Here is a 72,089-nt window from a genome sequence, read left to right on the forward strand (position 1 = left end):
GAACCGCCTTGAGTTTCATAACGTAATGTTTGAAGAAGAATGTGGGATAGAATAGATGCATCATAGCACAAAGAGAGAGAGCTCAAGTAAGGCAAAATCCATTGCATTAAAATGAAGGAATATCCTCCATTATATAGAGTGAGAGGATGGTGTAGGCACCTCCCCTATATCAGTGGCAATCAGCCCCTACATCAATGGGACTTGCCTAAATCAAAGGAACCTCCCATGTGGGGGCCTTTGTACTTACATCATCACTTAGATCACACACTAGACACCTCATAGCACTAGGTGCGTTTCTACAACACACACACACACACGACTCCCCTAGATGTACACATGCACCTTAGAGCAAGCCCTTGACTAGACTTATCCCAACATACCCCCTCAAGGGTTTGCCTCTTGCAATGTCAAGGATACATCTAGTCTCATAGTTTCTCATGCCATCTCATGGTGGTCACACATGGCCATCTCATGGTGGTCAAGGATAAACCTATGGCTAGGATCTCATGCTAGCAAAGGTGCCCAAGGACCAAGGTTTACAAAAATGAGAGAGACCAAACACATATCACATGGCCTACATCATATGGTAACTAGAGGTGATTTACAAAAGACAAAACCACACAACATTCCTTTTGGAGTACTACTCTAAGCAGAGAACCTCAAAATTTGACCAAGTGATGATAAACAAAAATTCAAAGACAAATTGCTCAAAAGGCAAAGTCCTTGTCTTCTACCACAAAGGTTGATGCTTCATTTGTTGATGGAGTTCTCTCTTCAACCAGATTTGTCATAGTCCTCTTTCTCTCATTGCAAAACTTCTCAGAGTGATTATTCTTGCCACAATAAGAGCAAGGGTTGATTTTATAACAATCCTTCTCAAGATGATTGTTTTTCCCACAGTGTTTGCTTGCCTTACCTGCTCTTTGAAAACTTCACTGCAAGTGCTTCTATGTGCATTTTGCCCATTCTTGAAGTGTTCTTTCTTTCGTCTTCTTGTAAGGCACTAATGATGCCCTCTAATGTGGATTGAGGAAGATTCTTCAAAGTAGTAACCACATAGTCAAAGTCTTGAGGCATACTCCTTAAAAGCACTGCCATAGCATCATCCTCAATGACATGAGAATTAATTGAGGCTAGTTGTGTCATAAGACTCCTCATAGTATTGGCATGAGCAGCAACATTATCTCCCTCCATTTTAAGCTCAAAGAACTTAATTTTCCGATTTAATTTGAAAGTATGAGAGCTAGCACCAAATAATATGTCTGACTTATACCATGCTTCAAAAGGGGATTCCAAATCTAAAATGTGGTGTACATAATCATCTCCCAAACCTAATGAAACTATTACATAGGCTTTCTCTATCCTTTTTGCATCTGCAGGTGTAGAAGTAGAGTTAGTGGCATTTCCTTTACCTTTGGTTGTGGTTGATTCACCTTCCTGAGAGGATTGAGTTCCTGCCTTGACTAAGTCCCATAAATTTTCTTTCATAAGCATAAACTTTATCTTCATCTGCCAAGTATGAAAGCCTTGGCCATTGAACTTGTCAATTTTATAAGTAACCATGAGCGTGTCTTACCTTTTTCAAAGAGTGTCTACCCTCTTACAAAATAACTAATCTTATTGAACAAAGAAATCTCCCTCACCATACAAATGTAGATTACTAGAGATAAATTCAAAAAAGCCTAATTGTTTAGCATATTCATACCCAGTTGGCTTCTCCCAAAGTTTCTTGACCGGGATCTTCTTCACTTTAAACTTTGTCCTCCTTATACTCTTTTTCAAGTGCTTAGCATTGGAAGAACAATTAGAACTTCGCATCTTGACAAGAGATTAGTCCCAACTTCAATCTGAGATTACATTCTCTGATCTATACCTTACCATCACTTCATTCCTCAAACATCATCCTAGCATTTACCCTAGCATCAAATTTTCAAAACTGTCAAAATGCTTTGCAAAATACTAGCTCAACTTGGAGGGCTGAATTCACACAATTGGAGAAGAGTTTGAGAGGGCTTTCTATGCAAAACTAAAGCTTGAATACCAAGGTGGATTCAGCGCAGAGCATAGGCGAAATAGTGCGCCATTCTGTCTCGAAGAGCTGCTTCTTCAACTATTCTTTCCTTGATTTCTCCTTGCTCTAGCACGCATTGGCCTTCAAAATTCACCAGCAACAAGCTTTAGACATAGACTAACTCGTGCTAGGACTCTGGCAATAGATGAGCATAGAGGCGGAATTGTGCGTTTGGTCGTCAGCCTCTGTTTGGATCAACGGGGTTGAAAGAGACCATCTCTGGAGAAATGCTCTGAGCCAAAGGTGCACCGCATAGGATAGAGTCTTCAGCTAGGAGGACGTGGCAAAAGACACAAGGGATGGGGAGAACAGAGCTAAGCCATTTCTGAGGAGGAAGGAAGAAGAAAGCTTAAAACGGAAGTGATGGAGAAGATGATGAGTTGGCACTACCAAAGTGAGTTCTCCAAGCCTACCAGCTCTGATACCAAATGAAGAAGAATGTGGGATAAAATAGATGCATCATGGCACAAAGAGAGCACTCAAGTAAAGCAAAATCTATTGTATTAGAATGAAGGAATGTCCTCCATTATATAGAGTGAGAGGATGGTGTAGGCACCTCCCCTATATCAATGGCAATCAGCCCCTACATCAGTGGGACACCTTAGAGCAAGCCCTTGACCAGACTTATCCCAACAATGTTTCTTTTAAAAAGGTGTGGGATGTACAACGCATCACCTACAAGAATCTATTAGCAGGCAAAGCCAAGGTACTAGCAGGTAGAGCAAAGGTGGGGGTCAATAGGGCCTATACAGGTCCATACAAACAGCATTACAATAGCAAGGTGACTAAGGCTGAACATGAATGGAGCCAATTCCAATAGGAGGAGACGAAGGGACGGGCAAGGAGGAAGAACTAAGGCTGAAGGAGCAGGCAGTGGGAAGGAGCAGCGCTGCGCTGAAATGCAGTTTCCACAAGTTGAAACCTGAAAACAGGCAGAGAGGACATAAATTATATATTGCCATACTAACAAATTCCTCATGTTTATTGTAAACTTTATGCCTCTAAATGCATCCAACACAAACTGAGTATGGACCAACTTCAGATGTGAGAATGTAGACATCAAAGCTTTTACACATTATACCGATCCATTATTTCGAGGTGATTCATTTGACGTTTTATAACTTTTTTTCCATAAGCTGATAAGACATGATCTCAACCCTTGAAAATCTCTTCAATTAGACCAATCTAGAGCACCATGACATCTAACTCAAAATGCCACCAGACAGCACTTATCATAATCATGATAGAGAATTTGATTATGACGATGCCACAATGACATGTACTACTCTTCAGACAACTTCTCCATCTCAAACTCAGGTGGGCTCCAATTTTATGAACCACATGATTGGAAATCTTTCGATACATCCCAATGCCTGGCCACTCGTGGTAAAAAGCTTTCGTAAATTTCTTATGCTGTCTGTTAGAGCCTACATCAGAAGTTAAACACTGGACCATGTTAATGAGTAACATTTTTGCTGCTCCAGCTGGACTTCCCTTTGTGGATCCAGACTACAACATTTGTGAACAGCAGCTAAACTTGAGATAGCGGAGGATGACTCTGGCCATATGTCCCGTAATATAAACCAACCAAAGTAACTGTTCCCACAAGATGAGAGCTTCGATTTATAATTGTATGAAGATGCCATTAACGGTTGAATATTAGTAGGAACTTGACATTAAAACTCATGTCCATCTGCAAGGACAAAAGATACTCTGAAATGGCATTTAAGATTTCCTGGAGACCCTTGAGCACCTATCTAGTAGTTTTCCGAGTGCAGCCTCAGCCTGGTCCAATGTTTCAACTGAATGGCCAACTTCAAATGACAAACGCTGCACATTGAACTGCACCCACAACGCATTCAGTCAGACGAATCTTATTCCATTCATCAAAAGTCCATATTTTTTTATTTTTTATTTAGTCAAGATATAGGAAACAAGACTTTATACTTTTAAACAAACAAAAATTCATACAAACCTGAGCTCCCTGCCTAACTCGAATGTCTGTCCCCTTACTATCTATAGAAATCAAAGCTGCATCATCCACTTCACTTTCCACAGAAAGGAGATCTCTGAGCGGCCTTGAAAACCTAGCATTTAATTCCTGATGATACAGCAAGACTTTTTTTAGCTCACATACATACAAGAAAATGCTCACTGTAATTGATTGTTAGCAATGGCAAAAGCATCAAAATCATGCAGAACATACCCCTCCCCGCCACACCCAATTTAGACCAATAAATTATACCACAGCTGCTATTGATGCATGCTAATGTCATGTGAATCATGCAGACCACAAGGCATTTAAAATCCTAGAATGAGTACTCCTACAATTACCAATATCGACAAGAAGCGCTTTGGTAACAAGAGGAGACATCCTTCATACCTTCAGGGTTTGTTCAGCCCCATTGGCAGCAATGACATCAGGCTGTGCACTTTCGAACTCCTTTACATCCACCCATGCAACAGTCCCGAACCCTCCAATGAAATAGATATCACTTTGTGCCCAACAAAGCCCAAAGTATGTTCATGTCAAAAGTAGGCAAATACTCTCAAAACCAGACATTCAGTTTCCAAAAACAACAAAAGTCTGTTACTCTCAAACTTTCCATCAATAGCAACCTGATCGATTCCATGCGGTAGTAATAAAAATTGCCCCACTGTTGAGTTGCTCCTTGTTGATGTTTTGCCGTGTACTTTTTGTGAGCCCAATCCTGCAAAATGTGCATTACAGTAATATACGATGAAAAGTTATATGCAGACCGGTGGACACGAGATGAATACAACATAATGGAACGTGCCACAAGATTAGCAATCCAGTCACTTTAGCCATGACGATACATACATTATAAGGAACACTGGTGCTTGCTTTATTTTTGAAATAAAATTTGTAACAGTGTATGAAACTAAGCAATAAAGTCTCAACATTATCGAGGCAAACATCCACCTCACATCTCCTTGAAATCTTGAAAACTTAGGGATGATGCAAGGTCTAGCCTGTGGATAATCATGTGAGAAGTGCAGCAGAAATAAACGGGAGAGAGAGAGAGAGAGAGAGCACGCCTCACGCACACACCACACTGAGAAGGAGAGAAAGGAGAGAAAGGAACAAGAAAACTGCAAGTGATCTCTCGAGAAACCCTGCTACACCTGGGGGAAAACCTCGGAACAAACAGGCTGCTCGAGAGATCAACCGTACAGCTCAACCACCACGAGAGCTGGAGCACAAGGAGTGGATGAACTGCTCCACTGCCCTGCTCCTGAGGTGCTACTGTGGACTGGATATGCTGCTCCACCAGGCACCACACTGCACTGAACTGACCTACTGAATGAGGGGAGGGGGGAGGCATATATATAGCCCAGCCTCCCCTAGTAGGCCAGGCCCTAGGGCACCCGACCAGCCCATGAAAAGGGGGCCGAACCCATGCAGAGTGTAGGCCGACCAGACCAGGTGGGCCAACCCACCAATGGGCTGCATATGCCATATAAAAAGAGCTCAAGCCCCTAGCCCATGGAGGGCGGAAGCCAGCAAGTTGGCCAACCTGCAGGTCGGCCCACCCTCCACTCCACAGCCCATAAATGGGGCTCTAAGAGGCGCCTGAAGGTGCTACTGTGGACTGGATATGCTGCTCCACCAGGCACCACACTGCACTGAACTGACCTACTGAATGAGGGGAGGGGGGAGGCATATATATAGCCCAGCCTCCCCTAGTAGGCCAGGCCCTAGGGCACCCGACCAGCCCATGAAAAGGGGGCCAAACCCATGCACAGTGTAGGCCGACCAGACCAGGTGGGCCAACCCACCAATGGGCTGCATACGCCCTATAAAGAGAGCTCAAGCCCCTAGCCCATGGAGGGCGGAAGCCAGCAAGTTGGCCAACCTGCAGGTCGGCCCACCCTCCACTCCACAGCCCATAAATGGGGCTCTAAGAGGCGCCTAAAGGGCAGCCCCTCAGACAAATCAACTCGGGACAATATAAAATGACAGGCTAATGTCATGTATGAATCACATCAAAAGAGCCGAAATAAACCCACAGTATTTGTCGCATCAAATGACAAGGAATAAGAAAACCAGACTTGAACAAAAAACAAGTGATAGAATGTACTATGGCGAGTCGAGGACATTCGACCTCACAAAAACTTTGACCTGACAAATTAAAGCAATGCTCCTTACAAAGACTATATCTCTTGACACAGACGCTCTATGACTCTATAAAGATGTCAACCGGCTCTCATAGCTCAAGACTCCACAGGCTCGCGTCCTGGACAAAAGGACCGAATTTGATGTAGCGCAATAGCCTTGTAGCAGCCACGAAACCAAGGCCTGTCAACACCGCCTCGCTATGGAGCTCCACGTGTATACCATGCGCTGGCCAGCCAATTGTTGTCAAGTGCACAAGACAATCACCTCCGAATATCTGCATGGTCCAATCAAGAGCAGGTATACACCACTTGCCATCCAATTGCATGCGTCCACGCTGAAACCTTTGATCCAAGACTCTCCCCATGAGGGACATATTCTAACAGGTCCCTGCTTCTCTGCTGCTCCAAACTGCTACTCAAATGCTGCTGCAATGGATGACATATGAGCCCCAATGGGATCCCTTTTATAGGGCTGAATGCCCCCCATATGGACTGACCCAGGCAGCCCAATATGGCTGACCCAGGCAGGCCCCTACAGCCAACTGGCTAGTCTGTCCAACTGACCCTGGTTGGCTGGCTTTGACCAGCCCAACCAGGTCCACAAGTGGCCCCTTGTCCACGTCGAATATAGCCAGTGGACCAGACCCATAACAGCCCCAGATCGGGGTCTGTTCCTGGCCATAGACATGCTGCATGCATCTCACCTCAGCTGCAAACTTGTTCCAGCTCTGGAGACCCTACCCAACAGCTCTGCACAAGCTCCTGCAGCAGGCAGCCGTACAGCACCCGCCTGTCACCTGTACAGTCCGGGCTGATTTTGCAACCTGGTCCAAATCATCAAACCTCCCTCAAACTGCGCCGTAATGCTCCAGGTGACTGCGTGGCAATTCCGTTCACATTCAGTCCATGTTGGAGGCTCCACCTTGCCAAGTATGCCCTTAGGTGTGCTGCCCACATGGCAACCTATGTGCTGCCCATGTGGCAGCCCCCTCTTCTTGGTTTTCCAGCTGAGTTTGCTGCCCACATGGCAGCCTAGGGGCCACATTAACCCTAAGTACACCTCCCCCACGCTCTCCTCATATGGGAGCTGGAGGTGACTTTTCCAACAGTTATACGGGGCACCTGACTAGCCGAACGGCAGGTCTGTGGGCCAACCTGTCACCGACCCGCCTGGCTGGCTAGCCGACAGGCTGCTGCCCAACCAGGGATTTCCCAGAACTGGGAGCTGCTACTACCCAGCCCCCTGCAGCTTCTGCTGCCCCAGAAAAGAACCAGAGACCTGGCAGAACAACTCACAAAAGATTCCCAATAACCGCCTCTGGTGACTACTCACAAACAATGCATCATAACATCTACAAAATCATGTTTTTGGGAAGCCCTAGTGTCACACAAAGGGGCCTCACAGGCAGGCGCTGCCCCTTATTTCAACACCCCCTCTTAGTGCCTTGCTGCAGACCTATACCCACATGCTCATGAACATGTTCAAGCTGCTCCCACGAAGGTTCCTTCATCAGGAGATCAGCTACCTTCTCCTTGTTAGAAACATGGTGTGAGGGAGAGAGAGAAAGAAAGTTTATTAAAGTCTTCGAAAGACCGATGGGTCTATGAGACTGAAACCCCTGGTACAAATAAGATGTGGGGGTGGAGCTACTAAATGAGCATCCACGCCAATGTAGAATGCAGAATGTAAAAATGCAAAATGATAGTTCAAAGTACAACATAGTCATGCCAGTGGTCAACTGCCAACATCGTCATCGTCATCGTCATCGTCATCGTCGTCATCGTCATCATTGCCAGCAGGAAATCAGGGTGGATGAGGCAACAATGGAGGCATGAAATCGGCGATAGAGCGATGTCGGCTGCTCACGGGTGTGGCTCTATGATGTCTCCTAGTCATAGCTTTGCGTCTAACAAGGGCCACAGTAACCCCTGTCGGTCAAGCTCCAACTCTGAACAAAGAGGGGATGTCTCCAAGTGTGATCTGCGCGTCAAACCTCTGTCTAAGCTGTCGGGTCACTGGCTCTGGATCGCAATCATGTCGTCTCGCTAGTGTCCATGTGATCTAGTAGAAAGAACTCCGTGATAGAGCACTGAGAAGGATCTGCTAAGGAAAAAGTCTGCTCCTGTCTCCTCTCGCGGTGCCTAACTACCTCATGGATGAAGCCTGCCAAACATCTCTGGTCTGGGTAGGAGAGGAACCGGGACAACCCCCCAAAACTATCTCTGAAGAGGCAGTAGAAACGCCCTCGGATCTCATAAACAGGGCACCTGAAGATGAAGTGCTCCTCCGTCTCAACCTCCCGCATGTCACATAATGTGCATATGCACCTCTCCCTGGGTATCCCCTCTACTCTGCCGCTCTCAATACGAAGTCTATGTGAAGAGACCCGGAACTGCCCAATAGAGATCCTCAATGAGTAGGGTAGGTGGATCTGCATATATCTTGGTGGGTCGATGAAACCCTCCTCTGTGATGTGCAAGTAGTCATCTCTATAGAAGTTGAGCTTCACTAGGAGCTCGCTCGGACCCAACCAGGTCCGGAATGTATGTAACTGCAAGAGATCCTCACGGATTACTTGGTTGACCTCGTGTAATAGAAGGGGAGAAAACAGAGCATCCATACTGTACTGGAAGGGAGGGAGTCTATCCATGTGGAGCCCTGGTCGCTCAAACCATCCCATAATGAAGGGACTAGGCTAGGGAGTGAAAAAGTGATAGTCAAGTATGACATGACAAGTGAAGTACAAGCCTTATATAGGCTGCATACTCACACACTTGCACCAAGTGCATATGGGATAAGTCCCATAGTAACACATGGCACTCTGAAACCCAAACCAAATGAAATCGCAATTCACTTTGGCACCATGGACAGCTCGCAATCAACGCGGGACTCCTCTAGAGCATATCGTGGTATCTGAGGTAGAGTGCCTAACGCTAGAAATTCCGTACATCCTTAGGAAACAAGCTGAAACTGTGGAAATCAAATCACCAACAAGATAGAGTGATGGGAGAGAGGGGTGAGAAGCAAAACACAACACTAGGCCCAGAAATAAGGGTTGGACCCCCCCAAAGGTCTTTATTGCAATAGAATAAGCCTTTGTACAACTGGCTCTCACAAGAGCATGGATTGAGTACAATCTGTGTGTTCTAGAGCTCTGAGGCTCTTCTTTTTTAGACTTGGCCTCCAACCCGAAAGCAAGAGCTTTCTAATACGCTAGGGCTAGCTTTTAGCTTTTTCCTAAGCATACTTTTCTTAGAAAGTTGAGCTTTCCCTAAATCAGCTTTAGGGGCTTTTCTTGGAAATTGCGATGGAATTCTTACTGATTTGTCCTTGTGGGGTCCTCCATAAAGTAGTCGCCCATATTTTGGTGCTTTTTGCCTTTCACCTTTTCCCTTAATTCTAGGGCCTTTTTGCACTCCTCTTGGTCCTACACATTGCCACAAACAAAAAACAGCACTTCCGTCAAAGGTTAGACTAATGCATGCATTATAGTTCTAGGACCATTTCTAGTCCCTTGCGGGCGTCCCCACAATTCTCTTTTTACCAATGCAAGGCAAAAGTAAAAACAATAAACCTTATTCTTGGTTAACCAACTTCACCATTCTTTGAACGAAGTCAATTCTAATAAAGATTACTCTTTAGTTTCTTAGGAGAAGTCCCAAATGGAGACATCCCCTCGGCTTCTAGACAGTTGTCCTCAACTGAAAAGCTTCTTGATACAATTGTAGAACTTGAGGATACTCTGAGAAGAATTCCTCATCTACCCACTTGGCATCAAGTGCCGAATAATTTTTAAACTTGACAGGGTATCTACGGATAACCTTGCCTCTCGGTCCTTCTTCTCTGTATGATATACAATTTGTTCTTGTTGGAAGATCCCCTCCATCTCTCCCACCTCAGGTGACTCTTCTTGAAGAGTAACTATGGGTTCTGGTCCTTGATATTTCTTTAGAAGAAGCCAAGGATTGTGTATAGCAGGCTGGCACTCTTCATTACAAGTTGTACGGTGCCTACAAGCTGTTGGGATGGGTCCATACATGTGACCACGAGCTGACAGAGGCTGCCAGGAGGTCCGTACATGCTGTTGATTGATGCTTTGGAGCACATCCTGTCCATACGTCCTCTTGGGCTGGTCAAGGTCATCATTTTTGGAGCTTGAACTAAGCATTTGGGCTCGGGCTGGTCTCAAAGAGCTGATGTGAGCTTCCTTGGAGAGCGGGCTAAGCACACAGGGTGCCTTGCTGCTTTTGTGAGCTGTTTCTGGAAGGCCTATGCTATGCAAGAAATCCCACAGAGTGAGCACATGGATGTACAAGTGGGCACTTGTGGCTTTTGCAGGGGATTGTGTTACCAAGTCTTGACTGCTAGAAACAATCCTAGGCTGAATGTAAGTCTTTTGGGACTGAAATGGATGCTCTTTTGCTATGCTTGATGGAGGACAATTTCAGTAGTGATTATGCTATGGTTTTCCCTAGGAGATAGGTCACATGAAGGCAGTGATTGCTAGGCAGATGGCACATTGTTTGACACATCCCAGCACTCCTGAAACCCCTGATCTGCAAAATAACCACACACAACATCAGAACTGAGCAGGCTGCTCACCACCCAACCATGACATCTACGGGATGTGATCCCGAATCAGAAGATGTCCCCCCGAGCCACGAGCTGAGCTACTGGCACGAACTCCCAATCAGATCCCAACCAGCCTGGTGTCCCATACCACCAGGTGGCGCTGTGAAGCCCTGGATCTGCCACTGGGCCTTGGGCTACGCTAAGATGCAGGCGCGCGTCCGCGACACAATCCAGGATCAGACTTAGCACCTGGGAACGAGACTTGCTCCCAACCGCCCACTGAGAACTGAACCCCCTGGGCCTCTTTTATAGACTCGGGCCCCGGCGCCAAAAATAGCGAAGACCTATAAATAGTTCGTACCCTTGCCACTCAACCCGAGAATCAAGCCTGCCTAGCTCTAAGCCTCCCCAGGCTAACCTGAGCTAGTTCTGTGTAACTAGTACACGTCAGATACCGATCCGTGCACATGACATACTCCCCCTCCTCTAAGAACTCACTCCTGAGTTCGCTAAGAAATCGGGAAATGTTCTTTGGAGGTTTTGTAATGTCTCCCATGTTGCATCCTCCTCAACACGATCCTTCCACTTAATCTTGTATTCCGTGATAGTACGAGTGCGAATCTGTCTTTCGCGGAATTCAAGAATAGATTCAGGTTCGTGAGGAATAAAAGTTAAATCTGTAACTTCTATAATCTCATGAGGAGAAACAATTTGATCATCTGCACCCAATACTTCTTTCAGTCTACTGACATGAAAGACTGGATGTACTTTAACATCAGGAGGCAATTCTAGTCGATATGCAACTGGTCCAATTCTTTTAATGACCTTGAATGGGCCACAGTATCTGGGGGATAATTTCGGAACCAAACCAGTACTTAGGCTCTTGGATTCCTTAGGAATTCTCAAATATACCATCGTTCCTTCAGAGAACTCTCTAGGTGAACGATGTCTATTAGCATAAAATCTGTCCCGATCTTGGGCACTTCTAATAGACTCCTTGGCAAACTGCAACATTTCCTGCATGTCTTGCAAGAAGTTCTTAGCAGCATCATTTTGAATCCCTTTTAATCCAACCATAACTGGTGACTTAGGTTGAAACCCGTACATAAGCATAAAAGGACTATAACCTGTACTAGAATGCTTTGCACTGTTGTAAGCAAATTCAATCATGGGTAGATAATCTTCCCACGAAGACTGTCTCTTAGATACATATGCCCGAAGCATGTCTTCAACCAACTGGTTGACCTTCTCTGTACTGCCATCGGATTGTGCATGATCCGAGGAACTCATACTTAAAGTGGTTTCCAACTTCTCAAATACAAGTGTCCAGAAGTTACTTGTAAACTTTGAGTCCCTGTCACTGACTATGTCAGATGGCAAACCATACAGCTTGAACAAGTGGTCCACAAACTCGTGAGTCAACTGAACAGCTGAAATAGTTGTTCTTGTAGGTAAGAATCTAGCCATTTTTGTCAAACGGTCGACTATGACCCATATAGAGTCATGACCCTTGCGCGTACGAGGCAAACCAGTAATAAAATCCATGGAAATACTCTCCCATTTATTACCTGGAATCTGTAATGGCTGTAATAAGCCCGCGCTCCTAAGGCGTTCAGCCTTAGTAACCTGACAAACTCGGCAACCTACCACATAGTTCTCTATAAATGCACGCATCTTAGGCCAATAAAAGGTATGCTTCACAAGAGACAGAGTCCTATGTATACCTGGATGTCCCGCACTAGGAGCATCATGACACTCCCAGAGAATCTTGGATTTTAGGTCCAGAACATCAGGCACACAAATCTTTTCATTCCGGAACAGCAAGCCGTTCCTAATCATCCACTGACCTCCCGCCGCCTGTATCCTAGGTGGCACAATCCCTGAGTCCTGGTCAACCATGAAGCTCCCATCCTGGACTCTCTGCCAATAAGAACTGAAATGACTATCAGTTGCGTATAGCCCTCTCAAGGATTGAAATAGGTCTGAGGATATTTCCGTAAATGACAAAGCATTTACAAACTTAACTCGACTTAAGGCATCCGCCACACTATTCAACGAACCCTTACGATAACGTATTTCGAAATCAAAATCCTGCATTAACTCTGCCCATCTTGCTTTTCTTCCTCTCAATTCTGATCCATCACACACATACTTGATTGACTGGTGATCAGTCAATACAAGGAACTTTGAACCATACAAGTAGTGTCTCCAAACCTTGAGAGCATACACTACCGCATAAAGTTCCTTCTCAAGTGTGGGCCAACGATACTGAGTGTCGTCTAGCTTCTTACTCTCAAAAGCTACAGGTCTGCCCTCTTGGAATAGAGCTGCCCCAATCGCATAATCACTCGCATCGGCCTCTAAAACATAAGGCCGGGTAGGATCGGGTAATGCAAGAACGGGTGCTTCCTTGATAGATAACTTCAAGGTTTCAAAAGCCTTGTTCATTGCATCATTCCAAGGAATCGGCTGAGTAGACCTGCGTCCACGACCTTTCAATATGTTGGTCAAGGGTACCGTGATTTGGGAGTAATCACGGACTGACTTCCGAAGAAATACCGTAAATCCTAGGAAAGAGCGAAGTTGTTTCACAGTCTGAGGGATAGGCCATTCTAAAACCTTCTGGATACATTCCAGATCAATGCTAATACCTTCAGAAGAAATCTTGTGTCCTAAGTAAATGATCTCCTTCATAAAGAAGTCACATTTACTCATCTTGGCATAAAGCTTATGCTGTCTTAGAACAAGTAAGACAACCCGAAGGTGTCCTATATGATCCTCAAGCGTTTTACTATATACCAAGATATCATCTAAGAACACGACAACAAATTTGCCCAGATAATCCCTGAACAAATCGTTCATCATCTGCTGAAAAGTAGCAGGAGCATTGGTCAAACCAAAAGGTAATACGAGGAACTCGTAATGACCATACCTAGTCCGGAATGCGGTCCTATCTATGTGTTTAGCATAGATACGGATTTGGTGATAACCCGTACGCAAATCAATCTTAGTGAAATACTTCGCTCCAGCCAAACGGTCTATCAAATCATCAGAACGAGGTAAAGGATAGCGATTCTTAATTGTAACTTTATTTAGTCGTTTATAATCTATACACATCCTCCAGGAAGAATCCTTCTTCTTTCTTAAGAGGACAGGTGCACCCCAAGGAGATTTACTTGGGCGGATGTAGCCCATATTCAGGTAATCCTAAAGCTGGATAGCTAACTCATCCTCCTCTACCTGGCTCATCCTATACGGTGGTACACTGATAGGTTGAGCCCCTGGGACTAAGTCTATGCGATGATCTACTGCCCTTTCTGGAGGTAACCCTTCCGGCAGTTGAGCTAGAAATACGTCCTTAAAATTATCTAACAACGTTCTCAATTCTCGGTGTTCAAACACACTTAATTCATTTTTGTTAATTACAGAAACAATAAATGAAGAAAGTGGAATCAAAACACACTGATAGACATCATAATGAGAAGTGTTCAATATATTCCGAAGCTGCATCGCAGATACAATAGGCCCCTGAGAAGGGATAATCTTATCACACTGAATACAAAATTGGGTGCCTTTGTCTTCAAAAGAAAGGGTATGCTCCGTCCATCCGATCTGGATATTGTGGGTTTTAAACCACTCTATCCCGATCAGCAAGTCTACATGCTCTAAATGCATAACATAACATGTGAGAGCTCCCGTGTAGGCTTGAATCCGGATGGGTAGCGCTTCAACCTTGCGATCCCAAAACTGCTTCCCGGCTGGAAGCTGCACCTCGTAGGTGTGGTCGCTAGGTACTGTGGACAGCCCCATTTTCTGCACAAATTTGTAATTAACAAAATTGTGAGAGCTGCCCGGATCAAAGAGAATGTGAACCCGTTGGTCCCTAACTTCTCCATAAACTCGGAAAAGATCATGGGAACCAAACAACGAAGTATTAAAGGTACAATTGCAAGAAAGGGGGCAGGTAATGACATTTACTGAAATACCTGTCATCGTAACCTGGTTGGCTCCCTTGGCTGCGGTACGCGGACCTGCCTGGAGCTTCGGTCCTAGCACCAATCTCTGGTTCTTCCGCTTAGGACACTCATTCTTCGTGTGGCCCCGCTCCTCGCAATAAAAACAGCGGCCCTCTTTCTTGAGCCTGAGAGTGCGAAGGAAACGGGCCTTACCATTCTTCGCAGGAGTTAAGCTTTTCCTGGAGGCGTTGTCCGTAGACTTCGTCTCCCCAATACCAGTCGCATGCTGAAAGAACTTGCGTTTGTTCTTTCCGCTGGTCTCGGTAACTGTGGTTGCCTTGGTTCCGGCCATGGTATCATCATATATGCGCGCATATGTCATGGCCTCCTGCAATGTTGTGCACTTGTTATTCTTAATCTGTAACTTATAGGAGTCTGGCAAACCATCCACGAAAAAACCTAACAAGGTTACAGGATCCATTTTGGTGGCCCTGGTTTGCAGATCCCTAAATCTCTGAAGATAAACTTCAAAAGTTAAGTTCAATTTTGACATATCGAGGGCTTTGAGCTTGCCGACGATATCGTAGTCATCTTCCTTCTTCAGGAACTCCTTCCTGAAGATACCCTCAAATTCTGTCCAAGTGTCAGGCTTAGGCTGAAGTTCTTTCCACCAAAGCAAGGCTTTACCTGACATAAACCCTGCTGCTAGCTGAATCTTTTTCTCGTCTGGATAGGGGTGAAATTGGAAGTGAACTTGCCACTTGTGCAGCCAAGTGTCAACCACCTCCTTTGTTCTTGATTTCTGGTCACCTGGAAAGGGATCCGGAGTGATATTCGGGCCTAGCACGGAGACCATGGCATCCACATGCGTGAGTGCCTGAACCGTGCTAGCCAGAAGAGTCAAGGTAGCTTGTATCCCTTGGAGTTGCTGTGTCAACCCCGACTGATTAGCGTTGACCTGCTCAAATTTACCATCTAGAGCAGTCGTGAACTCACTGAAGGCTTTCTTAGTGATCAGGTCGTCATAGAGACCCTGATCATCCTCTCCCACTGGAGTGTAATCTAATTCCTGCTCTCCCATAGTGAACTCGGGATTCGGAGCATCAGACATGGCTGAATACTGATTCGATTACAAACGGAGAGAAATAAATAACTGAAACGGAGCACGGAGGGAGATGGAGTAGAAGAAAACCGTCCCAGATAAATCTGACAGAAAGGATGCTGAAATCTGGAAGACCACGAACCCTGGTGCCTCCCCGAATCTGCAACCGGATGCGCAGTCAACGATAGAGGCTGTACGGACTGCTGACGTGGCCTGTACGGCTGCTGACGCAGTCCGTACGGTGGCTGTAGGTGCAGGCGCAGCTGCTGTACGGAGCAGCTGCAGGTACCGAAGTTGACGGTACAGTCCGTACAGGCTGTACGGCTGTAGCTGCAGCTGTACGGGCTGGTACGGGAGCCTTGGGAGCAGCGCTGGGCTGACGCAGGCAGGGGCTGCAGCAGAGGAGCTGATCGAAACTGGGCGCTGCTGAAGGGCGAGGCGGGCTGGTACAAATCTCGAGGTGGATTCTCGGAACTTGGGCTGCTGGTGTGTTGTCTAGCACCCAGCCCCCCATCTATATAGGGTGCAGGGCGGCCTAATTTGGAAGCTAGGCTTCCAAAGAAGGCTGAGCCCCTCCAGCTTTGGAGGGGTGCTTTTGCGAAAAAAGCACCTGAGCCCCTCCAACTTTGGAGGGGTGCTTTTTTCGCAAAAAAGCACCTTCTTCCTGCCCTTCTTCCTGCGCAGGCTGCACGCAGCCCTAGGCGCAGGCTGTTCGCAGCCTGTTGCGCAGGCTGTGGTCAGCCTGTTGCACAGGCTGTCCTGCCCCTACAGCCTCGCCTAACTGCGTCCTTTCTACTCCCCGCATACTCTACTCCCAGGCTGTCAATTTCCTGCCCTACTCTCCTTCCTTTCTGCTCTCCTTCTCCTCCCTCAGACTTCTCTCTGTAGCCTTCAGAATTTTCGATTCAATTTCACTCCTCTTCTTCCTCCTTTTCCAGATATTTCCTCACCAGACAGCAAAAACGCAGCAGGAAATCTCGAATTTTAGGGCATACCTGGAAGAGAAATCCGTCAAATTTCTCGCATCAGAAGTTCCTACCTCAGGAGTTGGCTCTGATACCAACTGACACATCCCAGCACTCCTGAAACCCCTGATCTGCAAAATAACCACACACAACATCAGAACTGAGCAGGCTGCTCACCACCCAACCATGACATCTACGGGATGTGATCCCGAATCAGAAGATGTCCCCCCGAGCCACGAGCTGAGCTACTGGCACGAACTCCCAATCAGATCCCAACCAGCCTGGTGTCCCATACCACCAGGTGGCGCTGTGAAGCCCTGGATCTGCCACTGGGCCTTGGGCTACGCTAAGATGCAGGCGCGCGTCCGCGACACAATCCAGGATCAGACTTAGCACCTGGGAACGAGACTTGCTCCCAACTGCCCACTGAGAACTGAACCCCCTGGGCCTCTTTTATAGACTCGGGCCCCGGCGCCAAAAATAGCGAAGACCTATAAATAGTTCGTACCCTTGCCACTCAACCCGAGAATCAAGCCTGCCTAGCTCTAAGCCTCCCCAGGCTAACCTGAGCTAGTTCTGTGTAACTAGTACACGTCAGATACCGATCCGTGCACATGACATTGTTGGTACACGAGAATCCATGCGTGAGATGGAAAGTGTCCCTGGAACCCCGAGAGGGATGGTACAAGTGTGACTGCCATAGTGTTTGCTATGTTGTGATGCAAGTTCTCTTATGGGAAACAAGTTGTGTACCGGGATATGTGCGACCCATAGGGTGAGACACTATTGGTCATGGCAGTCTTGGATAGTGGAGAGAGCTCTTGCATGCTTTCCCTTTCTACTTTGAGCTGATAGTTGGCTAATTGGGCACTATCGGGCAAGGGTGGTTACTAGTGATAGTTCCAGGCTGTGTGCAAGCTTCCAGGATTAGGGATGGAGACCTAATGCTAGGAGTAGTGAGAGCAGAGAACAGTAAAAGCTTTGCAGGGTACGTGGAATGCCCCAGTTGTAAGAAGGAATGTATCCTTCTTGTAGCCTGGAAATCTGGGCCTCTCAATTAAAATAAAGAAATACCAAAAGGGGGACCAAGGTTTGGGGCCAAACTGTGTCTTTGTGTTGGTGCAGGGGCACTCTAGCTCCCAGTCTGCCGGTAAAAGGCCGGTTTCATGGTTCTATCACCGGGACATCACCAACTTTCTCAAGGGGGTGAGTCCGTGGTTGGTTCGTGAAGAGACATCACCATCTCAGCACGTATATCACACAGTGACGAGGATTGGGATAACAGACAGGAGTCCTCCCAAGATGGGCAATCTTTGTTTGAGGGAGCTTCTGTTGAAGATGATCAGAATGCTAATAGGCAGCCATATGGACCTATGCCATTGAATGGACAGCCAATAGCTATGCTAAATGGACAGGATGCTCCATTGCAACAGTTTATTCATAGTCCTGGGTGTTGTTGAATATACAGCCAACATCTATGCTAACTGGATAGAATGCTCCATTGCAACACTTTATTCATAGTCTTGGTGTTGATTTGCATGGCCAAGGCAATGGTTTTCAGCATGCAAATCAGGAACAGGAAGCCATTCCGCATCCTTTAGTGCATCCAGGATATTTCCGTGGTGGTTCGGTGTTTCAAGCACTGGCTGGCCATGGGAATGGCCAAGGAATGCTTGGAAATCACCCTGTTGGTTTTCAGCCTGGAATGCAAAGCTAGTGTGGCATACACTATGCTCCAAAGAGCCTTGCAAGACATCCACATGCCGCTAGAGACCCTCAACTAATGAGAGCAGAACCACATCATCTGCATATAGTAGAACCGAGATCAGCTCAAGGTACGAGACAACTACAAGGCTCTAAGACCTCCATGCGCATTCATATGGGTTAATTTGTCAGCCATGCACCTAGGGGTAAGTGCCTAGGGGCAAGAATGTGGTTAATGAATGTCATAGGTGATTGCTTAATGCCTCAAATTATTTAATGCATGCAATGAACTTAAACAAGCTGATTGTTTCACAAATGAAAACACAAGCTCATAAACTGAGAAGTAATCAAGACAACAACTGACTCAATAACTCTCACAAATGAACACTTCAAACTTTAATCAAACTGAGCTCATCCCTATGGGGCTTGTTGCTCTTTACAATGATCATAAACGAACACAAAGGCTTATTGAAACCACTCAGATCTGGGCGATAAACACCCTCAATCTCTATCACAAAGACTCTCTACAAAAGAGACTACAACACACACACACAGACGACGACCTAGTAGATGGAGAGAACCGCCATCTCAAGCTTGCCAGCAGTACGTACCAACCAGAGAGCTCGAGTCGTCTCCACTCTGCACCATCACCAAGAGTCAACCGACTCTCATGGGAGAGCCAAGATCACGCTAGCCGACCGGGGAAGAAGACCTCTCATAGTGACCAAAGTTCACCTTCATGGAACTACGTAGAACCTCACATGCAAGACTGCCACATGGCATGTTTATTTTGGCCCCTCCATCAACCTTAGAGTTGATTAACTCCTCACAAGGACGACCCTCAAAACTTCCTACAAGCCCTCCCTCGGCCGAAATGAGGAGAACCAGAAAATCATAATACTGAAACTACTAATGCTCACAAAGAGACAATGCTTACAAAGAGCTGCATCAATAATTCGCTCACAAAGAGCATGCATCAACAGCTAGTAGTGTTCACAAAAAACTCCAACTAAACATAGCAGCCTACTCACAAAGAACTCAGCAACCAACAACTGCTCAAAAAGAGCAAGCATTCATCAAAAGGCCCAATCTTGATCCTTGAAAAGATTATCCTCTACCAGCATGATGGGATATCTCAAGGTATATGCCCCAGGCACACCTTGGTTTCTGTGTGTGTGTGTGCTAGAGGCACAGTTAGGTGCCCATAAGCATTGTTAGGTGGTGGTAGATGCCACATAGGATGATTGAGAGAATCTAGGAGCTGATTGAGGAGATGATTGAGGAGCTTGGTGGCTCATGTAAGAGGTGCCTACATATGGACCTCACCTTTCTTCATTCCATAAGCAAGCAAGCATTCTCATTTCGTGTTCAGCTTCATGCTTTCCTTTCAGTTCTTCAACATGGTATCAGAGCACTATGATCCTCCTTGAGCCCATTTGTGCCATGTCATCATCTTCTTCTTCTTTATCTTCACCATTTCTTCCCCAAACTTGTGAGAGCTTATTCTCCCTCGTCTTTTCGCCATTCTCCAAATCCTCTGAGCTGTAGACTCCTCGTGTATGGGCGAATTTCCACGTCAAAGGAATTAGAGAATGCTGCCCACGAAACCGCGCAACAGTCATCTTCCTCCTGACGCCTTTTCTTGCAATGCGACTTGCTGGAGCAGCCATTCCAAAATTCCTCTGAGCCAAGCTTGCACAACAGTATGAGCTAGCTCCTGTCCAAATTTGAAGGGAAATGGTCCACCAGGGAGGGAGAAACAGCAAAAAAACCAGTCGACTTTCAAGCTGCTGGCTATGGCAACGTGACGCGGCATTTCGCCTCTCCTCCTCAGTGGCTCTTCTCTGGTATATCAGCTTTGTTTCTACCTAGAAAGCCCTCTTTTCTTTGCTTTGAAGAGTGAGATACAAGCCCTCCAAGTTCAGGCCTCTGTTTTGGACAGTTTTGACAATGTTGTGAGTTTGATGCTACATTAGATGCTACTTTAGCATTTCTGATGTTTTAAAGTGTTAAATAGCATCAGTACAACTGTGGCTACAACTTTCCTTTAAGTTGCTATACCTGGATTTGCTTGGAATACTTTCATTTAGCCACCTCTATGAAGCATGCAAGTGGAAGCATCATTTCCATTATGATTTGTAGTATGGAATTTGGTTACAAGTCTTTGCTACTCTAAATGCTTATACTTTGAAGCTCTTCAACTCTTTCTAGCCTTGTAAGAGAGTAGACACTGCTCATTTTGGGTTAGACCCTCTCATGGCTACCTTCTTGAATATGGATAAGTTCAATGGTAAAGGCTTTCACACATGGCAGATGAAGGTTAAGTTTGCATTGATGAGGGAAAACCTCTGGGGACTTGTCAAACCTGCTTCAACTTCTTCTTCAACAGCCTCTAATGCTGGAGAATCCTTAGCTCCGACACGCCCGGCACGAGATTCTGTTAGAGAGGAGAAAGCCTATGGCATTATTGCTCTTGGCTTAGGAGATGACTATATTCATCACATTTCTGATTTGGAGTCTCCTTCTGAAGCTTGGCAGAAGCTTGATATTATTTTTGGTGCTAGCTCTCACATCTCAAAATTGTCACTTAAGATTGCTTTCTTTGAATTAAAGATGGCTAGTGGCACTCCTTTGGCTGCCCATGTCAATCACATGCGGAGTCTCATGACTCAACTTGCTTCTATCAACTCTCCAATCACTACAGATGATGCAATGGCAGTGTTGCTCAAAAGTATGCCTGAAGATTATGATCATGTTATTACCACTTTGAAAAATCTTCCTAATCCTACTCTTAAAGGTCTTATTACTGCTCTTCAAGAAGAAGAAAGGCACATGGAACTCCAGAGAGGCAATGACACAGCTTATGCCATAAAAACTCAAAAGGACAAGTTTTCACCTTGCAAACATTGTGGGAAGACTAATCACCTCTCAAAAGATTGTTTCAAGATCAATCCTTGCAAACATTGTGGCAAAAACAATCACCATGAAAAGTATTGTAAGGCCAAAAAGGAAGCAACTACAAAGTCAGAGACTGCCAATCTACTTTCAATTGATGTGCCTCCACAAGATGAGGCATCCTATGAAGATTATGCTTTTTGAACCATCTCCATATATGCTCCAGATCTCTCTTTTTATGTTGAGTCAAGGTACTCAGCCTGGATAGTCCTCCAAAATGAATTAAATAAACTATTGTGTGATTTGTAAACACCTCTGGTCACCATATGATGTAGGCCATGTGTATGTGTTTTGCTCCATGGTACCTCCTCCAGACATTGTGTACATGCAAGGGAGATAACCATTGGAAGGTCTTATGTATCCCTTTTGTTTACTTCACACCCTTGGGAACCCCTTGCTAGCATGAGAACCTAGCCATAGATTTATCCTTGACCACCATGAGATGGCATGAGGAACTATGAGACTAGATGTATCTTTGACATAGCCTGAGGCATTCCCTTGAAGGGGGGTATGATGGGATATCTCAAAGTGTATGTCCCAGGCACACCTTGGGTTCTATGTGTGTGTACTAGAGGCACAGTTAAGTGCCCATAAGCACTGTTAGGTGGTGGTAGATGCCACATAGGATGATTGAGAGAATCTAGGAGCTGATTGAGGAGATGATTGAGGAGCTTGGTGGCTCATGTAAGAGGTGCCTACATATGGACCTCACCTTTCTTCATTCCATAAGCAAGCAAGCATTCTCATTTCGTGTTCAGCTTCATGCTTTCCTTTCAGTTCTTCAACACAGCATACTTGTTTTCTCCTTGCTATCGACTGTCAGTGCTTTGTCTTTACTATTCTCTGTCTTTAGAACCTCATCTCATTTCTTTGTATAGCAGAACTTCTCTATATGACCATCTTTGCCACAGTAGGAGCATTTGCGAGTGTCACGAGTAGTTCGCTTCTGTCATTGATTGCATAAGCTGTGTCGCCATAGGAATGTAGCAAATCATCACGTTTTTCTTCACTTAACAAAAGTCCCACACAATCGAGGTAATCTGCATCATCATCAAGTCTGAGTATGCGCTCAGTTTCTCCATACCTTGATGGTAGAGCCTTCAGGAGGATAGCCTTCTTGTCTTCTGCCTCTACACCAAAGCCAAGTTATGCAATTGCTTTAAAATTGGCTGCATCCGATTGAGAAACGTACCAAGGTTCTCACTCTCACCCATCTTCAAATCAAAGAGCTCCTGTTTCATAATCGCCTTGGAATGCTTCATTCGTAGACCGAACAGGGTATCAAGAATCTTCCAGTTCTCTAATGCAAACTTCTTCACATCCACATGCTGAAAATAGTCAGCCCCCAATGCTCTTCTGATGAACCCAAGCACCTTATCATTCTTCTGAAACCATGCCAACAAATCCCGTCCACTTTCAGGCTTCTTCTCTGTCCCATCGATTAAACTCCAGAGACCTTTTTGCATGAGATAAAGTCGAGTTGATAGCTGCCATGTAGGAAAATTCCGACCAGTAAACGTCACAAGGGCACTATCTGCCTTCTCCTTCTTCCCAACTTCCATCTTTATCCTTCAAGTATCGCTCTAAAACAAGCTTCCGTCAGCAGGTCGATCAAAGATCTTCTCCTTCTCCCACCTAAAACAAGCTTCTATCAGCAAGTCAAACAAGCGTGCAGACGACTACGAGGTCGTCTGCATGCTCGAGGAAAGCAAAGATCTTTGTTTTTGCAAGATGCGCTTCCGAGTGCTTTCTTCGACATGAGGCTTCACTGCCTCCCACAGGATCTGTCCAATCACCGCTCTGATACCACGGATGGCTTAATGCCTCAAATTGTTTAATGCATGCAATGAACTTAAACAAGCTGATTGTTTCATAAATGAAAACACAAGCTCATAACTGAGAAGTAATGGAGACAATAAATGACTCAATAACTCTCACAAAAGAACACTTCAAACTTTAATCAAACTGATCTCATCCCTACGGGGCTTGTTGCTCTTTACAATGATCATAAACGAATACAAAGGCTTATTGAAACGACTCAGATATGGGTGACAAACACCCTCAATCTCTATCACAAAGACTCTCTACAAAAGAGACTACAACACACACACACACAGGCGATGACCTAGTAGATGGAGAGAACCGCCATCTCAAGCTTGCTAGCAGTACGTACCAACCAGAGAGCTCAACGAGTCGTCTCCACCGTGCGCCATCACCAGGAGTCAACCGCCTCTCATGGGAGAGCGAAGATCACGCTAGCCGATCGGGGAAGAAGACCTCTCATAGTGACCAAAGTTCACCTTCATGGAACTATGTAGAACCTCACATGCAAGACTGCCACATGGCATGTTTATTTTGGCCCCTCAACCTTAGAGTTGATTAACTCCTCACAAGCACGACCCTCAAAACTTCCTACAATAGGAGCAAAGGGGTTAAAGTGACTACATGCATAGATAAAGGGTAGAAATAGTAAGGATCGTCTAGAGAGATGAGGTGCATTCATCTACACTCTGCAAAGACCATTTGGGAGATAATCATGGTTAGCAAAAAAATGTAATGTTGAATGAAAAGGCTAGGAGGAGATCCTGTTTCAAACACTTGCATGTCTTCTATACAAGCTTGAGATGTTTAATCGTAACATGGCTAGGTCTCTCGTAGTGAACAAGTATATACATTGGATACTCACATACATCTTAACGTCGATGTGTCATATACATTGACTACAATAGCATCTTTGGTACTCAATGTCTACTAGGATGGAGAGTGAAAACCTTCCAAACATATACAGGAAGAGTTATCTTGGCAAAGGCACTCAAAACCTTCTATTGGTGTGGATAGCTCTGCAGAATTTGATGCTGGAACGTGATGAAGATTGGTGACTTGGGCAAAGATTATGTGTTAGAGAGTATTTTGCTACCTTATTGGGCTCAAGATTTGAACCTAAACTAGAGTTCATTTTGAGCTAGTTTACAAAGACAGCTAGTAGCAATTTCAGGGTTTCTTGATGATCGTTATAGATCACCTCAACAAGAGGTGGTATTAATGTCTGCGAGAGGCCTCACAGGCCTATGAGACTACAAAGTGAAAAGGTAACTCATATAAGCCACTAAGGGTTGAAGCAAAGGGCTCACTAAGGCCCTTGCTGAAAACTGAAAGCTAAAGTGCTAAGCTAGTGAACAAAGTAGTAGAAGTAGCAAAATATCACACGAATATCAAGTGCTTAGAGCAAACGCTCCCAGTAATTACATGTCCAAGTTCCATATTTCCAGGTCACCTAGTGGCTCTCTGATGAGATGTGAGAAGCTCTCGTATCTGTGTTTGTCGAGCTGTCTCTCGATCAATGGAGGGTGTGGTCTCCTCGATCTCTATATCCGAAGGGCTGCATCAAGGATGACTCCTCATCTCTGGCGGTCACCTCTGAGGAGGGCTGCAATAGACCGGACCTCGATCGTGCGTGGCCCTCTTTGTGTCGCATGTGGAGAGCGTCTCTCATCTAATAGCATCGTGGTGGAGACTCCCATTGCCAGTCCATGATGCTCTCATCTCATCCTTAGCCTCGCCGGCAGCTGACTCAAATACATAGAAATCTGTAACAAGTGTCTGTTCTCTGTCGATCTCTGTGACCTGTGGCCTCAATTTCTACTGCTCTCTGGTCTATCCCATTAGTATATCTCCCTGTCGTCGCATCTCAATCAGATAGAGCCTAACATAGACCTGATCGGGCAAATGGATCAACCGTGTAAGTTGACCAAAGCCATGCCCCTCCTAGAAGAGGCAGTGATATCGTCCTCGGATCTCATAATAGACCAGGCAAACACATAGAAAGTGCTCCTCTGTCTCGATCTCCTCCGTCTGGCATAGTGTGCAAGTCCTCTGCTCTCTGGGTATGCCCACAGCTCTCCGTGCCTCAATCCTCAACTGATGTGACGAGACTCGCAACTGACCGATGGTGACCCTCAATGCATGTGAGACTCTCCTGTCCTCGAGAGCTCAACCGAACAGCTCAACAACCACGAGAACTGGAGCACAAGGGAGTGGATGAACTGCTCCTCAAGTGCTACTGTGGGCTGGCTCTCCTCGTCTGTCAGGCTCCGAATTGAACTGATAAACAATGAGGAAAGGGAGCCTATATAGCGCCTAGCTCCCTCTCCCTAGTCGACTGTAGTAAGGGGCCAACCCCCTACTGTCACCAAGCTATAAATACTCCAAAGTCAAAGTTCTGGTTGACCATTTATTGATCATAATTAACGAGTTCTTCATTTGTTTAATTATATTCAAAAAGTTATATTTATTTGGTCAAAGTATTGACTTCGGTCAAAGATACTTAACCTCGATTAAGTAAGCCTAACCCCGAATAGAAAGACTTGGCTTCGGCCAAGATGATTATCCACAGTTAACCAAAGAACCAAAGCGATGACTTCCATCAAAGAGTTTTGACTTTGGTCAACAAGACTTGGCTTATCCCAAGAGGGTTAACTATTACCAAGATGTGCTAATCTCGGTTGGAAAGACTTGGCCATAATTAAGGCGCTTTGACTAATGGTCAAGCCCCTTAATTACAACCAAGAGGGTTGACCTCGGTCGACTAAAGAATTATGTGCACATGTTTGCTGTAGTAAGGGACCGACCCCCTACTGTCACCAATCTGTAAATACTCCAAAGTCGAAGTTTTGGTTGACCATTTATTGATCATAATTAATGAGTTTTTCATTTGTTTAATTATGTTCAAAAAGTTATATTGATTTGGTCAAAGTATTGACTTCGGTCAAAGATACTTAACCTCAGTTAAGTAAGCCTAACCCCAGTTAGGAAGACTTGGCTTCGCCTAAGATGGTTAACCAAAGAACCAAAGCGCTGACTTCGATCAAAGAGTGTTGACTTCAATCAACAAGACTTGGCTTATGCCAAGAGGGTTAACTTCAATTAACCAAGATGTGACAACCTCGGTTGGAAAGACTTGGCCATAATTAAGGCGCTTTGACTGATGGTCAAGCCCCTTAATTATGACCAAGAGGGTTGACTTCGGTCGACTAAAGAATTTGTTCTATGTTATGCGTACATGTTTGCTTGGATGCAATGCGCTGACCATTAATGGGTGCCATGGTTGTTCTGATTGTAGGTACTAAGGGGGATTGAAGACCCAAGCCATATGGAGTTAGGCGAGCACTTAAGAGATCACTCACGTGACCAAATGTTTCGAAGACTCCAGAAATGCCCTTGGGTGGCATGTAATTATGAAAGTAGATTAAAATTTGATACTTGGCATGTTGCCAAAAGAATGAGTCTGAGAGCTCTTGTAATCTTTTCAAGTTTTGAATTTTGTAACACAGCTTGTACGCTGAACTTCTTGTACTCAGAAATTCTCGAGTACGTTCGGGGGGTGTCCAACCCGACTGTTATCCTGGGCCCTAGTGTTGTGTATGAGAGAGAGAGAGAGAGAGAGTGTGTGTGTGTGTGTGTGTCTTTCTCAGCAACAGCTTTGTTCAACGTGCAAAAAAAACGTGCTCTGCGCCAACAATAACAGTATCACCTAGATTCCGTGACCATGACGCAAGAAATGTGTATGGGAAACCTATCTAATGGCGTCGATTTTTCATGATGGTTGCTTGCGTTGATTCAAGAGCCCGACGTTCTCTCCACTAATTATGCATAAGGCTGAGTAAGGAACAGGGGCAAGAACCCAAGTAGCAGCACCTTCAGCAATAAAAGGGGATCTGTAGTTCGACAGACGAACTCGAAGTAGAGATCAACGTGAAATGATCAAGGCATGCAAGCGATGCGTAGACACCACTGATTTCTGTGATCGCGCATGGCAATCCAATGCCTGATGGAAGTCCTATTTTGTGACGACCCAACAATTCACAGGCAATAACAGCATATGTCGATCGTCAACACCTTCACCCAAACGCAAACACTTAGTTCCATTCTGATTTAGTTGAGGTCAACTGGTTAGAGGTTTAGTTCCACTTGACTAGACATTTCTTCCAACCAAACCAAAACAGGACTAGTCTGGTTAGTGTAACCAGCCAATTACTTATCCAATTACCCCCGGAAAAAAAAACAAGGTCAAGTATCTTCAATTGGCCTGCCTTGTTTTGGGTATGTAGGGCAACGCGGTATGGATGCTAGCAAACTGTTCTGGTTTCACGACATAGTGCCGAGGAGACTTATCTTTATCTTTGCTTCGTATCAAAGGAACATAATTTTTCTGTACTCATTGTTTGTATTTGTTATTGAATTGTCAATGAGCAAGCTGCTGGCGTGAATTTATCATTTTTTTTATTTTATGTTTTTATTGTTGCATAAACCAATGAGTGGTCCGACTAGTAAATGTAGTTTGTCCCATATTTTGCTTTTTCTTCTTTCGAGTCCATATGTGATTAATTGTTGTTCTATGTATTGTCGTTGCACTTGAAATCATTTGAACCATTCCATGGCTTTCCATTAGCTTTTTTATTTTTATTGTCGGTCCTACATTGGAATTATAGTTGACATGAAGTCGCCTACAATGTATGTTGTCGCATCTTGCGGTATTGTATTCAACATTGTCTCAATACTTTGTGTCAATGCTTGTGTTTTCGTTTTTGGTGACTTGTACGTGTTTAAAACGGCTATTTTTTTTCCTGATTCTGTTTGGAACACCAAGAGGAGGCACTCGCAGCCCTCTTTAATTGAGCTGGTCTCTTGAATTGCGACCAATTCTTTTTGGAATAGTGTTGCTAGCCCTAGCCCTTTTGATGTTATGGCCTTGCCAAAGAATGGTATATCATTTACAGGCTTTCCGTGCGTGTATGTTTCTTGGAAACACAAGATGGTTACGGAAAGCATACTTTTTGAGTTTTTAATATCATCTTGGTGCTTTTGATACCACCGTGCGTTCAAACTTTGTAATGTTTTGTCCTTGTTGGTATATTGCCCAAAGTCCAGGTCTTTGAACTTCCAACTGCATTCTGCTCGTAACTGGGCTAGCTCTCGCAGGACCTGAGGGTCCACTTTTATATGCTTCTTTTTTAATTTTGATATGAAGTAAAGGTTGGCCGGGTCCCACACCCTAGACAATGCCGTATAGAGCAGTCCGTACGTGTTTATTCTTGCAAGGTCGAGCGCAAGCGAATCCATGGTCAGCCCTTGCGAGCGATGAAATGTTCTACCAGCTGCAGGTTGGATCAAGAATTGTTTCCTCGTGATTGTATTAAGATGGTTGTTTCCAACCTGAAATTCACGGTTTATTCGTAGTATTGGGGTCCATGAAGTTGGTCTGTTGTTATCATGCAAGCGCCTCTTCTCGTGACAAGTTTTTTCGCCTATCTATTCTTCGTTGAATTCTACCCACACATGAATGGCTTGTTGGCAATGTTGGAGCCCTGAAAAATCCCATTTGCATCATTGACAATGCCGTCGTTGATGTCCAGGTTACCAGAGCAGATTTTGATGATCATCCTAGGCTTCAGGCGCAGCTCGTTGTGAAGTCTGTTTGTCTTTCCGAGGTCATCCGGGATTGATATTGACCTGCTGCACGATTGGTATCTGACATCAGTTGCTCGTAGGACGTGTGGACGTTGGGGCACGCTTGTGAAAACGGATTCGTTGAGTTTGTTCTTTGTGTAATTCGTATAGAACAAGTGCAGGACGTTGTTCTTATTTTTTAAACCATTCAAGTGTTCTGCATTCACGCGTGCGATGTCATCTTCAATTTGTGTTCCTATCCAGATCCTGTTTAGAACCTCTAAGAATGCGATGTTTTCTTGTCGCATTGATGGTCGTAGCTCATAGTACTTCAGATGAGATCTCCAAAAAGAACCCAACTAGATGTTGATGTTTGTTCAACAAAGATCCAAGAGTCTTTGACCGGGCTTACCTGGCAAAGATCACCACATACACCGCCGAATGGTCGGTCGTGATTATGTTTAATCTCTCATTCGCATGTCTGCTGCGAGAAACGTATTGATTCCAACCAAAGATATCTCATCTATCAAGATCACTTCGACCTCTTTGTATTGCGCAGTCAATACTTGCAGTTTCTCTACCGACAATCCTACGTACGAGCTTGTTAGCAATGGCAAATGGAGCGCTGCATGTATCGTGCTTCTGTCTATTGCTCTCACTGCTTTTCCAGTATACGCTAGCAGCAAGATTTTTGGCAACTCTATATCCATCGTTACTTTGTGGAAGTAATGCCGACGCAGTGCCTCTGCTATTGCTGTCGCGACAAAGGTTTTTCCCGTCCCTGCGTTCTCTACAAACAAGGATATTTGATGTTGTGAGTCCGTTCTCTTTCTGAGCATGGTATCATCTAAAATTAGCTGTTGTTCAGGGTTCATTTTCCTCAGCATGTCGAAGTATGAGGTGCCTGGCTGAGGTGTTCGCTTTCGCTGTTGTATTGTATTTATTGGCTTTGGTTACTTGCAAGAGTCTATCTTGGCTCCAAGGTCATATTCTCTACTAAGATTATGGAAAGGTCGTTGCTTTCGCTTGCTAGCGCACTGTTGCTGGTGATGCTTGAAGCCATTTGACACGCATCAATTTTATGGAACTGAGCTCATTGGAAGTCTATAGCTTGTTGATGTTCTTTGTACATGTCTTTCCAAGTTTGGAACGTTTCGTCCAATGAGTGCTTACGATGATGAAATGGCTAGTACAGAAGGCATAGTTGTCTATGATGGTCTTCTGATTCTTTGACCTTGTTGTAGTTGTTGAAATGTATAATTTTTTCCCTACAGCTTTTTTTGGCATTGCTCATTTTGTTTGTGTATTGGCTTGCAAATGAGACTAGGCACAGACCATGTAACTCTGCTTGTCTGTTGCCATACTTTGTGATAATGTCATCAAAGAATATTTCAGTGCTATCTGGCTACAACAACTCGAGCTTCGCTCGACGTTTCAGTACAAGCGTCATGTCTTCAAATGGGCTCGCATTTATGTATATAAATTCTCTTATAGCGCTCGTGAGAGGGAGCAAAAGACATAAGTATACAGTTTGTTGCACACTAATGTGTTGCGTGTTTAAAATTACATTTTCGACTTTGCAGGCCCGCTCATCTATGCTCGCGTTCTCCTTGAGGCTATGAGAGATTACTTGCTTCACTGCAGTGTTTGTTTCCTTGTCGATTTTTGTTATGTACGATGTGCAATAAGATGCTGCTCCGTGAGGATTTAAAATGAATTGGAGATCAGTATTTGCTCCCCAGAGTCTTGTCAAAGTTTGATTGAAATTGTTCGTGCAAATATCCTTCGGATGTCTCTCCATGAAAATTGTTGGTTGCGAAATGCAGCTTCTTATAGCGAGTTTGTAATCCTCGTTGGATATAGCGGTTGTTTAGGGGAATGCATCAAATGTCATTGCAGGAATTGTTTTGTCCAACAACACCTTTGCGATCCTTGCAAAGTTTCTTTTGTGCGTGGTTTCATTGATTTCATTGAATAAAGGTCTCAATAGATTTGTTTGTCGCATAGGTGGTCTTAGAAATCCAAAGCGACAATTCTCTTTTTTGGTCTTACATGTATGTCTGTGCTTATTCATCTACAAATCGCTATCATTGCTCTCAAGTTTGTCGGAATCTGTTGTGATGTATTTATCAAAGAAATTTTATATGTCGATATCGTCACAATTGTTGCAAATGGGTGCTTCGTCTATCCAGAAGAGACTATGATCGTGCTAACTCTCTCTATTTTGGAATTCTATCACGAAGAAGAAATCTAGTATCGTCCCCATAATAGTATCGTCTTGGCGCAGCAAGGTCTTCAAAGCTTTGAATTTGTGTACGTAGTACTGCGCCGTTGGGACAGAGTCTGACTTGACCAGCTCTTAGTTGTTTTTGCCTTCTTGATTTCCATTCTTGGGATTTTGCATCTCTTGGAGACAATTGACCGAAGGCACCCATCGTTTTTCAGCTGTAGATAAGGTAAATGTGGACAGGCCGAGCTACCGCACCATGACAAAAACATTTCGTTTCAAGCCATCTTTGTAGTTAGCCGATGTTCGCAAGCATACGAAGTCACGGAAGCCTACTTTGGAATGCAGCAGCCTCTCAATGTTTGTGTCAATTGTTACCGTCTTTGAGTCAAGCCTTCTTCTTTGTAGTTAGGCTTTTCGCATGCGTATCCAAGTGATGAAAGAATGTGGGACACAAGCACTTTAATCGTTTTGAAGAACAGGCTTTCAATCGACAAGGCGAATCTTTTGTCTTCATTGTGTAATTTCCATTTCACTATCTCTTGGTAACTTGTTCGTGTTAATATGTTATATGAGTGAGCATTTCCAAAAACCAAAGTTGAGAAAGCCAATTATTCACATTTTTCATCCTTGAACAGACTAAGAGGACAAAACCCTTTAGAAGAGTCCCCAACTATTGGGGCATTTTCAAAGTCAATAACCTGTTGACCTGTGAAAATACCGTACACAAGAGTGTCTGTAAGTTGATCGCGGCGCTGGGCATTTCTTTCTTCTGGGCTTCCTAGTCTTTCCTCAGGCTCCTCTTCATCACACTGTAAATTGCGCATGTGTTCGATCCATTTTTTATTTACCCTAACATTGTTCTCCAAATAAAGTGAGTGTTGAGCAATTCCTGCAGTGCGCGCATTGTCAAAGTCGGACGCACCAAACCACTGATATAGTCGTAATTTAAACGTCAAAGTCGCACGCACCAAACCACTGATATAGTTATGGTCCTACTTTAAACGTCGTTTGATTGCAAGTGCGACTGTGACGCTTGTTACTCATAAAACGTGGAAGAAGTTGTTGCGCCCTGTCGACATCAACAAAGACATTGACCACACTACCATGGAGTCTAAGTTGGCCTTTGTACGTTAGTTGCCGGATTTATGCAAAAGTTATTCCAAAGGACATGAGCCGTCCCTCGATTTTGCTTAGGGCGACAGTTGTTTTTCGAATTGTAGACATTCTCATGTTTACTTTCAACAGCTTGGGAGTTTTATTGTTCCGAAGTTGGCCATAGCATAATGCACAAACTTCTTTCCTCAGTTCGGGTGTTGTTGTTACTATCATGTCGGCCACTGCGAATTTTTTCATAAGGTATGTTTGTTGCGCTTTTTGGCTAAGTCGATTTCTTTTTAAGTTCTCACATGGTTTGTTAATGTCCTCACAACCTTTGTTCACAAAGGTATCATGCCCTCAGTGCTCTACTTGTTCGATGCTCATTGGTGCGCTGGTACTCTTTGCGTGATACAGTGCCATTCTTAGCTTATAGATCTTGTTGCAGGTTGCCGCTAAAGTATGCGCGTTTGTGCGATGGTTCTCCGCATATATCTTGGTTACGATTTTCACTGGCGTGTCCATATTTTGTTACATCAAACATGACTCCTCCCCTTCTGTCCTGATGTTGTATGTTCTCTTCTTGGATTTTGGCATGAGAGTACTATTGTGGTGAGAGTAGTTTATTGGTTAATCAACAACACATTCATTCGATGCAGCTTTGGTTCTTTCAAATCCATTATTTGAGAAAGCGAGAGTCCATCATATAGCAAAACAACAAAAGAATGATTGAAGAGCCGTTGCAGTGTTGCAAGCCACCACGAGATCAAAGGAGGGTGGCATCCACAGTGATTTGTACCGCGAGACCAAAGGAGGGATAGACTGTACATTGAACATCAAGGGTAAAGATTTGTACAGAAGCATGAACTGAACTAATAAAGACTAGACATACGAACTAGTAGTAGGATGGCAAGGAGCCGAACAAATGCTATAGTATTCATAAATGATGAAGGCGTGGAGCAAAATCTAGCCTCTATGAAAGAGTTCACAAGGCTTGATCTATTGATGGTGAATATGCATGTGGGTCTCTTCTTGAGCATGGCACGCATCACTACGACACTTTACTTGTGGAACTCCAGGAATGGATAGTGAAGACCAAGTACCGTATCCACGTGCCGATCACGAAGTTGAACAACGACCTGGGTCCCATCACGTAGAGTAACACATCCTTTCAAAGATGAAACTTGATAAACGGTCTAGACGGCGTCGCAACTATGGTAATATGGACGTGCTGGGTCTCGACTCACTCAAGTGCCGTAGCATGTGTCGCAATGATACTCAACGAGTGGATTATTGAGATTGACAAGTTAAAGAATACCGACACCTGCAAGAAGAGCAGGCTGGGTGGTTGTAAGCCAAGATGACGACTGTAGCAAATACCCATAGGATGCAAAGACGCTTTATCTTCTTGTCATAGCCTAGGTAAGAGACTTGGTGTGTGAATGCTTCGTTCATGCTAATTTGAAGATTTCCTTCGGCCACTGCTTTCAGGATGGTGAAATTAAAGACTCTTATTGCATGCCTCGAGCGTATATCTGAAATGTTTTTTGCTACGTACATGATCACATCTTCATCGACAAACTCTTCTATTAACCGAGTGAGAGTGTGTCTCATGTCTACAACGAAAGATAGCTGATCTGAAGAAAGAGAGCACAGTAACGAGTGCGCACATCAAAATATGTTTGCGAACAACAATCATTCAAATTAAACTCTACTCCTCCAATTGTTGTGTGGTCATCATGCTTTCAACCCTTTGTGAGCGTAACTTGGTCGGTCCAAGGTCCACTTTGACAATGACAAAAGCCAAGGTGTAAAAAGCTTATGTGAAGGGCACGCTTACGTTCTCCAATTGGTTTGCTGCTCATGGCGCGTAATTCCTTATGACGGTGTCGGCAACAAATGAAATCAAACCCCCGAAAGGCTCGCTTTTTAAAACAACTGTCGTCGCATCAACGCGCAAAGAGAGAGAAGATATCTCTCCCTCATTGGAATCCCGCTTGCTAATCGTCAGGCCCTCTACTCTGAAAAACTCATCTATCTCGAAATTATCTTTCAAATCTAGAACATATGCGTGCGGAACATGCAATGTGACTATTTCTGAGCATGTGGAATCGATAAGATCAAGCCGCATGTAGATTGGATATGGGACATCCTTCGCTTCAAAGGGTTCCATACTTTGTAAGGATCCCTCGAAAGTGAAACGATGAGATACAAACTCTGATCATGCACTTATTGATAGTACTGACAAAGCATTCGTGTTTGCAGGGTTCACATGCGAATTCATGTCACATGTAGCTTCAATTGGGTGAACATACTCCATGTGCCTATTGGGAAAGCTTTTCCTCGGCTCGGCTCCAACATTTGAGCTAGCTGAAAACAGTGAATTTCGTTGTTGTGAGTGACATCCCAACATGCTTCAAAAGTTGGAAAAATTGCATCGTCATCCTGTTGTGAAGATTGCATTCTTATCCTATTATTATTGAGTGTGTGTTTGTGTATTTGAAGTTTTTAAGTTTATATACAGCAGTTTAAGCTGTAGCTTGCCTCAAATTTAACCATGTAAAAAGGTTCTAAAAAACCATCCCCTTAATTGTCGTGGCCAATGACATAGCTTTATATCACTTTACATTTCTATTAGCATAGATACAATTTTGTAAGCACTAATGCTTTCATGCTTTTTTGAATGACCTTCTATAAACAATACGAAGATATCATAGGGTTTCTTGATTTTTATCATATCCGTCTCAAGGCAACTTAAAAATAGTACATGAATACTTTTATCTATAGCAATTTTTTTTAGAAAGACATTTTGAAACGCCATGTTGCGAAAGCTTCGTTCAAGGAAAGAAATTTTTCAGCCGTCGTGCAAAGCAAAAAATGTTGCTTATGCAGTACTAACAAATAGAAATGAGAATTAACATACGTAAAGTGATATAAAGCGATATCATTGGTCACCACAATTAAGGAGATGGTTTCCACAAACTTTTTACATGGTTAAATTTGAGTCCAGCTACAGCTTAAACTGCTCTACATAAAATTAAAAACTTCAAATACACTAACACAAACTCAATAATAATATAATGACAATGTAATTTTCGCATAGAATGACGATGCAATTTTCCCTACTTCCGAAGCATGCAAGGATGCTGCTCACAACAACGAAATTCATTGTTTCGAGCTAGCTCGAACGTTGGAGCCGAGCCAGTGAAAAGCTTTCCCAATAGGCACATGGAGTATATACACTCAATAGAAGCTACAGGTGGCATGGACGACGTAAGTAGGTTTAACACGACAAACATGAATTCGCACATGAACCCTGCAAACACGAATGCTTTGCCAGTGCTATCAATAAGTGCACGATCAGAGTTTGTATCTCACCGTTTTGCTTTCGAGGAAAAGATCCTTGCAAAGTATAGAACCTTTGAAGCAAAGGATGTCACATATGTAATCTACATGCGGCTTGATCTTACCGATTCCGCATGCTCAAAAATACTCACATTGCATATTCCGCACGCATATGTTCTAGATTTGAAAGAAAATTTCGAGATAAATGAGTTTTTCAGAGTAGAGCGCCAGAACATACCATATTTGGACAAAAGAGAAGTCATGTTTCATACATCATTTGCAACAAAATACGGGCACGCCAGCAAAAGCCGTGGCCAAGATATGTGCAAAGTGTTAGAAATGACCCAACAGAGGGTACACGCAGCGGAAGACTTATAGTAATGCCCAGGAGCTCACACAGTGTGCGGTGTGGGTGTGGAATCACAAACTTCTTTACTTATGTGCATACAATAGGTGTGCAAACTCATCAATAGACAATGAACCAACCAGATAGAGAAACCACCAAAATATATATTTCCGTCCACAACTATGGACACAATACAAAAGAGACAGATCCAGAGTCCCACCAATGATGTGGTCCTCTGATCTTACCACAAGGTCCTTCTCCTATCTGCTAGCTATCTCTAGACTCGAGCCTGCGTGCTCCACCTCGAGCTTCTGTAGACTTTCCATCCAGATCCCTTCCACCTTGCTGTCTTTACACCAGCCTAGGTGGGCAGCACTCTGAGCTAGGTCGGCAGCTCTACAGCTCTCTTGTCACCTTCTGGATAGAAACCCACAAGTGGCTGATCTGCTGCTCCTTCTGCTCCCTGAACTGCTGCACCAAGTGATGATTGAATGAGGCCCAATGGCCTCTTTATATAGGCCCCAAGGGGGCTGGCAAAAAACCGACCAGCCTGCTACAGACTGCCCGACCAGACTGGCCGACCAGTCTGTGGCTGGTCCAGCCCTAAAAGGGCACACACCCCAGGGCTTTTGGCCCAAACTTCCAGGGTCCTTTGGCCCTCCATTCAAGGCAGGTATCCAGCCTATAAAAGGCCTGCCTTCTGCCCACTGACAGCCATATTTGCTGCTGCATATCTGGGCCTGCACATCCTGCCATATCTGCGCCTCTGCCAGGTCCTCTTCCCAGCCACGTGTCCTGCGCCGTACTCCTGTACTTCCTGCTGTCCTGACCCGCCTGTACCGCGCCATTATCAGGGTCTGTTGCAGGCCCTTCACCTGCCCACTACCCTCGCCATGCTGACACCATCTGCAGGTCCCAATCCTGTGAGCTGCTGCCCATGTGGCAGCCCCCTCTCTTTCTTCTCTCTTGGGCACATCCTGCTCTAGGTCTCCCTCCCCCACGCACTCCTCATTTGGGGGCTTACAGATGAGGAGGTGACCTTTCCAACACAAAGAACCATCGCACAAACGCGCATACTTTAGCGACAACCTGCAACAAGATTTATAAGCTAAGAACACCATTGTATCACGAAGGGAGCACCAGCGCACCAATGAGCATCGAATAAGTAGAGCACCGAGAGCTTGATAACTTTGTGAACAATGGTTGTCAAGACATTAACAAACCACGTAAGAACTTTTAAAAAAATCGACCTAGCCAAAAAGCGTAATAAACATCTCTCGCAAAGATCAAAGACACGCCATGTTTCGCATGCAACTCTAGTGGTTCCTCAACTTTCAGGGCGAAGATGAAAAAACTTGCCATGGACCAACGTTTGCTAGCAAAGGACGAAACAATAGTAACAACAACACCCGAATTGAGGAAAGCAGTTTGTGCATTATGCTATGGCCAACTCTGAAACAATAAAACGCCCAAGCTCTTAAAAGCAAACATGAGAATGTCTACAATCCAAAAGACCACTGTCGTCCTAAACAAAATCAAGAACAGCTCATCTCCATTCGAATGACTTTTGCACAGATCCGGTAACTAACGTACGAAGGCCAACTTAGAATCCATGGTAGTGTGGTCCATGTATTTGCTGATGTCGACAAGGCGTGATAACTTCTTTCAGGTTTTATGAGTAACAGCACCATAGTCGCACTTGCAATCAAACGACGTTTAAGTACGACCATAACTACATCAGTGGCTTGGTGCGTCCCACTTTGACGATGCGCGCAATGCAAGAATTGCTTAACACCCAAAAATTGATCGAACACATGCGCAATTTACAGTGCGACGAAGAGGAGCTCGAGGAAAGACCGGGAAGCCCAGAAGAAAAATGCCCAGCGCGACCAACCTACACACTCTTGTGCACGGTATTTACATAGGTCAACAGGTTGTTGACTTTGAAAACGCCTCAATAATCGTGGGCCCTTCGGAAGGGTTTTGCTTTCTTAGTCTGTTCAAGGATGAAAAAAGTGAAGAATTGGCTTTCCCAACATTGTTTTTTTGGAACTGCTCACTCATATAACACGCTAACACGAACAAGTTACCAAGAGATAGCGAAATGGGAATTACACAATGAAGACAGAAGATTCGTCTTATCGATTGAAAACCTGTTCTTCAAAACGATGAAAACGCTCGTGCGCCACGTTCTTTCATCAACTTGAAAACGCATGCGAAAAGCAAACCTACAAGGCTTGACGCAAAGACGGCAACAATTGACACAAACATTGAGAGGCTGCTACAATCCAAAATAGGCTTCCGTGACTTCGTATGCTTGCGAGCATCGGTTGACTACAAACACCGCCTGGAACAAAATGTTTATCATGGTACAACAGCTCGGCTCTCCTACCTTAATTTCCTTGTCTGCAACTAAAAAACAATGGGTGCCCTGGTCAGTTCCTTCCGAGAGATGCAAAACCCCGAGAATGCCAATCAAGAGGAAAAAACAACCAAGAGCTGGTCAGGTCAAACCCTGTTACAACGGCACAGTACTACGTACACAAATTCAAAGCTTTGAAGCTCTATTGTTAATCTCTCCACCTCTGTTTGCAACCTCATCCTCTCTCATCTTACACTCTCCTTCTCCTTCTCCTTCTCCTTCTCCTCGCATATAATGATACAATTCATAGCTCGGGAAAGCCCCCTTTGAGGTCATCTATGAGAAGGTGATACTGTCACCCATCGTGAGGACCAAAGATGAAATATTTTGCAACAAATCAATTTGTTAGAGACCTCCAGACAGCTTTCAGCCAAGTCCGGACAGCAATTGAAAGGTCTCAAGAAAAGCATACGAGAGCTGCAAACATGCATAGGAGACAGTTAGATCTCGAGGAAGGGGATTGGGTGCTTTTGATGTTAGAGAAGACTAGGCTCCGCAAGCAAAAGGTGTATGCAAAGTTATCTCCTAGATACTATGGCCCTTTCAGGGTTACATAAGAGATTAATGAAGTTGCATATAGGTTGGCACTGCCAGAGCATTAGAGGATTCACAATGCCTTTCATGTGAGTCTTCTAAAGAAATTCCGGGGACTAGAGTCTATAGAGCCAGTCATAGAGGATCCACTAGAAGTGGATGAGCCGGAGGAGGTCCTTCAACCAGAAGAAATTGTATATCATAGTGTACGCAAAGGCTTTCAAGGCAAGGAATTTTACAGGTATCTTATAAAATTCAAAAACTATTTGGCATTAGATACCAAGTGGATGGATGAAGACATGTTGTCTGATCATCCACAACTTTTGGATATTTACAAGGAAGCTTTTCAGTTAAGGTCAACTAAACAAAAAGCGACAGGATGTCACCAAGCTGTAAATACTCCAAAGTCAAAGTTCCAGTTGACCATTTATTGATCATATCTAATGAGTTCTTCATTTATTAAATTATGTTCAAAACGCTATATACCTAGATGAATCCAAGAACATTCCCAATTCTAAAAACACAACATAGTGCAGTTTCAATCTCATGATAGTCACTCATAAGGTTGAAAACCATAAACTCCATCATGCACAACAGGAACTAGCTACTATGGCATCCCCACTAATATCATCACACCCAACAGTGGATGTAGACCATAGTATAAAAATATGCTCTCACACATAAAAATCCTGACACCCACACATACTTGAGCATCCATTTATACAAAGTCTTCGTACTACGTTTCTATCGGCACTCCAGAGGTAAAGAACAGACTCAATCATGACCAAGGCTAGCACTAAAAGAGAAAAATGTAGTCTAAAATCTCTTCATTCAAGCTACAATTGCTTGTGAAGCCTAGACGATTTGATTTTAGTCTCTCCCAAACGAGCATCTAAATCTAGTTGATAGTGCAATGCACCATTTAAGATAGAAAGAACTAACGCAAAGTTATATTTATTTGGTCAAAGTATTGACTTCGGTCAAAGATACTTAACCTCAGTTAAGTAAGTCTAACCTCGATTAGAAAGACTTGGCTTCGGCCAAGAAGGTTAAGCACAATTAACCAAAGAACCAAAGCCATGACTTCGGTCAAAGAGTGTTGACTTCAATCAACAAGACTTGGCTTATGCCAAGAGGGTTAACTTCGATTAACCAAGATGTGCTAATCTCGATTGGAAAGACTTGGCCATAATTAAGGAGCTTTGACTAGTGGTCAACCTCTTTAATTACGACCAAGAGGGTTGACCTCGATCGACTAAAGAATTTGCTCTTTGTTATGTGCACATGTTTGCTTGGTGGGGACGCCTTAGTCCACAGATTATTATTTGCATGCAAAGCGCTGACCTACTGGTTGTGCGCTTTAGTTAATGGTTGCAGGTACTAAGAGGGATTGAAGACCGAAGCAATATGGAGTTAGGCCAGTGCTTAGGAGATCACTCGCATGACCAAGTGTTTCGAAGACTCCAAAGTTACCCTTAGGTGGCATGTAATTAGGAAAGTAAATTAAAATTTGACACTTGGCCTGTTGCCAAAAGAATGAGCCTGAGAGCTCTTGTAATCTTTCCACGTTTTGAATGTTGTAACACTGCTTGTACGCTGAACTTCTTGTACTAAGAGATGCTCAAGTAATAAAGACCTTTGGGGGCTCCAGCCCGACTGTTGTCCTGGGCCCTAGTGATGTGTATGTGAGAGTGAGAGAGAGAAAGAGGGAGAGGGAGAGCATCTTTCTCAGCAACACCTTTGTTCACAAGAAAATGAATTCAAAGATGTTTTAAAGAACATTTCACGTACTCTAGGGGCCGACCAGCTAGGTGGGCCGACCCACCTCAGGGCTACTCAACAGCCCTACAAGAGGGGCTGGTACCAGCCCTACTGCTCCCCAAGACAGAGTCGCGACTAGGCCTCCTGCAGTATGCCCTTCAAGGGAGCTGCACCCAGCCATAAAAGGGGTGCCCCTCCTGCTCATGCACCCGACTAAACAGAGCCAGGAGGCCGACCAGCAGGTCAGACCACCTTTGCCCATAAAAGGGTCATGAGGGTGGGGTTGCATCACACATAGGTGGCCACACAAGCCCCCCCTCAGACAACCAAGTAGATGCGCCTCCTCATAGGCTGCCCTAAGTCATAGCAAGAGGCCTAGGATGGCCACGCAACCGTATTGTCAACCCTACCCTAGACTACCCTCACGGGGGACGGGCACACCCACAACACAAGTCCTGACTCTCTGCGCTAACCTCACTCACTGGGCGGGCACACCCACAAACAAGGCCCTCTCTCTCTAGGTGACATCAGGAGATGTTGAACTCTAACACCCCCTCTCAGCTCTTGGATGGAACAGAGATGCCAAGGAGCTGGGTGTGCCATTGGAAGAATTGAAGGAATCCATCATGTGATGCTCCACCGCATGTATAGTCGAAGAAGCCCCCTCATGGATCGAACCACCTTAGCACTATCACTGGAAACCTGGAGCTATTGCTCTCAAGCCACATGTGCTAGGTACGCTCCTCTTGTCTGGTAATGGTACACTGGGTCAACTGGTACAACAATTCAAATGCTGGTCCTAGTACATGACTCCAACAGAGGATCCTAGAACAATAATCCAACTGATACGGCCTCTGGTGCAAGGTCTTCTTCCCTGTATGGACACCTATATCGCAGAGCTCGATAGCCTCCATTGAAGCCCCCTCTCAAGTCCAAACGGGTACATTGTCGCGACATCGATGAACTTTAGTGCTCCAATGGCAACGGGCATATAATAGCTCACAAGGATCGATCAATTGTGTCTGGGTTCCCACACTGGCAATATAATGACTCAGACCAGCAGTGAAAATACCTAGTCCCTCTCTTCCCAGCATCTCTCTTTGTGCCTACAAGATAGCTTGAGCCTTGGCATGATTTAGCTGGTCTGCTAAATCAGCCTCTTGAGGCACAAAAGTGGCTAGTGGACCCTCTTGAAGTGGAGGTTCCTCTAGTTGGGGAGGATCCTATGGGAGAACGTTCTCTACGTTCTCTCCCTCCATGCTCATACTTAACCTAAAAAATGACAAGAAGATAGAATTATTTTTTAACCATAAACAATATTAAACAATAGGATCTCCAACAGCATCAAACAACTGCAGTAGGAGACCACCTCTGGATCTGCAAGGTCATAACGTCCAAACAAAATAGAAACTGTAACATACTGCCACCTGAGTCACCGAGAGCACTCCTCATGGCTCGAGGTCCTGCGTGAAAGCCGGGTTCAATAGATGACTCCCAACTCGGTGCAGCTGATCAACAGGTCCAGCTGACACAAACAAGCAAGAAATCCTCCATCTGGATCCTGAAAGCCTGCTGGCAACTCCTGCCAAGTGCTACTAAAAGCCTGGAGTATACGTGGTCGCAGCAGTCACACTATTGGCCACCTGGTTTGAACCCCTCTGCATTCCATTGGGGACACTGACACCAATAATGCCCTTTATGGCCACATCGATTACACGTATGGGATGCCTTGAGAGCTTCTCGTTCCTCAACAATCAACTTCTTTATGCCTTTCTGATCAGCTGTCACAGCCTCAGGCTGACTATCGTGGGTACGATCGATGAAGCGCTGTTCTTGGTCAAGCACCATGGGGACCAATTCCTCCCAGGTCAACTCATTCACCCTACCACTCGTGATCAAGGATGAAAAGAAGGCCCCGTATTGAGAGGATAACTGGGACAGAAGAGTTATGGCCATGTCCTCTGATGAAATCTACTTCCCTGCCTGGAGGGTCTCCTGCTGAAGTTCCTGTAACTTGTTGATGTGGTCTCGCATTGATGAAGACTTCTCGAGATCCAACAACCGCATCTGGACCTCCAATGAAACCCTCTTCATGGGAGAGGTTCGATTATACATGGATGCCAAATGCTCCCATATACTTTTGGCCACTGTCATGTGCTTTACGTGATTAATCACCTAAGGAGTACAGTTAAGAAATATAAATGATCTTACCCTGGCATTGACACGGTCCCAGAGTTAGTAAGACAGGGTCTCGGCCTCCTCCTGCTCCAGGATGCCAAGGTCCTTCCCCAAGGGATCTGGTCAGGAAACAGATGAAATCTGCCCGGTCGTATGACTGTAACACAGCCTCCATCATTACCCGCCGGATGCTGTAATTGAGCCCATCCAACTGCCGGTCAACCAGGAACGAGGGCAACACTGTTGGAAAGGTCACCTCCCTATCTGTAAGCCTCCATATGAGGAGAGCATGGGGGGGGGTTGATCCGAACAGCACCGTAATCCTCCTCTCTGTGTGTTGGCTCAACACTCCCTTTGCTCCTCGGGTCTCAAGCAAACCGTGGCTATGATAACATGTGAGAAGTGCAGCGGAAATGAACGGGGGGGAGAGAGAGAGAGAGAGAGAGAGAGAGAGAGAGAGAGAGAGAGCACCCCTTACACACACACCACAATGAGAAGGAGAGAAAGGAGAGAAAGGCACAGGAGAACTGCAACTGATCTCTGGAGAAAACCCCGCCACATCTGGGTGGAAACCTCTGAACAAACAGGCTGCTCGAGAGCTCAACCGGACAACTCAACAACCACGAGAACTGGAGCACAAGGGAGTGGATGAACTGCTCCACTACCCTGCTCCTCAGGTGCTACTGTGGGCTGGCTCTTATGGAGTCAGCTTTTGAAGAAGCCTATTTACATTTTGCTCACCTCTAAATACATAAAAAGAAAAGGGGAAGCAATAGGACATATATGGGTGCCCAAGTCAGATTTATTAAAAACGAAGGTGACAAATGAACCTGTTGTTCTGCCGGAAGAGGGTAGACATCACCAAAGATGGTTACTCTGGCATTTGAAAGTCCGCTCCATCCAGGAATCTGACAGCATTAATACAAAGAAACGTCAGAATGGAACCTATCCAACAGACATCTATAAAAATTCCGCATGTTTCTTCCAGGCAGTTACGAGGCACTGTCTCGCGTAAGACATCAATAGGCAGTATACAAATCTATTAAATGAAAAGAGCACAGAGAGCATATCAAATGCGGCCGAAGGATAACCTAATGGCAAAATGACACAAAGACATTATTTCCTGCCTATAGAGGTGCAAAAAATTAATGATTCACTAGAAACCAGCAATCGAACTGTCTATGACAGTAGACATACCTGGACAACAAGTGTACATCTGGGGTCTGCAAGCAGATTCCTTGTGTGAATGGCTAAAGGGGATAATGAGAAGATCGGATCTACATAGAAAAACTTGAATACTGTAGGAATTTACAGTGCACATATATTCAAATGTAAACTGCCCGAAGACTGCAAGGAAGTAGGGGCAGAAAAAATCACATACGTCCAACAGAATCAGCAGCAAAATCAATGAGAGATCCAAAGGGATACCCTCGACGCCGATGATGCATACGAGACATTACTGTGCAAAGATGGGCAAAACGAGCCTGTTATTCCAATAAAACAAGGCTCAATTATATTCTTCAAGAGAAAAATCTGCAAAGCAAAGCTCACATGCTGTACAACAATGACATTCAATCATATATATGTATACCACTTACTTGCTCCATAAGATTGCGGACTGCTAAGGCAGGATGAGGAAGGCCATGAGATGAAGTAGCACTTTGGACTCCCCCGGAGATGGGAGTGCGGAAAAGACCAGCACGACCACTTCCACTTGTTGTGGATGAAATCATGGGTGTTTCCAGTCCCCTTTGTTCAAGTTCAGCATTTGATTTGCTAACTGTCTCCTGGAATGAAAACAGCATTTCTTAGAAACCACAGAAATGAAACACCTCGCATAGGGGCAATTTCTCAACTTCGTTAGGTTAAAATTCAACCACCATTTGTGCATAGGAATGCTAGGAGTAATGATGATAATGCCCTGCTTTCAAAATCTGTAAAGAAGGGCAAAAAGAGGCCAAGTTAGAGGCCCTTTAGTGGAAAATGTGGAGGGACTATATAAGTCTCCATCCACCCCCTACTATGTACTTTTTGATGTGACATTTAATCCTATCTACTCTCCCTTCCTTCTTCCTGCCTACGCTCACACTCTCTCTCTCCTCCCTCTCTTCTATCTCTCTATCCCCTCATCCTTCTCTCCCTTTCTCTCTCCTTCCCCTTCTCCTCTCTTCTCCTCCCTTCCTTCTGCTATTCTCTCCCCATCTCCAAATCTGCCCCTTCCCCCTTCTCTACATTGGTATCAGAGCTCCTTCCCAAGGCCCTGTGCTTTCTTTCCATATCGGACTTCATGCAAGCAGCAGCAGTTCAGCGTCAAGCAAGGATAGAGCAATACAGTGTCGACGATCGGCGACAAAATCAACTGAAAATCCCATGAGGATTGGCTGCAACACAACATCTGTCCAGTGCCAAGCCTTGAACACCCACTTCTGTCTATACGTGTAGACAACAAAGTGGAAAGCGTGGATCGTAAACGCTCGATGGCTTCACAAAAGACATGCACAAATCCGCGCCAATTGCTCATATGCAATCAGATGAACCAGGGTTGCACTCGTCGTCGCCCGTACGGCAAACCAACCATCACTACGATGCAATCAAACGAACCAGGGTTGCACTCGTCGTCGCCCGTATGGCAATTTGATCCTCTCCTCGACTTCCATACACCGCTCGCGTACCAAAAGTCCTGCACAACCCGTGCGCCCTCTCTGCATTAACCCCCTGCCGCCACCCGAGTCCCTGCTCCCCCGTCGTCCCCGCGTCTCTGCTCCCCCGCTATCCTTGCTTCCCAGCCGCCAACCCCGCCCCATCACCGTCGCCGTGCCACCCCGCCCCACCGCCATTCACGCCTGCAAAAAAAATCTTAGCTTGTTCTTCTTCCTAAGGTTCAGTTAGCTAGGGTTAGTTGGGTTGGGCTAGGTTAGTTGGTTGGTTAGGGTAGTTTAGGTTGGTTAGGTCTAGCTAGTTAGTGGGTTGAGTTACTTTTTTAGGTTTAGTCAGTTTGGTTGGGTCTAGATTCAGTTAGTTGGCTAAGTTAGATTAGTGCTAACTAGGGTTAAATGGTCTAGTTAGGTTACCTTAGGTCAATATCCTAATTGTCTTACCCACCATAGGTTAGGAGTCCTAACTGTCTTAGGTGGCTTAGGGACACCCAAAAAAAAAAAAAAAAAACAATTCACTTTTCCAACCTCTTTTTAGGCGCCTTTCAGAGCCGTTTAGAGCCATTTTGGCTCCGTTTCGAAGCTTCTTCGACGACTTTTCTTCTGAGCCTCTCCATCGACATTTTCGTGTTTTTCACACACTATCTCAGGTGCTCATTACGTAGGATCTTGCTATCCGTTTCTCCTAGCCTACATTCGAGCTCCTCTCTCCAGGGCCAGTCACCATGGCACCGAAGCGTGTCCCTCGTGATATATCGCATGACACTGATGAGGCTGCTCAGTATGAGCAAGTGCCTGCCACAGTGGTTGCATCCACTAGTGGTACAGAGGTTCCTTCCACTCAGCCTCTCTCCCTTGCATCCCGGGAAGTGCACGCAGTGCAGACGCAGTTAATGGATGCCCTTTCCTCTATGCTCCAGGGTGCTTTCCACTAGATAGGACAAGAGTTCAGCCAACAGCTTACCACAGCCATGGCTATGCAGGATACGGTCTTGTCCAAATGGGACAACAGATTGGTCAACAGATCACATCTGCCATTGCTATGCAGGATAAGGGTAAGCAGGCTGCACCCCAGCACGAAGACCATTCAGACAGTCAGGATGCTTTGTCTACTCCAAGCAGGGGTTTTATGGCAGATGCCCGTCGTGCCTATGAGCATCAGTCTTTTGGACCATTGCATGTACCCCAGCATGGGGATTATCTAGACTTCGATGATGCATTTTCTGTGCCACAGAGCACCTTCTTGCAGGATATTGGGCCATCTTTTGGCTCACAGCTTTCTGCATCTATGCAGGCTGAGTCGTCTCTTTTGGGCCGATCCGTTGGTGTGCATCCAGTTAGTGCTCCTTTCACAGCACTAGCGAGTATGCCTGGAGTTGGCTTGGGTTTATATGGCAGCCCACACCCCTGGGAGAAAGGTCAGTGCTCTTCTCAGCCCTTTGGTATGCCATCATTTCGGAGAGATGCATTTGGCAGAGAGACCAGCCCGAGGTTCATGCACGTATCGCTCCGCCAGCGAGCTAATGCCACTTTTGATGACATGTTGGCAGATTCTTTGCGTTCATACACGGCCCTACCTAAGGCCATCAAACTTGAGATGCCCTTCTCCAATTATGTGAACCTCAAGCGTGATGATGCCCGCACTTCTAGAGGTTACACACACAAGAATTATGCAGCCAAGGATATCAAGGACAAACTCACAGTGCATAAGTTTAAAGGGGACACTCGCACTCCCAATGAGTTGGAGGAGTGGCTCACGAAGCTGGAAGAGTATTTTCGCTCCTACCCCAAGTCTGAGGAGGAGCGCATCACTTTTGCAGGTATGCATGTGCAGGACTATGCCCACACATGGTGGCGATACATGAGGGATTCGCCTCAAAGACCAACCCCTTGGAAGGGATTCAAAGAATTAATGGTCACTACATTTGTATCTCCACTTGTATTGGATCAATACTTGGCTGAATTTTACACCTTGTCATAGACTGGTACGGTCCAACAGTACTTGCAGTGCTTTTGGAGGCTTTCCCTGTTTGTGCAGGACATATCTCAAAAGGGACAGCTGTTGTGTTTCATCCATGGGTTAAATTCTTCTCTCGCTGTAGATGTGAAGGCACATAACCCTCAAACACTTGAGAGGGCAGCTCAGCTTGTAGAAGTATTCAAGCCTAAATATGCTGGCAAGCACAGAAATGCCATGGGCAGCTCGCATGCTACGGGGTATGACGCTGAGTCGAAGCCTAAGTTTGCTGAGTGGACTGACAAGAAATCTTCAGCAGCACCATTTCCTCGCTTTCCTACTGTCTCAGGTAGTAAGATGTCGTATGCCAGGCCTTACAAGTATCCTGATGCCAAGCCCGGAGGCAAGCCTACTGCTGGAAATGAGCAGGCTGAGATAAAAAAGCATACACGGGCAATAATGGACAGCAGAAAGAAGGCCAACTTATGTTTTAAAGGCGAGAAATGGACTCCTGAGCACAGGAATGTGTGCAAGATGCGCAACAGTGGTACTGCCAAGCTCAGCATGATCATTGACCTCTCAGATGACGAGGAATTGTTTGATGCCCCAGGTTCTTTGGATACGTCTCAGGATGAGATGGCAAATACACATGATGCAGATGGGGCTCCTGACACCGGAGCCACGAAGGGCACTGAATTTCCTTTTGATCCTGGTGGTGCTACTGCGCATGACACTCATGCTTCGCATTCGTATGAGATTATACCCACTGGTGGCATGAGAGGCCGTAGGCCAACACTCTTTTCTGTGGAGCATCATGATGCGATACCTTTTTATGCATGTGAAGATGCAAGTGGTAATGCTCCTGTGAACGAGGATGAGGTTTATTGGGATGCCCAGCCAACACTTTATACTATTTCCATGCATGCCCTGATGGGTGCCAAAAGTGCTGATACTACCAGATTAACAGGGATGATCAATGGCAGGATTGTGCATGTGTTGGTGGACAGCGGTAGCACCCACAGTTTTGTTAACTGCAAGACCTTACAGAGGGTGGGACTGATTGCTACTGAGATAGACCATGGGCTGAGAGTAGAAGTGGCCAATGGACAGCATATGGTCAGTAGATCTTATCATGTGTATGATCAGGAAATGTTGGCTATCCGCCATGCTTTCGAAAAATGGCACCACTACTTGTACAGTAGCAAAATCAAGGTTAAGACAGATAATAGGACACTCAGGTATTTCCTTACGCAACCCAACTTGTCAATGAAGCAGAAGAGGTGGCTGGCTAAGGTTCAATCTTATGATTTTGACATCGAGTACAGGAAAGGGAAAGAAAACGTGGTTGCAGATGCCTTATCCCGTATGTGGGCTTGCAGTTTGTCTGTCATTTCTACCATCTACCAAGAGTGGATTCATGGTATTCAAGAAGAATACATGCAGGATTCTAAGGCAGCTCCCATATTTCTGGAGTTACAGAGGCCATCAAGCCAAGGGCATGCTGAATTTAAGCTGCATAATGGGCTGTTGTGGTGCAAGGACATTAACTAAGACAATCCAAAGGTATCCTATGTGATCCTCTGGCGTTCGGCTATATACCAAGATGTCATCTAAGAACACAACAACGAATTCGCCCAGGAAATCTCTGAACAAATCGTTCATCATTTGGTGGAAGCTAGCAGGAGCATTGGTCAAACCAAAAGGTAATACGAGAAACTCCTACTGGCCATACCTAGTTCAGAATGCGATTCTATGTGTTTAGCATAGATACGGATTTGGTGATAACCCGTACGCAAATCAATCTTAGTGAAATACTTCGCTCCAGCCAAACGGTCTATCAAATCATCGGAACAAGGAAGAGGGTATCGATTCTTAATTATCACTTTATTCAATCGTTTATAATCTATACACATTCTCCACTAAGTATCTTTCTTCTTTCTTAAGAGGACAGGTGCTCCCCAAGGTGATTTACTTGGGCAAATATAGCCCATATTCAGATGTTGTGAAGCTAACTCATCCTCCTCAAGCTGGCTCATCCTATAAGGTGGAACACTAATAGGTTGAGTCCCAAGTACTAAATCGATGCGATGGTCTACTGCCCGTTCTAGAGGTAAACCTTTCGGCAATTGAGCAGGGAATACATCCATGAAATCATATAACAACGTTCTCCGTTCACGATATTCAAACACACTTAAATCATTCTTATTATTCACAGAGACAACAAATGAAGAAAGCGGAATCAAAACACACTAATACACATCATAATGAGAAGTGTTTAATATATTCCGAAGCTGCATCGCAGATACAATAGGTCCCTGAGAAGAGGGAATATTATCACACTGAATACAAAATTGGGTGTCCTTATCCAAAAAAGAAAGAGTATGTTCCTTCCATCCAATCCGAATATCATGGGTTTTAAACCACTCTATTCCGATTAGCAAGTCCACATGCTCCAAGTGCATGACATAGCGACAACAAATGAAGAAAGCGGAATCAAAACACACTAATACACATCATAATGAGAAGTATTTAATATATTCCGAAGCTGCATTATTGCAGATACAATAGGTCCCTGAGAAAAGGGAATCTTATCACACTGAATACAAAATTGGGTGTCCTTATCCAAAAAAGAAAGAATATGTTCCTTCCATCCAATCCGAACATCATGGATTTTAAACCACTCTATTCGGATTAACAAGTCCACATGCGCCAAGTGCATGACATAGCACGTAAGAGCTGCTGTGTAGTCTTGAATCCGGATAGAAAGCGCTTCAATCTTGCGATCTCAAAACTGCTTCCCAGCTACAAGCTACACCTCATAGCTGTGATCGCTAGGTATCATGGACAGTCCCATCTTCTGCACAAGTTTGTAATTAACAAAGTTGTGAGAGCTGCTCGGGTCAAAGAGAATGTGAACTCTTTGGTCCCTAACTTCTCCATAAACTCGGAAAAGATCATGGAAACAAAACAACGAATTATTAAAAGTGCAATTACAAGAAAGTGGGCAGGTAATAACATTTACAAAAATACCTGTCATCGAAACTTGATAAGCTCCCTTAGCTTTGGTACCTGGACCCCCATGGAGCTTCGGTCCTGGCACTTGCTTCTGATTCTAGCGCTTAGGATAATCATTCCTAGTGTGGTACTGCTCCTGGTACTGCTCCTCGCATATGAAGCAACGTCCCTCTTTCTTTAGCTTCAAGGTACGAAGGAAACGGGCACGACCATTCTTCGCCTGAGTCGAATGTTTCTTGGTGGCATTGTCTAAAGACTTCGACTCCCCGGTACCAATGGTAGACTGGAAGAGCTTCCTCTTGTTCTTCGCACCCGTGTCGGCAACTATGGTTCCCTTTGCGCTGGCCATGGTATCATCATAGATGCGCGCGTAATTCATGGCCTCTTGCAACGTGGTACACTTGTTCTTGATCTGTAAATTGTACGAGTCAGGCAAACCATCCATAAAGAAACCTAACAAGGTCATTGGATCCATATTTGTAGCTCTGGTCTGTAAATCCCGAAACCTCTAAAGGTAAACCTCAAAAGTGTGATTCAGCTTGGACATATCGAGGGCTTTAAGCTTGCCTACGATATCGTAATCTTCCTCCTCCTTCAGAAACTCCTTCCTAAAGACCCCTTTGAATTCTATCCATGTTGCAGGCTTGGGTTGGAGTTCCTTCCACCACAATAAAGCCTTTCCTGACATAAACCCTGCTGCAAGCTGCATTTTCTTGTCATCTGGATAAGGGTGAAACTGGAAGTGTACTTGCCACTTGTGCAACCAAGTGTCCACAACCTCCTTGGTACGAGACTTCTAATCTCCGGGAAAAGGATGTAAATGATGTTCGGACCTAACACTGAGGCCATGGCATCCACATGCGTGAGCGCCTAAACAGTAGTCAAAAGTGTGAGTGTAGTCTGAATCCCTTGGAGTTGTTGTGTCAACCCCGTTTGATTCGTGTTAACCTGCTCAAACTTTCCATCAAGAGCAGTGGTGAATTCACTGAAGGCTTTCTTCGTAATCAGATCATCGTAGAGACCCTGGTCATCCTCCGCATGGTAGTTCATATCCTGGTCTCCCATCACAAGCTCGGGGTCTACAGAATCAGCCATAACTGAATCAAATCTGATGAAGAAACCAGCCTGAGAGAAGAGAAGGGATAGGTGGCTCGAAACTAGGAGACTGGAATAGAGAGAAAAGCTGACAAAATAGAAAGGGATGAGAGAAAGAGGCTGGCTGGTCGAAAGAAGAAGGGACTGGCGGAGGCTGTCAATCCAGGAGCCGAGCTCCTTGCTGGCCTGTACGGAAATCTGCAGCAAGCAGTACCTGAGAGTGGAATCGTCAAGAGGGGCGTAGAGGGGTAGTCTTGCGCACGAGTCACGATAAGGGGAGGAGCTGCTGCTGCGCTATGCTCTAGAATAGGTGGGTGAAACTTTTAGAGAGCTCAGCTTTCTAAAAACCCCACCCTCCTAAGTTGGAGGGGTGGTGCTTTTTTTAGCATCCAACCCCCCCCCCCGAATTAGCACAGCCTTCCCTACGACCTGCTCCAACCCATGGCGCACCCCACAACTCGCCCCTTGGCTGCGAACTGCTCCAACGAACTGCTCCAGCCTATGGGGCTCTCCTGGTCTCTGTGCAGTCTGACCGTACCTAGGTTCAACCGAAGCTCCGCCTCAGCCCATCGCTTACCAACAATCAGCCCATATCTTCACTCCTACGAGCACTTCTCTCCTGCATCCCGCTCCCCTGCAATCGTTCTCTGACCCTCCCGAGCTACACCTCGCTCTCTCTCTCTCACCTAATGCCTCAGTTCAACTTTGAATTCACTCACCCTCTGCCTTCTCCTACCTTCTTTCCCTAATCTTAAACACTTCCCTTAACCGATGAACCAAACAAGCACTTGCAGGGTAATGAACATGAATTTCGAAATTAGGACATACCTGGAGAAAAAATCGTCCAAAATTCTCGCAACAGAAGTTCCTACCTCAAGAGTTGGCTCTGATACCAACTGGCACGACCCCGGCACTCCTGAAACCTCTGATCTGCAAGCAAACACAAGAACACACCAACGTGAGGAATCTGAGCAGGCTGCTCACCACCCAACCATGGCATCTACAGGATGCGATCCCGAATCATGAGATGTCCCCTCCGAGCCACGAGCTGAGCTACTGGCACGAACTCCCAACCAGATCCTAACCAGCCTAGTGTCCCATACCACCAGGTGGCGCTGTGAAGCCTAGGATCTGTTGCTGGGCCTTGGGCTGCGCTATGATGCAGGCGCGCGTCCGCGACTCAATCCAAGATCAGACCTAGCACCTGGGAACGAGACTTGCTCCCATCGGCTCTCTGAGAACTGAACCTCTGGGCCCCTTATATAGACTTGGGCCCCAAGCGCCAAAAATAGTGAAGACTCTAACCGGTTCATACCCTTGCCACTCAACCCGAGAATCAAGCATGCCTAACTCTAAGCCTCCCCAGGCTACCTGAGCTAGTCTTGTGTACCCAGTACACATCAGATACCAATCCGTGCACATGACACAATGTGACCTTGGACCATAATGTGGAACCAAAGGTGGACCTCAGGATGATTGTAGGTGATGTGGAAAGTGGTGATTTAGTAGGGTGCATAAATAGCTCAAAATTCTTCAATTTCCTAATGAGAATTATGTTCTATCCAATTGAATTGATTCTAGCTATCACTAGGCTATAAATTCCAAAGTCAAAGCATCAGTTGACCATTTATTGATCATAATTAATAAGTTCTTTATTTATTTAATTATGTTCAAAGAGTTACTTTCATTTGGTCAAAGTCTTGACTCTGGTCAAAGATACTTAACCTCGGTTAAGTAAGCCTAACCTCGATTAGGAAGATCTGGCTTCGGCCAAGATGGTTAACCACAGTTAACCAAGCAACTAAAGTACCGACCTCGATCAGAGAGTGTTGATTTTGGTCACTAAGATTTGGCTTATGCCAGAGATGTGCCAACTTCAGTTGGAGAGACCTATTATAATTAAGGCGCCTTGACCATTGATCAAATCCCTTAATTATGAACAAGAGGGTTGACTTCGATCAACCAAAGAATTAAAAGTATATGTGCACATGTGTTTTGTTCAATGGGGACACCCACAAGTAACTAGGATTAGTCTATAGTTTATTTGCATGCAAAAGCGCAAGCGGTTAATGGGTGCCATGGCGATGTGCACTTAAATTCATGGATGCACGTACTAAGAGGGGTCAAACGCCCAAGGGAAACAAGCTTAGCAAGAAACCAGGAGATCACCCGCGTGACCAAGTGCTAAGAAGATTTCAAGGCTTTGCCCTTTAAGGCATGTAATGAGGGGTCGAGAGAGAAATTAGCTAGGCTAGTGACAAGTGGCTATTGCCAAAAGAATAAGCCTGGGAGCTCTTGTAATTTGATTCACGTTTGAAATTTGTGTAACAACAGCTCTACACTGAACTCTGTATTCAAAATCTCGTTCAAGTAATAAAAACCTTCGGGTTGAGAGAGAGATAGAGGGGAGAGAGCTGTTTGCTGTAAATGATGGTTTCAATGAGAGATAGAGAGATCTGTTCGTAGTGATGACGGTTTCAATTGGTATCAGAGCACATGTCGAGTTTCTTCTCTAAGAGACAACGGTCCTGAAGGCCTTGTTCGAGTGATCTAACGATGAGTGTCAAAGCAGACAAAATGAATTGATATCGCTCGTCATGCTAAAATTTGGGGATTTTGGAATTTTAAAGCAAGGGGCCCTTCGTCAATTGCGTAGAGTGGCAGCTCTGGAGAACGATACTTGAGAGCAAAAGGCCAATGGAGTGTATGCAACGATAAACATTCGGGGAGCAAATCCATCAGAAGGGATCCCGACATCTAGAAATCTGAATCGTTGTGAAGGTGCAGAGAAGTAGATACGCTTTCAAGCGGTGTGACAGCCAGCCAAGGCGCAACAGACACATCTCCTCCCACACCCTCCGACTATGTTGATTCTGTTGCAACGACCATGCAAAGTGACACCTTTGCAAGGCGAGGCGCCTTCACGCAGGCGCTTGTTTGAAACGTGAAGTAATTCTTTCCACGCAAGTGCAGACAGTGAGGCAATGCACGTTCTTGCAAGGAAATCTCATGGAGAGCAGGTGTTAAGAAAGGGCAGACGTGAAGAATCGGCGTGTGACCTTTCCCACACGTAGACAAAGTTTCTACCTTTTCCCCTATTGCAGTGTGTATGCAACACTGCCCACCCACTGTAATTATATTCAATCTTATACGGGTGCTTGCTTGGTGTGTAACCACCCTCATTACCGAACCGGCCCTAACCTCGTCCATACACGTTCTTCATCTTTCATGGTCCAATCCATGACAGTGGCCCGCACTTAGAGGAGAAAAAAAGGTCACCCGTCCAAGAGGGGCACCCACGGATCTAGGTGAGGAGAGAGAGAGCATGCGAAACAAGGTTGACCCCCTTCCATTTCGTTGTGCAAGATTCTTTCAACCATTAAGCCAATCACCCTTTCATGCAATAAAGTGGCAGCCTTTATAACCACCTGGTGCTATGAACTACCACACCCAATGCCCATTTCCATTCCATTTTCTTCCTCCATGGCCAAGCAAGTGGTGCGAACCTAGCCTAAGGGGAGTGTACCCTTGCATCATGGTTCTAATCTGTCATGTGTGGCAAGATTACATAGACGTCAATGCAAGTCACTATCAAACATGGCTTATGTTCTCTGTGAAGGAATTCCATCACGTAGGCGCCGGACGGGGAAGGCCGACGGGCAAGAGTTGGGCCTAAGTTGTGAGTGCATTTCACCCCTCTTGTTGAGGTACTTACTCCTTGAAAACAAAGGCTGAGTGCATCAGTTGCATTACACTCTGTGTGTGAGAGTTGGAAATCTAAGATAAGTTGCAGTGATGGCTTCACAGCAGCATGCCCAATCATCCCATGAGGGAATGGCAAAGACTGATCAGGTTCAACAAGCAGAGGCTATGTAGACAAATAAACAGATTGGTTACAGAGAGTTGATTAGTCAGTTGGCAGAGGCAAGAAGCGACCCTTTGTTTTGGAGGATGGTACAACCTCTTTGTGAGGAAGAGCCGGAGAAGCCTCCTTCTGAAGCAAATCAGGAAGTGATGCGCAGAAAGAGATCCTTGAGTCCTACTCCTCTTTCCACAGATGAGATATCGGGAAAGAGTAAGAAGTCTCGCCATAAGGACAGCAAAAAGAGGAAAAGAGAAGGTTCTCTTTTCAAGAAAAAAAAGGCGAAGCATCATCATAGTTCATCTAGTTCGTCTTCTTCTTCTAGCACTACTTCTTTATCCTCGACATCATCTTCTTCTTCTGGATCTTAGAGCCAAAGCAGAAGAAGAAGAAGAAGAAGAAGAAGAAGAAGAAGAAGTCTGGCAAGAAAGCACACACTAAGGAGTTCAAAGATGGTGGGAAGTCGGTGAGATTTGCCACTTACAATGGCCAGTATGGTCAACAGAGAAGGCAATGTAGTTCATAAGGCAGTTTGATGCTGCCTTCTGTCTGGAAAATTTCAGTGAGTCCTCAAAACTTCGTATGGTTGGTTTTCACTTGACTGGTACAGCCAGTGAGTGCATGGTGGATAGCTAAAACTGCTAATTATACAGCTCCCAAGAAATGGAAGGATTTCAAGAAAGCTTTTTATAAACAGTTTATTCCCAAGCAGTTTCGGGATCATGTCCTCCTTGGTTGGGAGAGCATGCATATGGAAGCACAAGATACAATCTTATAATCAAAAATTTTGGGACTCATATTTATAGGTTTCACCTTTCAAGAAAATCTCTGACAAGACTCAACTCAAGAAGTATCGGGCAGGACTCACTTCAAAGATATAGGCCCAAGTGAACACTAAGGATATCAAAGATATTTCAGATCTTATGCATTTAAAGAATGTGGCTAAGCATACCGGATGATAAAAAGTCAGCGACCCCCAAGTCTGAAACAAGAGAATTTCCCAAGGCTCAGAAGAGGGGATTTCAGCCTTAGAAGCCAAAAGGAAACCAAGTACAATAAGGGAAGACAACAGTTTACCCCTTAACAGATTGAAACTTTCAAGAAAGAGGGTAAATGCTTCAGATGCGGCAAAGAGGGGCCCAATGCCCAGAAAAGCCTTCAACTCCGAAGGGAAAAGAGACAGAGAAGCCACGAGGACTGCCTAAACCAACAATAATACATTTCACAACTCCACAAGGAAAGCTGTACAGTTGATGTTGAAGAAGCAAGATCCATGATGTGTTATCTGTCTCGTACAGATCCTTCAGAATGGCCCACGCCTCTCCTGACATGTCGGCCATCTGGATGTGAGGAAGCACAGAGTCCCCCGTAGTCCTTATGATCAATGCCAGGGCGTGGGCATCTCTATCTTCCCAAGCTTCGAGTTCCTCTCCATCTACTGGTATGAGTATCCCCCCTTGTTGTCCACCATATCCTTCGGCTTCACCTCGGCTCCCGTTGCCAGTTTCCATAGCTTCCGAGCCACTAAATGACTCTAGATCTTCACCTTCCAGATAGGGTAATTTGTCCCATCCAGTTTCCCAGACTCTCCAAAGTTAGGGATGGTGGTGAAAGAAAGAAATCTGAGGGAGGAGGAAGGTAGAGAAGGGACTGAAGAGGCTTCTAAAATCGACATATCTACTGCTTCTAAAATCGACATATCTACTGCTAAACCACATAGCAAAGTCGAACAAACTCAACCTTCCGTAGACCAAAACTCTGTATGCACCTAACTGAACCTGATTCACCCTCCTTCTCGCAAAGGCACTGTCACTTGTGAGCCTCCTACTTGGAATCTGATACCATGTTATAAATCAACCAACTATGGACACCCTCCTTATAGGCACCTTCACTTCTAGTATCCCTCGTCATGTTTGCTGCTCCAAATCCGCCTCTGATCTAGGCTGAATATCCATAGCCAACTTTCCATCCATGAGCTCCATTTGTTGTAGCCACCATGTCTCTTTCTCTTGTGAGGTGCTACCCATGTGGCAGCCCCTCTCTTTCTCTTCTTTGGGCATCTTCTGCCCTAGGTCTCCCTCCCCCATGCTCTCCTCATTTGGGGGCTTACAGATGGGGAGGTGACCTTTCCAACAACTTTTTCATATCTATGATTAAAAACTTGTGAAACAAGCTTTCTTATTCGTGACTTCAAATCTTCCAAATCTATCTTAGTATAGAGTGTAGTAAAGTTAAATGTTTCAAGCAAGAGTGGCGAATATTTCTCTCCGGTACTCCATGAGAAGTTTCAAAACTTTATGACTAAGAGAGGTGGAGGGCTACAAAGATGTTTACTCCTAAGACGTCTTAATTTATTCAAGGTCGTTAAATTATTTTTATTTTATAATGTGTACTAACCAATATCACGTAACTAGACCATTTGACAGAACCTTCCCCAAAGTCACGAAGTTTCATCAAATTCAATCTAGCAAAGAAATTAAATCTCTCTCTATTGTAAAATGTCTAGAAGCAAAACAATGGGTGGAAGAGTCAAAAGGACATACCTCCTAAGGGTCAAAATTTGTGGAACTTAAGTTTACATTTTCCATAGTGAGGATTGTGTTTAGGAGCACACCCACTTGAGGCGAGGTTAGAAAGCTCGGTTGCTGACCACACCCTCTTTTTTATAATAGGGCTGCCACCAACCTAAAGGGGCTACTTGATACAATTGAGAGAGCATCGACAATAGCGTGCAGTCAAGCCCGTGACTGCCTGTTAGAATCCCTACTTAATTTCCCCTTACACCAAGAACCTTTCAAGAAAGGGCACAAGAAGCCCTTGGTCCTAAGAAGGCCCAATAAACCACAAAGAAGAACAAGAAGAGAGACATGGAATAAAAAATAAGAAAGGATAAAACATAGAAACCCAAGAAAATTGACACGCATCCAAATAAGAAACTCAGCCAAACTAGAAAAAGCATCCATTAAATAAACAAGAAATGAGGGTAAGAGCATAACAAAAATAAATAAACAAGAAATGAGGGTAAAAGCATAACAAAAGAGCAAAAATAGGAGGAAGTTAAAACAAAGAGCATAAAAAGGAAAAAGAGACTCGGCAAGTATGTTCACTCAAGACATGTAAGGACTCACATAGATATTAGATAAGGTAGCTGCCGTGGCATATGCACCCTCAAAAGATAAATGAATGAAGCGCAGCACCTAGCCACCAGTTGGAAGAAAATTCTTATGTCCAATAAGACAAAGAAGCTCTGTCAGGCACTAAACAAACTCTGTGTAATTTATGTTCATATTCAATTACCGAGTGTAATGATCTTGTATTCATGCAAAGGTATTAATAAAGCGGGAGAAGTTGGGGAGCCAAACGGATAAGTGCTGTAATTATATACACACTGCAGCAGTGTAAATATATCGTTAGCGTGCAGTCCCCTGCAGTTGCAGATGTAATCGGGGGCTTGTGTTTCATGCGGCTTCTTTATTCTCATTCAGCTAGGCTTGTTCTATTGCTATCTGATCTTTCTAGCAAATTCAGGTTTCCGCAACAACGTCCTCGGCTTTAATTACACTACAAAAAATGCAACTCTTACTTGAGGAAAAGACAGCGGAACGGAAGAAGACCAAACTCCATTGTCGGAGACTATCTGAGAGCCCTCGTCTGACTCCAGTTCTTCTCCGAAGACGGCCCGGGCAGCCAAAACAGAATCACCAGGACACCGCAGACCCTGGGCGGCGGTGGCACTCTCCGAAACCCATGAAATTCTGTCGTGGAAACGGTAGAAACTCAATCGATGTCTACAAAGGCTGTTGGAAAGAAGGGCAAGGGGGGATTCGGCAGGGCTGCGGAGGGCAGCGGGAGTAGGGAAAGGGCATGCGATCATGGCGAAGAAGAGGGGATTGTGCAAGAACAGGAAATAGCAAGCCAAACAGATTTCTTCAAGCCATTTCGATGAAACCTTGCAGGTCTGATGACTGGAATATGGAAACCTTACAATGCAACAAAAAGTAAACATTTTGACGTGGAGAAATATCCACGTGGCACCCACATGGATTAAAGATTTAGCAACCCAAAACACGATGCACTCCTCTTGGTGATGCAAGATGCAAAAAAGGCCATTTTTGTAGGACAAACTCCAACCTTGAGAAGTAGCTACCCTCGTTCGAATCCTTACGGATAACTCCTTGATGCCTCAAAGCATAGGCCACGGGCAAGAGTGTCCCTTGTTGGTCGACCACGGGTGTGGAAGCGGGTGCGTGAGTGATTTTTTATTTTGAAGGCCTAGGAAATGGGAAATTTAATGCCAAGGTGGCATGTGGTCCCCCACCTTTTCTCCTTGTTTTTTTCCTTACAAAAGCTGCAAGCTTTCTGGTCAATAGTTTTGCGGATGAAAAGACTTTGTGAAGCATTTGAGGGTTGAAAATGACATATATTCCACGTTTTCACCAAGCATTATAAAATATGACATGGGTGTCCCATCAAAAACCTTTTTCCCACCATGTCATAGCACTCCCCTTTACACCCAGGTATGGAAACGTGTTCGTTTCTCGAAGGTCACTCGACAGTTGTTACCACTAGCCTTAAGGCTTTGGTAATGGAAACGTTTTCATTTCATTGGGTTACTTGCCAACTATCCTCTAGATAATGCCTTGGCCATTAATCGAAATCCAACCCTCTTGCTACGTCTTCAAGGATCTATGCTTGGTCCTTAATGAAAGTGCAGTAAGTGTAGGACACCCTCCTTGAGAGACAACCTTGAGTTAAGCGTCTACTCTAATATAATGAGACCAGTAGTGCAGTCATTGCCTTAAACCTAGGGACTCCATGAACATGTGGCTTTAATTAAGTGGCTACTCTAACATAATGAGACCAATAGTGCCATCAGAGACTATTGTTTTTTAAACCTAGGGACTCCTTGAACGTGTGGCTTTAAAATATAGCAATGTCTTCATGATGACAGGTGGGTTATACAAGAGTTTTGTTAGGTTGTTGCATTTTGGAAGTTTTGCTAACCCTTTTTAAAGATATGCATTAATGCGGTTGATTAAGCCCTTTTCTACTATGTACTAAAGGGTATTCTATCTTCACAATAAACATAACACATTATTTGAGTGTTAAGAGTCAATTCATAACAATTTGCCTTATTACAGTTTAAATATTGTAAATTTTGGAATGCAATAAAAGTTGAGATTAGACTTTAGGTGTCTAAGAGTTTGAGTGTCATAACTTAGAGCAATTTGCCTCATGGAGCATTTAAAAACTTAAAGATTTGAATATGAAAAAAAATTGAATGCAACAAAATTTGAGATTGGAGTTGGGGTGGCTTATGCACTAATATTAGCGAGGGCAAGTGCACACAACACACACACACACACGCACGCATACATGCATATATAGAGTTAATATATGTTTAATCTTGAAAAGTTTATGGATGGAATATTATCTCGCATTAAAATGTTATGCTTGGTGATGCTCAAAAGCATGATGTTTTAGCATTATTGTACCTAAAAGTCCTGATCTTTCTTATGCTTTTTGAAGTCATTGCACACATAAAGAGAATTCGATTTGAGACTTGTCTTATCATGGTATCAATAATTATCTAGCATAATTGTACCTAAAAGTCATGATCTTTCTTATTCTTTTAAAGTCATAATCATACAGAGAATTCGATTTGAGACTTGTCTTACCATGTTATCAACAATATATGTAAAAGTTTACTTTTTGGATTCAACTTCTCACTTGTTCAAGATCTCTAAGTACACTAGGTTATGCGCGTGACTAATTGAATGTGTCACATTTCATACGGTTCTAATGTGATTTGTCAATGGTGGTTATTTTCATTATGCTAATGTAGTTCCAACATCGATGACAAGAATACCTATAATTTGTTTAATATTATCATTAATATCAAGGCAATAGTAGTACTATTAATATCTTAATGATTTGTGCCTTTATAGGCATTCGATTTCAAAAGAAGAAAGATTCACTAGAATAGAAATAGGCTAAATACTATTGCTTTTTATAATAGCCTTAAATTACACAACTTTAAGCTTTGTTTGTTATATAAGCCTTCTATGTATTTATATTCCCCATGTGAGAACATCCCCTTATGCTTGATTAAATCCATTGATTAGGTTACTCAGAACTTTGCAAGTGATAAGCTACTTACCTTTCAATTCTTTTATACAGCTTATCCTTGAAATCTAGGAAATCATGCTTTCTACACGTCTTCATCTTAGGAGGCTGATCTAGGTCCACATCAATCAAGAGAGGGGTCATAGCCTCTTTGCCTCTACTCGAACTCCACATCCTTGCTCCAACCAACTCCAAACCTGCAACAATCAAGAAAGACAAGATTTGAGTCAAGAAAGGGCAAGAAAGCAACAAATTCACACAATGCAATCCAAAAAGGGTCAAGAAGGATAGGGAAGAAACACCAGCATACCCCCTCTAGGACATGTGCAAATCGAGTCGTGGAAAAGGATCTGGCGGCAAAATCCTATATCACAGAGACAAGGGTATCTAAGGCATGGACGGGGTCCATATCATCCCCAAGTAAGATTGGAAGCTCCGAGGCCCAGGTGGCTCATGTACACCGGGTCAAGAGCGCGATCAAAATAGATCTAACAATTCTGACTACTAGTTTCCATAGGCTAATATATTCAACTTTCATGTCTACTTCCTTTGTTACACCTGTAGCTAGTTTCTCTACTACTTGCTATGTACTTCTGCAAGTTTATACACCTTTTTGGTATAATGTGGTCTATGTACAAAGTTATGACTTTTGAATCTAATATGAAGTGATATTTTTTTCCTACTCAAAAAAAAAAAAGAGCAGGATCAAAATAGATATGAATGCAAGTGGGTGGCAAGGGAGGCCTCCTCATGACTGGCATGGCGGTTGAGAAGCAAAAAGCAAGCTATGAGTGGTCAGCATCGAGTGGAGGAGAAGGCATAGTAAAATCGCTTATCTATGAGGCAAAGGCTAGTGGGCCCAAAAGGTAGTCCATTGTGCTTCTCCCTTTGCCATGTGGGAAACAAGTGAGCCCACCAATCTCTAGAGACCATTATATTTGATCAAGTCGTAGATAGCCCCCAACTCGAGTACATGCCACCTGTATGCTGTCACTTGTGCATCTGCATCTACATCTACCGACTGTCTCACTATCCCCAGCTCTACTGCATCCATCTCTAGTACTATGAGGGAATCATTGTTGAAATCTAGGAGGACAACCTGTCTATTTCCGGTACATACATTGAAGGCACCATGGAGGAGAGTGTCCCCCTTTCTAGAGAGCTCTGTCATGTCATCATGAATAGTCTCATATGGGCTATGCCCATGAGTGGTGACTTCTCGTGAGTAGGATGATGTGTCTAGGGGAAAGTAACACAACGCAATGAAAATCAGGCGTGTGTCTAGTAACTGAACTCACACCCACATATGTCGTGTGTGCTTCTCTCTCCAGATTGCAGATATGAGTGGTCTCAGGTGTGCTCTGAAAAGGACAGACATGCCTCCCGAACACCATATCCCACTGTCTCCCCTCATCTCCCATTTTCAGATATATCCCATCACTGTCGACAAGGCAACCCTCTTTCTAGGCTTTCATGGGTCTCAGTGTAGAAGATCATGTCTCTGTCGGTGTATGTTTCCAAGACCAAAGGAACCCTCAGGATCATGGGTCTCAGTGTAGAAGATCATGTCTTTGTCGGTGTATGTTTCCAAGAAACCTCCAAGATCAGACCAAAGGGTACCATTGCAATTCCACACTGCTATTCTCAGCCCCTCTTATGCCTTCATCTTCTCGGTCTGATTCCAGCATGTGTGATCCTGCCATGTAAGCTGTCATTGCACTTTTAAGGGTTTTGCATAGCCTCGTGTTGTCATTTCCAATGTATGAAGCTATTCAATGTTTATTACATATTCTAGAGTTGAAAAACAAGGTAGTTGCTACTATGGGGACCTTCAAGTGTGCCTTGGATGATCTTTACAAAACCATTGGTTTGATGACGAGTGCACAGAGATGAGAGCCCACCTCACATGTGAGCGAGAACTAGGACATTTGACTTCACTAGAGGCATAACATATCTCCCGTCAAGTGACACAGTGTAAGAAGTTGGCTTTCCTCATATAGAGGATGAATAAGGTGATTAGATCTTTTCACTCCTACTACGGGCTAGGGCTCCTATCGGAGGGGAAGCAGCCCCCGTCCAGATCCAGCAATTTGGCATACATAGGTATGCTCCCTCTATGATGTCTTGGGGTAGGCACCACCTGGTATGTCCTCTATGCCTAGTCCCACCACGTATCACTTGTTTACTACACATAATGTACGCGTTGTCCTTCTTTGGCTTCATAAAACTGGAGATCACCTGATCATGAGGGACTACGCACTAAGCACTTTGCACAGGATAGGAGGTCTTGACCCCACCGGTTCCACAGCTGTTCAACCATGCCATGGCTCTCCGCCTACATGGAGCACTACCACCATAGTACCAATACACAAGGCACGTGATCCCATGGACACTGGGAACTACCACACTCTTATGAGCCACACTTTGGCTAAGATATATGGGTGGGCACTAGAGAGGGTGATCAGCAGCCACAAAGAGGGTCACGGGTAATGGGCTCTTGGGCAGGCAGGTTTTTGGAGATAGCACTCCACCCTGGACCACATCTTCACCTTGAGGGCTATCATTGAGGAGGCTAAGTCGAGGCACCAAAGAGTTTACACTTGCTTCATAGACCGTAAGGCATTTGATGCTACTCCATGTTCTCGCTTGATCAGGAGGTTATAGGACTTGCAGCTGGTAGAGATAATGACCTGGGGGGTTACGAGTTTATATGAGTCCGTCAGTGGGAGGGTACATTGCCTAGGATGTCCATTAGATTGGATTGAGAGAAATATCAAAGTGAAGCAAGGCTACACCCTCTCACTGACTCTCTTCAAGCTCTATATCGATGAGATTAATCCTTTGTAGATCGCCTAGGCAGAGAGGGGTCACTTCTAGCTGACTTGATGGTGCAGATATTCCTATACATAGATGACATAGTCCTCATATCATCCTCAGTAGAGGGATTGTAAAAACATCCAAAGGCTCTAGAGATGTTCCACATAGAGAGAGACTTGACATTTAACCTTGGAAAAACCAAGGTCATGATCTTAAACACCTCACGAGCAGTGTCTCATTGCCATAGCTTCATGTATCAAGATGAGCCAGTGGAGATAGTGCAGTCTTACACATATTTGGGGGTAGTGTTCACCGGACTAGGTGTCACAATGATCCATGTAGGTACAACACGACTCACACGAGAACGGGGTGCCCTGGCTCCATTAGAGAGGTGGTGCTTTCACGCACACTTCTAGGACCCTCTGATTAAGGGTTGGGCTTTTGACACCCTGGTGAGACCAACTGCCATGTATGCAGCACCTTTCTTTTGTTAGTGACTTTTGAGGAGTGATGATGGAGTGGAAGAGATTTGAGAGGCTATAGGTAACTATGGGATCCAGGATGATTTGAAGTAAGCCCCCAGTCCCACCATGACCCCTCTCTAGGTTGATGCCATCTTTTAGACAATGATATTCCTCCACAGAGTCTAGGCCTTACCCCAGTAGAGATTACCTGAGGCTAGCATTTGAGTCTTCTAGGTGACTGGTAGAGAGTGGTGTTGATACAACATGATACACATGGATATCCACATGGTTTAGTAGTCACAACATTCATATGGATAGACTTCCCCCCTTTTAGTATAGCATGGATGCACCACCCAAGATGATCCCATGAGATGAGATCAACCATATCATATGGTTGGACCTCCTCCACCTCCATATGTCTAGGGCTTGGGGGGTAGAGGAGTTCCCCACCAAGATCTAGTTCTACCATGACCATTTCCTGAGGGTGTCGGAGCATGGTTTGGTTATCAAACCTCAGTACCTCAAGGACAAGAGAGTCTCACATGCACTGAGGATCGCCATCAGGAAGTTGCAAGTCTGATCACATCAGCTAAGAATTGAGGCAAGGAGAGTTTTACAAGCATACCGAGAGAGTAGAGGATCTACAGACTATGCCAGATGGGGGAGGTCGAGATAGAGGAGCACTTTTTACGTGTCTGCCTAGTCTACTATGAGATCCAAGGGCACTATCACTGCCTCTTTCAGGAGGGGTGTGGCTTTAGTCTGCTTACACAGCTGATCCATTTTCCCGACTAGATTTGTGTTGGGCTCTTTCTAGTTGAGATGCAATCACAGAGAGATACATTGATGCGATGGACCAGAGAGCAGCAGGGGGCGATGCCATAGGTCCTCGAGATTAGGAGGCTGAGGGAGAGGAGCTTGATGACATGAGACCATCATGGATTAGCAACAATGAGAGTCTTTGCCATGATGCTGCTAGATGTGAGTCACACACTCCAGATGCTTCACAGAGAGTGATGAAAGCATGCACAAAAGAGGTCCAGGCTATTTCAGCTCTCATTAGAGGAGACTGCTAGAGATGAGGTGTCACCCTTGACGTAGCCCATTGGATACAGAGATTGAGGAGCCCTCCACTGCTTCAAGAGATAGCTCGATAGCAGACATAGATATGAGAGCTCCTCACATCCCATCAGAGAGCCACTAGGGTACCTAGATATATGGAGCCTAGGCATGTATTAGGAGCATTAGCTCTGAGCACCTGATACTCTTTTGCTATTTTGCTTCTAGTTTAGCACTTTAGCATTCAACAAGGGCCATATTGAGTGCTTTGCTTCAGCCCATAGCGGCTTGTATGAGTTACTTTTTTGGTTTTGTACTTTGTCTCATAGGCCCACAAGGCCTCCTATAGATGTTAATACATCTCTCTCTCTCTCTCTCTCTCTTATTAAATTCATGTTTATTCAAGTCTCACTCCCTTTTGGCATTCTTATGTAGACCTACGAATTTCAAATTCTAGAGCCTATTCGTATGCGGTGAAAGAGATTGATATGAGATTTATATTTTAAAATGTTTTGATTTACAATTTTTATATGCATAATATGCATATTTGGTTTGAAATAAAACATTTCAATTTGGCTCACTTTTTAGTCAAATTCATTGTAGAGTCATGAATTCAAAGGCGACTTCCTTTAAGTCTAGTTTCTTTTGTAATTTGATTTCAAAATAAGTATTTTTTTTCAACTTATAGTTAAATCTTATACCCATACTATTTATCCCTCCTAGAGATGCATATAATGCAACCAAGGGCCATTTCCCCTTCCGTTGGCATTAGCCTATTACAAATAGCAATATACTTCTAAGTTTTTTTAAGATTCTATATTGATTCATACATGTCTATTTATTTTGAAACCTTTATGCATTGTCTGTATGATATTTGACATAAACATTTATAACCTGCTTTGTTTTTTAATCATAATCCATATTTTAGTCGTGTATTACAATGGCATTCCAAAGAATTAGATTTTATATGCATGGATTTTCTCTTCATTTGTGGGTAAGTTGCTTTTCTTTTCAATCATAAGCATTTCATAGTTGTGTGCTTGAAGACAGCTTCTAATATGTGTAGTCATTTGTAATTTGTTTTATTCTAGTTTGAAAGTTAATATCATACTATATAGCTTGAAAGTTAATGCCATACTATGTGTCTCCATCCTTAGTATTATCTTTCTTTTGAAATAGAATATTATGGCATGCTTTCTTTTCACATTAGAGTGATTATGTATTAAATGCTCAAAAGATTCAATGACAACTTCCTCTAAGCCCACTTTCCTTTTGAATCGATTTCAAAACAAGCTAGATTTTAGAAGTGCATATTTTTAATTAAATCTAGTTTTTAAGACAATGAACCCTCACGCACATTGTATGTCTTTTTCTTTGAAAATAAGGTATTATTGTGAAAGGCAACGAATCCTCATACACATCGTATATCTTTCTCTTTTAAAATAAGGTATTATGATGTATGGGTAGTTTTCACTCCTTTAAATCAAAAGCATTGCATATTTGTCTACTATTGTATGACAATTACAACTTCCATTGAGTCTAGTCTGTGTGTATTTTGATTTCTTCTATTTTGAATGCTAAGTCCATAATGGGTCTCTCCACCCTTATTTGTCTTTTTTTAAATATAAAATGTCATTAATAAGCCTCAAAAACATTTTCTTCTAAACATTTGAGCACATAATGCTCAAAAAAGCCATATCAAGAGTGTTGTGAAATGATGCTTTAGAATGCCTATCTAATGTCAAGCAAATTTTTTTATTGTGCCTAAGAACAATGAGTATATCTCATTGAGTTATACTAAGATATTAGTGAAATATAGTGTTGAATTAATATCATTTTGACCAATTCATGGCTTGCAAACATAATTGATTTATGTATACCATTGTTTGAGACTACGACTTTAGGGTAAATGGATTTGTGATAACCCTTGGAGCTTAGCTAACTTAAATTGGACATATAGTTTTTTGGATCTTTGGTTAGGTTAGACTAAGCTAAGTAGCGGTAGGTGTGATTGAGTAAAAGATCCCTAATTAGATGACCTATGGTTAAGGCAAACCAACCTTAGGTTACTTATAATCTTCAATTAGGCTATACTAACCTTATTAGGTGACTCTCACAGGCTAGGCCTTGATTATTAGATAGATTGGGTAAAAGGTCAAAACTAAGCTTGACCTATAAATGCAATAGGCTCTATACAAGAGGAAAAAAGAAGGTACAAATCCAAAGTATGACTTTGAGCTAGAAAAAATATTTGGGCTTGTATAGTATGAATTAAGGTGAAGCAAGGACTTAACTTCACATGGTGTGAACTAAGAAATGAGGTGAAAGGAAGTTCCAATCTCACATGGTGTCAAAGTTATGAAAAGACTTATAAATGCAAAGTTCTATTTTTCATGGGGATTCAAGTTTGCAAAAGACTTGAGTTTGTAAAGTGTGAAGTGAGGTGAAACAAGGATTTAAGTTAGCATGGTGTCCTTGGGTAGTCACTCTGGCAAAGACCATATTATAGGCTCAAGCAAGCACACATTTAAAATACCATCTATTTAGCTTTTTACATTTTTTGTATAATTGATTTCCCCTCTTTTTGTATATACATGTTGTAATTTTGATTTTAAAAGTCCCCTCTGTACATGTACATACCATAACTATATTAGACCCCAAATTAAAAACCCCCTTCTCTTAACAAACCTACTATGTTATTACGTGTTGTATAGAGTGACCTTGAGCATGGCATGAATTAGGAAATAAGGTGAAATGAAGTTTTGGTTTGGCATGGTGTCAAGGTAAAGAGTTAACAAACTTGCATAACAAGTTTGTAGAGTGTGATGTAAGGAGAAATGAGGATTATGTTTACATGGTGTGAACTAGGAAATGAGATGAAAAGAAGTTTCGATCTTGCATGGTGTGAACTAGGAAATGAAATGAAAAGAAGTTTCGATCTTGCATGGTCTCAAGGTAACAAATCAATTGATTAACAGAAGGAAAACATTTTGCCTTGGCCCACTCGAAACCCATGTGCCTAGCACATGGCATGAAAGTGGCGTTGAACCATGGGTTGTGTAGTATTGAAGCTAGAATGAAAGGAGATTAAGGCATTTTGTCTTCTATTGGTGTTGGATTCCTATATCCTCCTTGTTAGTTTGGTAAGGATGCAATTTGATCCACAAAAGGAACCCTATTACTCCTTTGGTTCACACTTTTGAATCTTTGATTTCCTTTGTAGGAAATAATTGAGCTTCATGTACTTGTGCAAAAGACACTCTCTTACTTCCTTTATTTTCTCATGTTCCCTTTTAGAACCCAAACATTTGAGGGCTGCCTAGGGAATCTTGTATGGTTTCAATTAGTTTATCTAGAGTGGTCCCCCCTAAGGTGGGCAAGAATGGGGTCTCCAAGGTATGGTCATATTTGTTCCCATAGGTGCATAGTTAATGTAACATCTAGCTAATTATAGATGTTGAATAAAGCAGAACATGGATAACCTTAGATGATGGATAATAGTGGGACATGGCTAATGCAAGGTCTAGCTCCACTTGTTCAACCCCCTTATGATTTGTATGTCCTAACCAATTGTTTGCTATGTGGTTGGGTTCTAGAGGCAAGAGTTTCCGGCATTGCACTATCCAAGAAAGAATTAGAATGCCAATACGATGGTACTTTGGATTGCCTTCCAAACTAAGCTAATCAATAATTTAGCTTTGATGTTGCAATAAAGAGTATGAAGCATTCTGACATTATGATGTATATTTGCAAGCAGGGTTTCTTGTGTCCTAATATTGGCACCATTAGCAAAAATGGGTCCTCACTAGGTCTTCCTAGAGCACCTCTCTCTCTCTCTCTCTCTCTCTCTCTCACACACACACACAAAAAGAACACAATATATTTCTTTGTTGAATGTTTTCCATGCATGATGTGGCTATTTTTGGGACATAATGGGTGGAAAAAGTGGTCATGCTATTGTGTATACTATGCTAGATGTAAAGAAAAGGGATGTTGAGAGTTGTGGTGCCATGAGCACATGTAGAGCAAAGGTACGAGCAAAGGATAAGCTGCCACATGGCATGGAGGAGATATCCCACATGTGAGCAAGCAAATGGATGTAAGTACCCTCACCTATAAAAGGGAGGTTCATTTGAAGGAATATCAATCAAGCACTTTGCACTATCTCAAGATTCTCTTTATGAGTCCAAGCTAATCTATCTTGGAACCTAATTGACTTGAGATACATGTCATGAGCACTCTCTTCATCATGTTTCCACATAGGTTCCATCCACCTTAGAGTGCTCCATAGATCCTGAGGCACACATGTTTTGTCATGGTATCAGAGCATAGGTTTAGCTCTCCTAGTTTAGCTCATTAGTAGTTCACTAGGATTGCTCCCATTTCTAGATTAGTTGTAGGTATGTCTTAGGAACTCATGAGTTCTCCTAGGTTAGTTTTAGTTTTAGATTGAGAACAAGTTTCAGTCCCTAGAGAGAGGAATATTCCGTCCATCCATATTTATGAGAGATTCATTGTGAGCTTAAGTATTCCTTATTCTGTGAGAGCAAGAGAGTCCCTTGAGTATTTTCTTTGTGAAGATTCATGTGAGAGAGATTGAGAGAGGTTTTTTGTTCCAGAGAGACTAGTAAGAGCAAAATCTGTAGCATCTACCTTGGTCTCTCTCAACTGACAAACATCTAGCCCTATGAAACCTACAACTATGCAACTCTAACGACGCTCAAGCTTCTCTGAGCTCACAAGCAAAGTTGTACCAGCAGTAGCATCTCGTCCTTCAGAGTTAGTGCTCCAAAGGCCAAAGCTCTCTAGGCCATAGATTCGGCTTCTGCTCTAACACGATTGCTCTCCAACAGCATAGCTACACCTACAACGACTAAACGAATGCCCGAAGCTCCATACGCCTTGTAACAAATGCTTTTGCTAGTAGCGTGGCCTCTCTAACTATCTGCCTTCTACACAGTGTTGGTCGACCAACTACCTCCACTGGTGAAACCTCTGGCATCGACCTTCTGTGTCTCTGACGTGCCGACGGCTCCAACTCTCTGCACATGTAAACATCAACAGCCTGCAACAGCAACGGCTCTCGGATCCCTCAGCGCCAGCGCCTCTCCTCATGCTACGCCATCAACAAGCTGCCACCAATAGCCTCGACTACTCACCGGCTCCAACGCCCATGCAAAGGCTCCATAGCCTACAACGACAGTGACCTATACACCAGCTCCTGCATCTCTGCCAGCAACGTGCTCCCCATCAACCTAGTGCCCAAGCACACACAGCACCACCTGCAGCTGCTTCTACGGTGGCGGTGCCCTTGTGATCAACGAAGCTTCTACGAGCAGTGACCTTTCAAGCTTCAATAGCCCTCCTTCATACGTGATGCCGCGCCTCCATCCGGCTTGATATTGCTCCCAGCGATAGACGACGTTTCTCTACATCCTCAAGCAGACCTACGAAAAGAATTGATCACTGTTATGCTAAAGGCTAAGGACGAGAACGGAGGGTCGCTAATGCGCAACAAAGTGCTGGATATTCTGCTTTTCCTGCTATCCCGCTACCACCGGCCGAAATTTTGGTGATCTCGCAACCCTGTAGCGGGCCTTCAACCATCCACAAAGTCTCCTCCAAGGTTCTCTACCAAAAAGGCACGTGGCAGTAGATGGAGAAGACACGTGGCAAGATAAGATGTAGCTATGGTTAAATGCTACTTAGCTTGGTCAATGGTTAAGTAAACCCAAGTCTGGTCAACTCAACCCACACTAACCCATGGTTAGATTAAGTTCAGGGTTAGTTAAGTGCCTTCTAAGCACACAGCCTCTTGTTAAGCACAGTATGGAATTCAGCATGTGAATCCCTGTGCCACATCATCAAAGGCCCCTCTTCTTCACAAAACCTTCAACAAGCCATAACTTGCAATCCAGGAAGAATTTGCACACGCTCCAAAAAGGAAAAGTGATCGTCTTTAGCTCTACGCGCCTGTCATGTCAGAATCATTGTATGCAATTAGACACTGCCAATATTGAAAGAAATCAATTGGTAAGACCTTTGCAACAATTGGAAAAGCAAAGCATGAATGCAAACACCGATGTAAAAAGCAAGCCGAAAGCACAAGTGCATGAGATGACCATAGCAGAAAGCATGGCATCCACACATAAAGCATCAAGGCATATGGTAGAACAAAGCATCATGCAGGTAGCTACACCAAGCAAAGAAGCAAACG

General features: G+C 44.2%; 1 protein-coding gene across 2 annotated transcripts; it reads right to left on the minus strand.

Annotated features, from left to right (window-relative positions):
• Positions 1–3,196: 3,196 nt before the first annotated feature.
• LOC147890801 (uncharacterized) lies at positions 3,197–59,407 on the minus strand. 2 transcript variants are annotated; one of them, XM_087389836.1, is made up of 9 exons: positions 58,990–59,407; positions 44,422–44,610; positions 44,205–44,307; positions 44,021–44,046; positions 43,654–43,731; positions 4,691–4,782; positions 4,455–4,566; positions 4,047–4,172; positions 3,197–3,913 (listed from the first exon to the last, which is right to left on the minus strand). In XM_087389836.1, the coding sequence occupies exons 1-9, from the start codon at positions 59,278–59,280 to the stop codon at positions 3,797–3,799; spliced, it is 1,134 nt and encodes a 377-aa protein (XP_087245962.1). In that variant the 5' UTR covers positions 59,281–59,407; the 3' UTR covers positions 3,197–3,796. The 2 variants fall into 2 exon arrangements, with proteins under 2 accessions (XP_087245962.1, XP_087245961.1); XM_087389835.1 differs by having other exon boundaries at positions 3,198–3,913; positions 44,021–44,100; positions 58,990–59,406.
• Between the last annotated feature and the right edge of the window lie 12,682 nt (positions 59,408–72,089).

Source organism: Dipteris shenzhenensis, chromosome 18 (assembly GCF_047967505.1).
Source record: "Dipteris shenzhenensis isolate YYH24624 ecotype China chromosome 18, Dip_SZ_1.0, whole genome shotgun sequence".
Taxonomy (NCBI): domain Eukaryota; kingdom Viridiplantae; phylum Streptophyta; class Polypodiopsida; order Gleicheniales; family Dipteridaceae; genus Dipteris; species Dipteris shenzhenensis.

Coding starts and splice junctions, on each gene's coding strand:
- LOC147890801 (XM_087389835.1), bottom strand. CDS start 59,280: ATGATCGCATGCCCTTTCCCTACTCCCGCTGCCCTCCGCAGCCCTGCC. Junction 44,611..58,989: donor TTCCGCTGTCTTTTCCTCAA/GTAAGAGTTGCA, acceptor TTTTCATTCCAG/GAGACAGTTAGCAAATCAAA. Junction 43,732..44,020: donor GATGTACACTTGTTGTCCAG/GTATGTCTACTG, acceptor TAATGCTGTCAG/ATTCCTGGATGGAGCGGACT.